The following is a 71,653-nucleotide window of genomic DNA, read 5'->3' as shown; positions in this document are numbered from 1 at the left end:
TCTTTTTTTTTTAAAAGGAAGGCTTTAATGATTTAACATAATCGTGAACACACGAGTGACAATTTTTTAAAACGTTGCACGAAAGGTTCAAAACACATTTTGTTTCAGCTAAAAGTAATTAAACCACGTATTTTGTAGCTTCGGCTCTTGTCTAATAAGCGTTCTAGGATTAAGCTAAACGGCTCAGACCAATCAACGACACTTCTTTTAAAGCCAGGCCTGTCTCTGTTTGCCTAGAAATACCAGATATACCCAGGAACGATTCAAATGAGGTCATATTGCCCCTGGGTTTGTTTACAGTTGGATTGCTTTCCTCAACCATCATCACACTGTTGAACGCGATAGTTATAATCGTTTTCAAGCAAAGGAAAGAACTGTGAAAGAACTCGCGTATTCTGTTGTCTAGCCTGGCCTCCTAACAGGTGTTATTTTCATACCGATATGGGTCAGTTAGATTGCTCAGAATAAATAGCATTTTAGTTTTTACTGATTTCGGAAATCGATCCCTCACAGCAGATGGCCTGAGAGAACTATGGTGAATTACGGAATCGCAAACAAAGTAACAATCCCCCAGTCTTCAATAATTTCCATCAGTTGGTGAATAACGAAGTTGTGAAAAAGGTAAGGTTAAAATATAATCAGTTAGGTCGGTTATTATTGCATTGCATGCAGCGAGTGTAAACGGTCTTGTTATTTCGGTTTCTGAGGTACGGTATATTTCCTCCTTTACTTCAATTTCCGTTTTTGCCGCTTCGTTTCGGCTCTTGCCTCTTTCAACAAGACACGGCTTTTCGGATAAATTAAAGCATAATAGAAAGAGGTTTCTTGGGTTAAAGATTAATTTATTTCAGTTTTCTGTTTTTTGCATGGTGTAAAGTTTTATATTTCGCAATGTTAGTCTTTAGTTTTAATAGTTTTCTAGTTTGCTAGTTTTTTCGCTTTTAATTGAAGTTTTGAGGGGAAAAAAACACGCGTTTGAGTGTCTTTCGTGCAAACAGGTGTAAGAAACGCATAACGCTTGTGTCAACTTGTGGTAATAACAAAATCAACAATACCTTCGAAACAGTTTAATACTAACTACTTCAACATATATACCTCTCCTAAAAGGTGGAGAGTTTATATATATCTGGCGGTACGTTTGTTTTCTGTTGGATTAAATTGAAACTGCAATTAGAACTGTCCACGGCTGCGGTAAGATTTCGAATGAAAAAAAAAAAAAAAATAGAACCGATAGAATCTGATGTCACTAACAGGAAAAAAAAATGAAAAAAAGCTGTTGTTCTGAACCTTTAGATGTACTACATCAACGGTACACAACGGTTTAATTCGGTGAAAATCTGTTCTGAAGGAATAGGCTGAGAAATTCATGCGTTGTGTTGTGCAAATTTTGTCGGCTTTACTGCCCGACACTTACACCAACGCATCAGTAAACACCGCTATTCTGCTATCGGAAACACCTTGTAACACAACAAGGCAACAAAAGAGCAAAGATCGATCACCTCTTTAAAGTCGTAAATAAATGCAGAAGCAAGTTTGATTGCCTAATATTCGAGATGCTGTTTATAAAGGACATCAAGCCTTCTCTCAACACCCAAAGTGACTCAATTTGCGCCAAACTTTTCACTTGACACTTTCGTTTCTTTTTCTATTGGTTCGTTTTGTTTTTACGTTGGGTAATATACCCATAGGACACACAAATATTTTATTGTTTTTACGTCTTTATATATTCTTGTTTTAACTTTTACCTTTTTGACTTGATAATAGCGTTACTCTGAAACGTCGTCCACTTTTTGGAGTTTTAAAATGTTTTCAAAGAACCTTTTAGCGTTTGACATAATAATAACAATAATAATAATAATAATAATAATAATAATGATGATGATGATGATGTTGATAATAATAATAATAATAATAATAATAATAATAATAATAATAATAAGAATAAGAATAAGAATAAGAATAAGAAGAATAAGAATGATACTGATAATAATAGCGTTCTTTTGGGTGTATCATTACATAAGAGTTTAGTAAAATGGGAAAATTACTTCCTTGTCTTTTCGAAGGGACAAAAATGTCGTTGAGAGAACGAAATAAGAAAACCTAGCATTTTTGGAGAGCCATCAACAGTTAGAGAGGCCGAACAGATCAAATTATGTTAGCGTACATAAATATTCACAAACTTTACACAAGCGTCCTCATCGACATTTTGAAGTTTTCTTCTTAAATATTCTCATTGGGTTTCCCCACTGCATCAGAGGTGTTTATCCATGTATGGCCAGGCCGCCGCCTGTTCCAGGCTCTCAGACTGACGAAGAGCCTCGTAAAAGGCTAAAATCGAGCCTGGAACAGGTTGGACGACCAATTTCATTCCTCTTTCGTTTTGTGTTGTGAACGATTTCATATCATGCAGGCATGTTAGTACATGGTTTTAAGTTATACCGATGTGTGCTTAACGTTACGACCAGGTCTTTGACTGAAAACGAGATTGCTGTTGGCTTTGTTTTGATGCAAACCTCAATGCATGATCTACATATTGAAAGCAATGCGGTTTGTATCAAAACAAAGTCACCCAAACCTTGTTTCCAGTTCAAGATTATAATACTTTTCCCTATAAAAGTGTAAGTGATGCGCCATCTACTGATGAGTAATTTGTTTGGAAGCAAAGTTCATGAAAGCGAGTCACAACTAATACAAAAAAGGATCATCTTTGCTTCCACAAGGCGCACAGAGACGATTGAAACGGCAAAATACGCTGTCTTTAGGGCTAATCTTCGCTGTAAAGCTGTTTATGTGCCTTGTATTACAGTGCAACGAACTCAACCGGGACCACCCAACATTGAGTTCTTTGCGCTGTTAAAAGTAATTTTCTCGTGCTCTGTTCATTTGTTTCTCCCGCTGTTGGTCACTATAATGAATACATAAAATGATTTTCAAATTTTGTCGTCTTCAAGGTTTCGTTCTGTTTTTGTGAAACGCAGTTGGCCATGCAACTTTCAACCAAACAAACGCGGGCGGCAAAACAACAACAACAACAAACAAACAAACGCTCGCTAAAATATATTTTAGTCCGCTGAATTCTCCATTTTAGCACGCAAAATATGTCCCAATGCCCGACGAAATTATTATAGTAAGATATTTCATTCTCAACAAAGATTCTCGTTCCCTGCCTCTTTCCAGGTACTTTCGCCAATTATCTCATTGAAGAATTTATATTGTTTGAAGGTTGGATTCTTGCCACATTAAGAACACAGCGAAATGAAACATTTCGCAGATTTTTCATTGACAGTTACAGCTTTGCGACTTCGTATCTGTCTGTTACAGTGCGACTGCTATTACCGGGGTCACTTACAACTGGCCAATGATTTCACAGTAGGATACAAACGGTGAATAATTTCAAACTTTTGTATCTTTTTTGTTGTTGTCGTTGTTGTTGTTTTCCGTTTACTTGTGATTGGGTCAATCGGCTTTGGTTAAAATTCATTGTTCTTGTCTCGCAATCTGATTGGCCAGTTTTAATTAAGTGACTCCCGCACTGTAATTCGCTTGTGGTTTTTCTTTTAAATCTGTACTCTTAGTTTTGCTTTTGTTATTGTTGTATTGAGATATGCATAGCGAAACTTTAAGAATGGAAAAATTTTCAAGTCCAAAGGTCCCCTCTTTTTCAATTGGTTTACCGACTTGCATAACTTTCCTTTTCAAAAGAAAGGCTTAACTACTTCACAGAACTCTGACAGACAAGTTTAAAAAGGCCGGACGAAAGGTCCAAAACACATTTTTTTTAGCTAAAACCTAACAAAAATCTCGTATTTTGTCACGTAGTTGAGGATTTTCTCTAAAAAGCCTTATAAGATGAATCTAAAAGGACATAAACAATTAACGACACTTCTAACGACACTACTTAGTTGGTTTGCCGACTCGATTGTTTTCTTTTAAATAAAAAGATTTACACAGTAACTGATTAACATAATCTTGACTGACAACTTACCAAACGCCGCACGAAAGTTTTCACAGCTCATATATTTTTTTTTCAGCTAAGAATCATCTTCGATGAATCAAAACGACACAGAAGCAATTAACGACACTTCTACGAGAGCCACGCCACCATTTTTTTGCCTGGACGTACCAGATACACCCAGGAACGAGTCAAATGAGGTCATATTGCCCATGAGTTTGGTTATAGTTGGATTGCTTTCTTCAACCATCATCATACTGTTGAACGCAGTAGTTATAATTGCTTTCAAGCAAAGGAAAGAACTGCAAAAGAACTCGCACTTTCTGTTGACTAGCCTGGCCGTTGCGGACATTCTAATAGGTGCTATTTTAATACCAGCATGGGTCATTATTGCCTTACAGATTATTGGGCAAGTTTCAGTTGAGCGTGTCTCTACATTACTAGTAATCAACAGCAAGTTGACGGCGTGTTTGCTGTTCTCCTCTCTTTTCCATTTAACGGCGATTTCTTGGGAGAGGTATGTGGCGATTCGAAAATGGGTGGATTATAAGATTACTGTGACAAAAACGCGTCTTAAACGTATGGCAATAGTAGCTTGGTTGGCAGCTATTGTCATAACCTTTCCTGTCCTTATAATGGAACTGATGGGTATAGACATGAAAGTTCTAAACACTTGGATTATTGTTGGAAATGTCTGTGGAGCAACCAGCTTCTTACTCATTGTGTATTTCTATACAATGGTTTGCCTCGGGATACGCAAACGAAAAACAAGCGATTTCGGTCAAGTTAAAGCTCTTGTACAAGCAAAACTGCAATCTAAAGTTACCAAGACCACTGGCTTAATAACTGCTGCTCTATTCTTCACTTTAATACTTGCTGGTGTTCTCTTTAGCTTGGGAATGATTTTTCCAGCCTTTCGTACAATTTTAGTTTTTCAAATTGGAGGAACACTCTTTCAGCTAAACTCCGTAATAAATCCATTAGTTTACTTTTACAGAGACCGCCTCTTTAGGAAAGCAGTGCTAGAGTTGCTCGGAATGAAGAATCATGATCCAGTTTATCGCCGGAATCGTACCGAAATATTTCATGGAGGACAAGATAGGTTTAGATCGAAGGCCGACGATTCTCAACGACAAACTAAAATCGACGAAACTCGTCGCCGATCGCGACAGAGAAGGTCGGCATCGTGCAATATACTTATGGGTCGTAGCGATAAAATGATGTTGAAGAGATCCTCTTCTGCTTCAGCCCTCGTTAATATCAATGCCAATTAATGTCTTAGCCGGTTTGAAAATGCAAGAACCCTCGGTTTCTGTCATAATAACTACTGCAGCAATCCATGCTGAAAGGGGCGTGCGATGTCAAGCGAGAGAAAACCGCGAATCATCCGGTGAAGCTGCAGCAGTGTAGTGTTTAGCAGTCTACTGACTTCTTCAATTGGGTTTTTGCTTGTAAGGACAAAAGGTTAATTGGTCGAGGCAAGGCAACTACCCTAATTGAGAAATCAGAGAATAAAATCTGAAGGGTCTGCGAAATCTGCGAGCCAGCGAGCCATGCGAGCCATCGTGCGAGCCATGCGAGTCACGCGAGTCATGCAAATCATGCGAGTCATGCGAGCCACAGCGCAAATGTTAAGAATTTTTGTTTGTTTTATTTACATTCGCGTGAGAAAAGTTTGGACGAATTTTTTTTTCTTGGTTTTTTTTTTTTTTTTCGTTTTTGTTATAATTTTGGAGAGAATTTTGCCTATTCAAAATCGCCCAAGATGCGCAAAAAAATAAAAACAATACGCAAAAATTTATTAAGGTTCAGAAAAAGAAAAATCCGAGAAAAACATACGGCTGCACCGCTACCCAAATGAATTGACGGTTTGATTTCTTTGGGTTTAAGATCTTGCCCCAATTTCTTGCTCACGAGAAGTGGCAAAATTTTCATGAGCAAGATTTTGGGGCAAGATCTTAAACCCAAAGAAATCAAGCCGTCATCTGTGAATAAGCAGCGTGTTGTTTACCATTTTTCATGTGATCTGTGCGATGCAGATTATGCCGGCTGCACAGCCCGACACCTTCATCAACGCATTGCTGAGCACAAAAATTCGGCAATCGGTAGACATTTCTTAGAAGCTCACGGTAACAGTAACCTTTTGAAAGAAAACCAATTGAGAGTCTTAAGAAAGTGCCAGGGTAAATTTGATTGTTTAGTTTTATAAAACCATGAATTTTTTCTTTACATTACAGCACAAGTATTTCAAGAATAACAATTGTCTCTCGAGTACTTTCAATCTTTTTTTTTTGTCAGTTAATGCGTCTTTTTCGGAAAGATTTCCAGATAAATGTTCTACATTCTATTCAAAAGCCAAGCTTTACAAAGGATTTTTAAACGCATGTTTATTTCATTCTCGGAAATAATAGTCACGCGTGACATGGATTGAATGTAACAAACGAGCACGACCATGGAAGGCGGCGGGGCCAGTGTTCATAGTAAGTTCGTGCACATTCTAGTTCACGAATTTGTTAGTTCAAGGAAATATATTGTCTCGTACCTTGTATTTTTTGCCTCATTTCGTTTCTTCGAGAAATAAAAGGTAGTCAATTCACGGAACCAATGTACGCCAGAATACGGAACTGCATCGAGTGTTGTCACCGATGACCTATCCTAAGCAAGTAAGCTTTAGAGACTAAACTTTTTACGCGGAATGCCCGCAGGGCAGGCCGTGTCTAGGTTTCGGTCGGGTATCTTTTTTTTTTTTCTTCGTCGTAGTCACAAATCGACATATTGATTTATGCAGTAAAATATGTCCTCCCCTAGTAGGGATGTATTGTTCTGATTGTCTTCAACAAAAGCAGGCCAATCAAAATCTATTATTTGGGCATTTATCACGAGTGAGGGGACCCACTCATCCCTTCCTGTGTGACGTCAAATCATTATTTGATTTATTCATTAAACCTTGATTAAATTCTACCCTCTCCCAGAAGGGATTTATTGTTCTGATTGTCTTGAACAAAAAGAAGCCCAATCAAAATCTATTATCGGCGCGTATATCACGAGGGAGGGGACCCACTTATCTCTACCTGTGTGACGTCAAAGCAAGTCATCATTTCGAAAAGTTGTTTTTGTTCAATGGCAGCCACATGTATGAATTTAAGACTCTGATCTGCCGTTTTCAGAGAGAAAACAAACCTTTTTCAAGCGGTAAATCGAAATAATAACTTCTAGGTAGTACTCGACAGTTAAAACGGTGGAAATTGGGAGAGTTCACAGCGAAGAAACTCCGCTTTCAAAAACAGATCGGATAATCAAAGCAAATGATTAGAGCTAGAGGAGGCCAGACCAAAACCATTCAGACAATTATTTCAATTGCCAAGGGACGATAGTTTTTAAATATCTGCGAAACATACAATTGGGGCTACATTAATTTTATAAGCATTCCGTGTAATGCCATTAGCTGGGCATCTTGTTTATATTGGCTTTAATCCTTATTTGACCCACAAATGACCTGTGATGTTGAAAAAAAAAAAAAAATACAAAAAAGGAATCCCGACCCAGACCCCGATCCCGACCCCGCGTTTTACTGACACCCTGGAACTTCATTCAAGACAAAAAAAAAAAAAAAAAAAAAAAAAACGAAAGAAAGAAAAGAACAGCACTTCGATCTCCGTGTGTTGACGTCAAGAATGGTGAGTAAATTGCTCCATTTTAACAGGTTTGGTCTTTAGTGAATCAGAGTTATCAGAACTCCGTCGGTTGGCTGACTGCTGCATGTGGTTGTCCTTTCCCTTAGACAAGTCTTTCTTCAAAACTCGCCACTAGAGTGGCAGAGGCTGGTTTCGAGATAGCATTCGACCCACCAGCTGACGGCAAATGCTTCTGTTACGCTGCTTCTTTTCAAATTGGATTTAGTGCGACAATATTGACAAACAGTCCTGACGTGTCAATTAACAAAAAACTGAAATATGATGGTTTGCGTTGTCCCACTGTAAGAATTAAATATTGCGATGTTATTCATCTTGTTCCGATGCTCTTGTTCTTGTTCTTATGTGAATGTAAATACAACGAATAAAAATTCTTAACATTTATATTGTGGCTCGCATGACTCGCGTGACTCGCATAGCTCGCATATCTCGCACGGCTCGCATGGCTCGCATGGCTCACAACTTGGCTCGCAGGCAGGCCTTGAGCTCACTCGAGGTACTACCTCAGTTAGGGAATGTGGTTGATGCAAGGTAAAGAAAACCTCTCTGACCTTGGTAGGATTCAAAACCATGACCCCACGAGTTTGATCACTGATGGGCCAAATGTCCTCACTAGGGCAATGCAAAATTTGAGTGGTTTCCTTCCAGCACAGAAATTTACACTCCAGAGATAATTCTCTGATAATTTTCTCAATTGTATATAATCAATACTGCACAGCACAAAATCTTCTTTATCCTTTAATTGTTGTGTTATTTCTAACGTTACTCCAAGTTAATTCTCTCATATAGCAAAGTGTAAACAAATTGTTGGGAACAACTACTCCATGAATTTTTTTTGTCAACAGTGGGGACAGTTGAGACAGGGACAGTTAAGGATTTATACCCCAGTGTTATTTGATTTTATGTCAAACCAACTTGGCCAAGGAGAGAGAAACTTGGATCGAGGTCATCGAATGCACTCCCTAATCCAGTTTTCATTCTTACTAGTTTTCATATAATTATATCAAGCAGCATAAGGCATTCACAAGTGATTGTCGTGTTGACTTTGCAATATCAAGAATAAGGGCCAGCCAATTACCGCTGTGGCCTCCCTGAACAAAACAGTATCAGTTTTCACTCTGAAAACAAAAGAACTAATGTGGTTGACAGGAAGTTATGAAAGGTTCATGCTTTCCCTATCCCTTCCAAAACAAATGAAAAAATAATTAATAATTGTAATGCATTCTAAGATTAAGTTGACAGCAAGAAAGACGTCTTAACTCTCTATTAAATCGATATTAATTTTGCATGGAACTGAGTACCTAGTTTGACACCAAAATAAAAAAACTTTAATGTGTAGAAGAATAGCTATCAACCTGGGAATAACAGAAATGTTTAAAAATGAGCTTTTAGAGCCATTTTATTGAAAAAATGAGCTACAAGTACAGTCCTTAAATGAAAATAGAAAAATGACACAAAACTAACTTGACTTGAATATTTCTCCCGTATTCAAACATCTTCAATGTGCATCTCCCTCAAACAGAACCTAAACATCAACAAAAACAAGATCACTCAATTTGACTAGAAAACGATGAAATGTGAACGCGTGTACCAGTTTCAAATGATCTCTTTATTTTGTATTATGTTACCGACCACATGAATTCATATAACAACACTGGCCTACTATTGTCCGTATTAGCTTGCAATTTCAACAATATCTTGCTCAAAGATTAAAGGTTACTTCTAGAAAATTGCTTCCCCCCCTAAAAAACAAAATCAAACAAAAACACTACAATTAGTTTAAAAAGGATAGGGGCACCCCAGGCCCCGACGTCCCCGGTCACACGCCCAGTGCGGAGGGGGCTGGGTGGGGGCACCCCACCCAGGCCCTGACGTCCCCGGCCACACACCCAGTGCGGAGGGGGCTGGGTGGGGACACCCCACCCAGGCCCTGACGTCCCCGGCTACACGCCCAGTGAGGATGGGGTTAGGTGGGGGCACCCCACCCAGGCCCTGACGCCGGGGGACTGGTCCTCACACTTGGGTACACTCACTCGGTCCGTACATACCGGTTTTCTGGAGTCGCTGAGCTTGAAGATTCCTGTGGATTCTGTGTTTTAGTTTTATTGTATATTTGTTTGTAGTTTTTATTAGCAAATGCCCTTAACGTACATGAATGTAGTACACATCTCATTTACAATTTAAGCACTGTGTGAGGGAACTCGTGAATTGAGCAGGTATATGAAACGATAGAATCATTTTTACTTGTAAAGTGATTTGATTCCGATTTTTATAGTATGATCAGCAGTTGTTCGCGAATGTATTAAAGAAGTATCCTTTGTGTAGTTTTACTAGCGATTCGCAGTGGTAAGCGTAGAATATCGCGGGAACGGGCACACTTGGCGAATTTAATCGCCGGTATCTTACAGTTTCTTTTACCCCTTTGCCCGTTTTCCTTCTATTTGAAGAGAAATCGCTTGTGTTTCAGATTTACTTAGTTCGTTTACCATACTTAAGCTTGAACACTCACGCGGCGACACGCGAAGCAAATGTAAACAATAAACAATCGCCGTGGATACAAATACCCACAAAGTCAGCTTAGTGGGCATGCGCGTGTTCAAGCCAAACGAATTTTGTGGCTCACACCTGGGAACAAAAGAAATGTTGAAGAAGTTTGATGGAAATCGAACTTTGTTCAACTTTATCTTATACATGATGCAACAACGTGCAACATGGTGGATTCAACAATGTTGGACGATGTTGCATTCGCCCTAACTGATGAAAACAACTCCTACCGTGATTCAAATGTATGAATTTTCATACATTCACTTTTATCTCATCAGCTCTACGGCTACATTACGAAATTACGATATGACCAGCTCCCAGTTGGCTTGATAGCTTAATTGGTAAAGCACTGCATCGGTATCGCAGAGGTCATGGCTTCGAATCTCGTTCAAGCCTGAATTTTTTTTTCAGGCTTTCTTTTCGCTGCGATGATCATTCACTTATTCAATCCCTTCACCGTCTACGCGAACGCGTTTTGCAAAATACAGATTTTCAAATTTAGAAACTCTGCACTTCCGATGTTTTATTTCTCTTTTAGCTCATCTCGTACAAACAGAAATCTGACTGGTGTAGTACTTGATATCTTTAATTCTACAGGTTTATTAATCATTTCGTCTCATTTCACTTTGCAAAACACAGTAAACCCTCACACGTTTGAACCTTGAATGCGCGGTTCCACCTAGCTGTCGAAGTCTTACTTTTGGAAAATATCTGTCCTGGAAAGGAGTTGTACATTAGTTTCTATAACTGGACTGAAGGATTTAGCAGACAACACGTCTACTGTTTTCTTTTTAGAATAATTTATTCGTAACGTTGATGTTTCGTCCTTGTTTTTTTTGTCCCGTAATGATAGGGAATAGATCTTACGTAGACTAACAGATGATTTATGATGTAGATTAAATTTTTCATTGGTGGATCAAAAACTTATGCGATGGTGCAATGATGGTGCAAAAAGACAAAAAAAATTGGAATGACAATTTTGTGCAAATGGAACGGTAATTTCCGTTCCAACATGTTAGCATTTCAACCAGTTAAACCGAAAATTTTGACTAAATGGAAAAAGCCCAGGATCTCTCATTCCACCCCATAATCCTACGTAGATGAACTTCGTAAGGTATCTAGGTACGTTACAACGTTTTCCGAAGACTTCTTAATTTCTGACAGGAAAATCAAAGAAGACAATCAAACAAATGTAAATTATTATATTTACGTACAATATATTTTACAAATATATATATATATATATATATGCGAGTTAGTCGGAACCTACCTCCTCTCCCAACTCAAAGAAATTCCTTGCAGCATGCAAATTGGGCTTTACAGAGATGACGGCTTAGCAGTCCTCGACCAAACCCCACAAAAAATTGAAAAAATTAAAAAAGAAATCTGCAAAGTGTTCGCCAAAAACAACCTTCGCATCACCATCGAAGCCAACAAAAAAGTGGTAAATTTCCTTGACGTAACGCTTGACCTAACTACTGAAACGTACAAGCCTTATTCAAAGCCAACAACCACTCCGCTCTATGTCCACAGCAAATCCAACCACCCCCCTTGCATAATAAAGAACATACCTGAGGCAATAAACAAGCGGTTATCAGAAATCTCATCAGATGAGGAAGTCTTCAAAAAAGCGGCACCACCCTACCAAGAAGCACTGCGGAAAAGCGGTTATTCATACACCCTCAAATTCAACCCACCACAACAACAATCGCCAGAATCAACTAACACTGAAAAGAAAAAGAGGCAGAGGAACATAATATGGTTCAACCCACCATTTAGTAAAAACGTCCAAACTAATATCGGAAAAGAATTCCTAAATTTAATTAAGAAATGCTTCCCTCCCAACCACAAATTAAGGAAGCTTTTCAACAGAAATAACCTTAAGCTGAGCTACAGTTGTTCACCCAACATAAAACAGATCATCGATGGACACAACAAAACTATTCTAAGACAGAACACGCAACCTGAAGAAAGTACCACCAACAAATCCTGCAACTGCAGAGAGCCAAGCAAATGCCCTTTAAAAGGAGAATGCCTAGTCAAAGACGTAGTGTACCAAGCCACCGTCAGCACTGCAGAAAGCTTAGAAACATACGTCGGCCTTACCGCCACGGAGTTCAAGACGCGATGGCGAAACCACCAAATGTCATTCAAACATGAGAACAAAAGAAATGACACTGAACTAAGCAAACATCTGTGGCTGCTAAAAGATCAAAAGAAAGACTTCTCAATCTCCTGGAAAATCCTAGCCAAGGCTAAATCCTACACTAATCTTACCAAACGATGTAACCTTTGTAACACCGAGAAATTCTATATTTTATATAAACCAGACATGGCAACGCTCAACAAACGCAATGAACTCCTGTCAACTTGCAGACACAAGCGAAAGTTTCTCCTCAAGTTCAGCCGCATCCCTAAGGACAAATCATAGACTTACAAATATAGCTTCCTATTGTTTTCTACTTTTGAATTTTCTATTTTGTAACGGTTCTTGTAACGGTTTTTGTCAATATCCTATTACTGATGTATATAAACCCCAGTGATGCTACAGTGTATATAGAATTTAACTGATGAGTAGACCAACTCCTCGTTGGTCCACGAAACAGTTCTGTATTAAAGTCTATATGAAACGATATTGAGTAGACAAGTATTGTTATCACCGCTCCATTATTGTTGAGCACTATCCTGGATTTATCAGTGTGGAACTCACCTGAAGCTATATATATATATATATATATTTTCAACGCAGTTTGCGTTCGCTCGGTGTCCCGAGAAGTCCTCACAAAACTATTTACAATATATTTGTAAGTTAAATTTGATAAAATGAAATAATAAATAACAAAAAATTTTTATTCCTCTTATTTACATAATTATTTACATTTAAAGAAAACAATTTGCTTAGCTTAAGGGGAAGTGTCACAGGCACTTTGACCTTTTTTGGTGAAAATGGTGAACAGTACCTTCACATAGTTGCAAAATAATTCTAGAACTGGTCGATGAATTCTTGAAAAGTAAATTATTGAAAGACCGGAACAACTTACGATTTGTTCTAGCACTTTTTGGAACCGAAAATACACAAACTTGAAAAAAAGTTCGCCTAACTTTTTTCAAGTTGCAATCCATTCCAAGTAAGTCTATCTATGGCTTGAGACACTTAGCGACAATTTTGGTACACTGACTAGCGTGCAAGATTTTGTTCCGAATAGAAAAACGTTTTTGTGTTTCTGAAATAAGACCAAATCCCTGTGACACACCCCCTTTTCTCTTGTCTCAAAGAAAAACAAAATAAAATTTATACACAACATGAATTAATTGTGTGCTAAATTTGCAGTAGAAAGTCTTCTAATATATTGAAAAAGTGATACCCAGTTTTGTTTCATTTTAGCTAAGTGATTTCACAAATGACTGCTGGCTTACTGAGATGCCTTCATATTAGAATTCAATTATGGAACGAAGCGCACATTATCACTTACTGGAAATTACCAGCTCATGATATTGCTCAGAAATAAAAAAAATTCCAATTGAATTGCGCCAAGAAGCTTACTGAGAAATTTTTGCGGGATGTAAACAGGAAAAAATAAATGATTTTCCTCGTTACTACAACCATAATTGAAGTCGAATATGAAGGCGAACTAACTACTTTACACAAATATAATAAGGTTCTGATTTTCGTTTTTTTAGTTTTTGGTTTTACCTCGATATGACGAACCAACCTTTCTAGTCCTTTCGGACTTTGTTAAATCGAGGTTTCACTGTACTATGTCACAAAATAATGTTCTTTTTTTTTCTTTTTAATTTTCAGTGTTTTTTTTTTACTAAAATAACAGATTTATATGACAATATGAAATCACTCTAGAAAATTAAAATCACTCCATAGAAAAGTCTGCTGGTTTGAAAAACTTTCACGGAAAATAGTACTGACTTACATATTTCCATTTACATTAATTAATTACCAAAACGATTTTACCGGACAATAAATAAATAATTAGAATCAATTTTTTTTTTCAATATTTTAAAGATGAATATTTTTTAACAGTTCAGGTTGAGGTCTAATCTCGTACCCCGATCTCAGTCGTCGGTTCGGGAATGTCGAAATGTGAGATCTGGTAAAGTTCGATATAACGCCATTTCTGGTTGGTTACCAGAATTAAGAATGCCTCATTCTAATCTGCTCTGTGATTGGCTCTTTCCTTCTGTGTTTGGTTTCAGTTCGGCGAAGAAACAAAAACACGGAAAAGTTTTCGCTCCGATTAAGATTGTCATGCGACGTTTTAATACATACATGCCCTTTGTGTGGTGAGAGAACAGTGAGAAATTGCTTTTTCGGAAGACAACAGCGACTTTAGCCGAAAAGAGTTTGCAGTAACGTTCAAACGGCCTTGCCAAATTACACAAGTTTCCAACACGATGGATATAAGCTTGCTTACTTTTGGGGATAAAATGGAAGTAGGTCATATATATTTTTTTGGGTATTTCTTGACAAAAAATGATTTTTTTTTAAATGATTATTTATTTAGTAAACGCAAATTAATTTCCCCAAAATACTGTACCTTGAGTTCCTGAACACGCGCGCCGCATTTGCTAGCATATTTTCAGTTTTTGTCTTCTGCTAAAAGACTATTTTCCCTCTATAAATTGAACTGGACTTTGAGTAAGAGACTTCATAATATAATATTAGTCCTTTCAGACCAGTGTGCTTATTCCTTCAAGATCCATACAACATCTCTCATAGGACTTTGGAGAAATTGATAGAGTGTCCACACAATATTATTATTCATCTGCTGGTGAGATCAATATCCCTCCCACCCCTCAGCTAAGAGAAATGAAAAATGACCGACTTATGACCGCCAAAATAATAGTAATGAAACCCGTACTACAACAGAGAACACCTTGTCTGAACCGATTAGGGCTCTTTATGTAAGTGTAGTTAGTTTAATTTTATCCCCTCTCTCCCACCTACTGAGTTAAAAAAAAATTTGGATCCAAAATATAAAACTAGCCTTCCTCTAAAATAAAAATGGGGACATTGGTTTACATGTCTGCACCACCTAATGTTTTGCAGGTCTATGCTTGTGATAGGCTTTAGAAAAGAAGTAGTTTTAAAAGGAGGACATGCCTCTTTGGAGTTGACATCACTTATAGTTTTTAGAATCTTTTTGCCATTGTTCTTTTCTTCAAGATAGGGGAATTTCTCCATTATTTTATCACTAGTATGGAGTCCTTGAAGTACTAAACACACTTCATTCACTACTTCCATTGTTAATCCTTAGCACATTCTCTGATACAAATAGTTATCACTGGCCTCAGTTTCTCCTTTATTTCTTGTTAACTCTGCCTTAATTTCTTCCACCTGATTTCTAGGGAGAAGCAAGTTCCTAAAGTTCCTATCAGTGATGTGAATATCTTCAAGGGCTAAAACAGCTGGACACAGCTCAACACATAATTACGAGCAATGACAGTCATTTCGGACAACAGATATCACAACAGCTGCATTTCTCACACAAAAGCCAAAACCAAAGTGGTTATAAGCAAAAATTTTCCCCTGCACAGATTTCTGGGGTATTTACACTAATCTGTCATGATGGGTTGCATTTCTTCAATATTTGCACCAATATGATTGTTGTTAAAGTAAAGTTTTGATGTAGCAGGCTTCCCATCTCTTCCACTTTCTTGGAAAAAACTTTCCATGGTTTGCGGAAGACCAAAATGAATAAATTATTATCCTTCCAACACAATGAGAATCAAACCCCATTCCCAAAGATTGTGGCAAATAATATTCATTGTCAGTCTGTAGAGAATGAGACTGAGCCAAAAGTGCATTTTGAGGAATTTGGGGAGTAAGGTAGAACTGGTGATCTCCAAGCTTTCCACCCAAAAAGGCACCCCCAAATCCACACAGTACTAATGATGAGTAAATAATAGGCTGACGGGCTTAATTTTTGACATTGGTGGTGATAAGTTCATCTGCTATGGGCGAAAATATGTAATCAAACTGGTCAACATTACTTTGTGTTAAGATAGGAGGGCCTTTGTAGTACTCCATAAATCTTTCATATTCAAACTTTGTATGATTGTAGTTTGGTTATTTTTCTGTTGCTGTTGTTGTCATGACAACAATCTTCGCTGTAGGGAATACTGAGGAAAGTGTTCCTCCTTTGCTGTATTCTGAAGTTGTGTCCCCTGAACAAAGATACAATTAATTAAGAAAAAACTGTAGTCATTCACTGGGATGTTGTTATTCTTTCCATTAGAATAAGACAATATAATTACCAGAAAATGGATAATGAGAAGGCTGAATAAAAAGGGATTCTCAAGTAACTAAGCCCTTTTTGACGCATGGGGTGGTGGAAGGACGAAGCATAAAAGAAGCTGCGATAATCACCAACAATATGGCTCTGTATTTATTAGCTTTTAACCTTTAAGCCTCACTGTCAACATACAGTTTCTCCTTACTGGTCTCTACATGTCCATTTTTCATAGTAGCATTATAGGTAGGTTGTTGAAATATCAAGAAATTTCACCACTGGTGATCTCATGACCTCTCCTTGATTGTGTATTGATAAATATTAGGAGAAATTTTGATACTGATCACTACTGGGGCTTAAAGGTTCAAGGTTCACTGTTCTGATATTTTTTGTGTACTTGTGTGAAAAGTCCTTGAACATAATTTTGTGTTGCTGGTCTTAATATTAAGAAAAGTTAGGACCTGACATGGGTGCAAATATCAATACAAGAAAATTTTTTTTGCTCAAGGAATTGGCATCAACAAGGAATTTTCATCCAAGACAGACACTGTTTTCAAAGTTTCTTTTCCCCACCACTTCTCTGCAGTGGGTTTGTGTCTCATGACAGTTTGATTAAATGTTGTTTCCTGGCTATGGAAGGCCATGGTTAAGGAATACTTAGGAATTCATGGTTACTGAAGATCAGCTTACTGTGAAAGCTGTTGTTTTGCTGCAGAAATGGGTGACAGTTCATTAGAACACACAGACATGCACAGGAAAACAAATAGTGGAAATATATATTTTTTTTATTTGTTTTCTATTTATCTGCCATTTGCTACTTTTATGAGCCCAAAAGACCTTCACACCTTCCTATTATTATTGTTATTATTATTATTTTTTTTTTGCTGAAATCAAGGATCCCATCAGAGGTGAGTGCCCAAGCACCAAGATAGCTGCTTTGGACATAAAGAACCTTGTATTATTCTTAGTGTATCATCCTCTATGCATGTACAAATAATGCAATGCTCAGTACAACAATGATTATTTAAACAGCTCATTGTGCCTTGCAAATCAAATGCAGATAATGACCTTTGTTCTTCATATCAAGAGTCAAATATTATTGGACTTGTGTATTATGTGGTTCTAATTTTCGAGTCTGTGGACTCCTATGTGTAAAATTATAACCTTTATTAACTTGTCATCAAAGAAGCAGTCGAGGGGGCATGTCCCCTAAACTTAACATAAATTTCAGGTGAAAACTTTTCAAGTGTTATGTGATAAAGGTGAATCAAGAACCACTGAAATGGAAAGCTCATCACTACCAAATAAAACTCTAATGGGAAACTCATAGGGACTTGCTCTGTTTGCTCACATGTTGCAAGTAACCAAACATTCTTCAGATCCCAAATCCAGATGTGGTACCTCCATTTCCCAAAAGAAATTCAAACTTCCATTTTTGAGAAAAAGAAAAACCCTTTAAAACAGCAAGGGTGTACTCGGTATTTTAATGTTGGACATAATTGGGCGCCTACCATTTACACGGACAGGTCTTTCTGGTTTGCTGGTATATAACCAAGACAGTAGCATGGTGTTAAGGCTAGGATGGTTCATGGTTCATTTATTTCACACTATTTACACAACATTAACATAGAAAGAAAAGTATTACAACAAATGATTACAAGATAAAAATAAATACAGTACATATTATAAAATGTGTGTGGTGGTCAAAGTAGCAAAGGCTTTCTAGCTGACCACCACCTACTTTTAAGTAAACAAAGAAATGACACTGAGCTTTATTGAGATATTAGAAAATGTAGGAAATCTTTGTAGAGCCTAGGATGTACAAGAGAGAATTACATTTGTGTAAATTAAGGTATGTTCGAGATATACTGAACCGAGCAAGAAATCTAAACAGGACAAGCTTAAAAAGAAGAACAAAACAATAAATAAATAAAAACAAAAAAAAAAAGCAAAAAAACAACATACAAACAAACAAACAACAACAAACAAAAAGAAAGGAAAAGGACAACACATCATCAGCAGCAACAGCAGCGACAACAAAGATCAAAATATAAGCAGACAATTATTATTATTATTATTATTATTATTATTATTATTATTTTTAACTATTATTATTATTAGATAGTTACATACTATTATATTTGATCATTAAACAGAACATATATTATTTGATTGACACGAGATCAGGTGGGCCTTATAAAGTTTCTTAAACCTGTTAAAAGTTTTTGTTTTTTTCAATGCCATGGGGACAGTTTCCCATATTACAGAAGCAGAGTACTTAAAAGTAAATTTGCCTATGTTAGTTCTAACTTGTGGTCGGTGGAAATTAAGCTTGGCAGAATTTCTGGTGTTATAGGAGTGGACAGTTGTTGTAGGTAGGAGGAGGCCCTGTTTAGCTGGTTCATATAAAATTATATTATTACAGTGACCTTGAGTTGTGTCCTTTGGCTTGTAAAAGAAACTTGCCGCATTTGCACAATCCATTTGGTTTGGAAATTTAAACCATTAACTTATGGAAGAAGGAGAATTTGTATGACCAAATCAGCTGAAAGACTACAAAGAGAAGAAATAATTTTTACGTATCACTGGTAGACCACAATTTCTGAAACTTTGCAATTGAAAATATGACATGAACCATTTGACTTTCCAATGCGAAATTTAAAACCAAGATGCCAATCAGTAACTCTATTGTGCCTCATCTACAACAACGACCACAAAATTTTTCTGATAAAGCTTCGACAACAAAAACTCTCTGCACTGTCCGTTGCTACCTTTACCTTGGGGTGCACAAAAATTATGTGACATTTCCCTGCCTGTAAATTACAGTATCTTCAATACAGTTACTATCTAAGGCGAAAACTGGTACAGCTTACTCCGGTTGACTTAAGTCTTTTTAATTGATCGTCGATAAGCACGTTGATCTTGAGTGGAGAAAGCACAATTACGATGGATTTGTTCTTGGAACAGTTTTCATTACAAAGATGGTCTAGATGGTCACAAAGGGTAGGAACTAATCTTAGTAAAAACGTGATTTACCGCGCTTGTTGATTGCAATCTCTCCTGTTGCCCTTTTCGTTTTGGTTTAAGTTTCAAGTTTTGTTGTTCTCTCGACCGAAGAACGTTCAAAAGAGCACCCTCGAAAGCGAAAACCTCACCAGGAATGATCACAGTTACGAGCAGCACGGTGGACAAAGGATGATGGGCAGGCCCGCATTCCGGGCCTCAAATCGAACTTTACCAGATCTCCCCTCCGCCTGACCGTGGGAGATCTGGGTACGAGATTAGTTGAGGTCCAGTCTCTCACGGTTCATTTGGCTCCTCGCGTCAAACGCGGCCCACTGCAAATTGAAAACAAAAGCAGAAGAAAAAACGTTACAATGGTTTGAAGAAAAATTCAGTGTAAGGTTGCTGCTTATTGTACTCTTGAGTAACCGTGAGTCATTAAAGCCATTAGTGACTTTTGGACTCTAGACGTGTACGACTACAACTACAAGACTTAACTTCAAGCCTTTAGTAATAAGAACAGATATATTCTAGGAAGCTTCATTTTACTGTTTGTGAGCGACGAACTTGACGCAGTTGTTTTGAATAATGATAGCTGAATCCTTTTGTGATTCCAAACTGACGAGAACACCTACGTTTTGAGTGAGAACTTGTTTTCGCCACTACGTCGTTTTCACAAAAACTCGTGGCAAAACAACGACGGCTATCTCGTTTTCCCGCCAAAATGAAACTGGTTCACGCGCGCGCTCTTTTTCCACTTATGTCTAGAAATACACCTAACCCTGAATCGGGGTACTTCATATAAAACAGGCCTTTTTGTCGTTTTCATATGACTTCATGTGGAATTATGTATGTTCTAGTGAGAATTACGGTTAGGGGACACCTTGTGATGTCTATCATACAGTTCATGATTTTTATTAGCGTACATTTCTGGACATATCTCATGGGACGAAGACACTGGTCACAATGTCATAGCGCTTATCAGCACGAGCTTGTAGAATGCTGGGATTGATTACGTCTTGGGACACCTCTGAAGGAGTGTTTAAATACAAAGCCTACTGACTAGGATCCATCATCTCACACATCCGCCCCCTTGCTTTCTTTGCAATGGTTACGATGGTTTAATTAACCTCCTCTGAAAGAAGGAATTTACCGATGGAGCAAGGTGAAAGGGAATTGAGGAAGAGAGTTTCAAACGTCCTGGCAAAACGAAATAGGTATAATGTCTGTCAGTTGAGTGCGTTACGACCAGTGAGTAAAGACACCTCTTACCGTTAATGGGCGAGAAGGCGCATCTTCTTGAACATCGTGAGTCATCTCAGCTATCCTCTGTCGAAATTCAATGTTAAGACTCTGGTTTTCTTCATTCAGTTCATAGTTCTCCTGGTTTATTGATCCAATCATCGGCTTTGATTCTTTCTTACTCTGCTTATGATTGCTGTCATACTCTAACATCTCTCGTTTCTGGGAACCAAGCCACAAAGCTGGAATTGTTGACTCCGTGGGATCCATTTTCAACTCCCCAATCACTTTCGTTTTTGCCTCTAATTCCTTTAAAGCGGCGTTAAATAGCTTCCATAAAACATCTTTGTCCTTTTGTCCCTTCCTTTTCTCAAGTTCCAAACGCGCAGTAACATCATTGTCTTCTCGTAAAAGTTTTGTCTTCTCACTCTTGGTACGCGCAAGCTCAGCTAATATGAGTTTACCTTCATCTTGCGTTAGCTCCACAGCTCCAAACTTCATTTTTTGGACCACCTGGCTCTTCTCATTATTCAGGCACATCTCCAGCCTTGCTTGTGTTTGCTCTAAGGCGGTTGTTCTTTCCTTTGCCAAGGCGTGCGTGCTCTCCAGTTCTCCTTGAAGTTGCTTAATTATGTCTTCGTATTTTGACTCCGTACTTTCGAAAAACGATGTTAGCCACTGCAGCCTTGCTTCTGTTTCCTCCAGTGTTTGTGTCCTTTCCTTCAACGAGATGTACAAGTTTTCAAGTTCTTCTTGAAGTTGCTCAATAAGTTCCTCATATTTGCCCTCAGTATTGGCAAAACCTGACTCCTGAGATTGTAGTTTTCCTTCTGTTTGCTCTAGTGCGTCTTTCTTTTCCTTTAATGAGGCGTAACTGTTTTCAAGATCTTCCTCAAATTGTTTCACGATCTCTTCGTGCTTTGCTTCTGCACTAGCAAGAAGTGATGTTTGTAGTTGCAGCTTTGCTTCTGTGTGCTCTAACGTGTCTGTCCTTTCCTTCAACAAAGTGTGTGTGCTTCCAAGGTCTTCTTGAAGTTGTTTCACGATGTCGTCGTGTTTTGCTTCCCTACTAGCAAGAAGTGACGTTTGTAGTTTCAGCATTGCCTCTGTGTGCTCTAACACGCCTTCCTTTTCCTTCAACAAGGTTTGTGTGCTCTCAAGATCTTCTTGAAGTTGTTTCACGATATCTTCGTGTTTTGCTTCCCTACTAGCAAGAAGTGACGTTTGCAGTTGCATCATTGCTTCTGCGTTCTCGAGCGCTTCTGTCTTTTCCTTTAGCCTCAGTTGCGTGTCTCCAAGCTCCCCTTCAAGTCGATTAATAGTGGCATCAAGATCCTCCATCAACTGAGCACTCTCATAGGTCATCATTTCGGCCATCTGGTTTTCTCGAACACACAATTCGTTGTTCAGCCACGCTGCAGCTCGATCAGTCGCACGTTGGCACTTTTTTTTCTTCCACGAGTCTTGTTTTTGACCAAGGGCTGTTTTAAGTTCTTGCAGTTCTTGAAGAGAATCTTTAAGGATTTCATACAGATGCACCAACTGTATTTCTACCGCCTTGAAGCCTTCCTCTGCAGTTGCTGTCAGCAAAGTTGCCGTACTTTCTTCATCTATTGCCGATGTAAGTTCTTCAGAACCAGGCTTTATTTCCTCTGTAATCAGTTCTTTTGACTCAGCCTGTAGCTCGTTGTCAAAGGACAGCTCTTGGTATCCAGCATTTTCTTCTTCTCGAGTTCCAGCCTCTGCAACCGAACAGAAATCCAGCAACGACGCACAATCATTTAAGCTGCAGTCATCGGGAATGGAGGACAGGTCAGAATTCAAGGTGCTGGAGTTTTCAAATAAATAATCCATTTCTAAGAAAAGTTGTTTGAGTGCTTCTGCAGTCTCTGTCAGGAATGGAAGAGTCTGTTTTGTTTCGTCCAGTTCATGCTCTTTCCGTGAAAGACGCTGTTTCGTTCTCACTAGCTCTTGCTCTAGATCTCCTTTTTCTTTCCTCAACTTTCTTATCCCATTCTTTCTCTTCTTGTTCTTTTCCTTTCTTTTAGAGTACACTTCTTTCCTCACCTCTTCCGAATAAATGATCATTTTACTTGTAGTCTCTCTCTTGGCCGCCAGTTCACTGAATGTAAGACGTTTTAGTTCCAGTTTCACTATTTCCAGCTCAGTCTGCAAACTTTGTTTTTCGATCTCAAATGTTTTAGCTTCCTTCTTTAAGGAAGCAATCTGATTCTGCAGTTTCTCATTCTCTTTCTTGGTCACTTCAACAGTTTCCGACACAACATTGTCCTGTTCCTCTCGTGCAGCATATACCAAGGATACTTGAAAGTCTTCCGTAGCTCTACAAAGTGCGTTTGCTCCATGTACAATTTCAGAACGTTCTTCTTTCATATGACAGTGTTCTTTGTCCTGATGGTCTTCTTGTTCAGACGAAACATCATCCTTCATCTCAATTGCTGCAGGCTGTTTTACATAATGGACGGTGAATGTCCTTGTGTTTTGGACTGCAGAAAAAGCTTTCAAAATATTCCACAGTTCTTTTTGTAGAAGCTTCTCGGACATGTTCACCACTGCTGAAACGGACCCCTTAAGCTTCAAACCATCTTGCAAAAGCAGTTTATCATCAAATTGTCTTGTGAACAGACAACCATTTATAGAGAAACAGTACAGTTTTCAGGTCTGCAACAAAGTAAGGTAAGGGAATCCACAGCGTTCCAAGATTCTAGATTATCATCTTCTTCCTCCTTTCTGACAACAGATAGAGCGTCATTTGGGATATTGGACATGTTCTGATCAGACAAAGATAAATCTTCAAAGCATACATCAGACACCACGGTAGTTGGGTCTTGGATACTTGAATCGGCATCATTTTTCTTCATGTTGTTGTCAATGACCTCTTTCTGCACCTGACTTTCCTCCCAACCTGACTCGTCCTGGACTTTAGGGCTCTCATTATCTTCTGTCTGCAGGTCATCTTCCACCTCAGCTGCGTCCATGTCCTTGTGACAAAGCTCACCTATATCATCCTTGCACCTGCTTAACTCATCATCGCCAGCAACAGAAGCATCATTTTCCACACTCATTTCCACCTTGAGTGAAGCAGCACCATCTCCACCAAAGGACAGTTGCTTTGTCTGGATACTAGTACTGTTATCGTTAGAATGAACCAAAGGTTGGTCACTGGAGAGTGGCTCTTTGAGGTACACATCCTCTGTTATCTCATCTTCAGTGTCTTTCGGCGTCCTGAGAGTTTCCGTTGCTGCTGATTTCTTAGCCTTTATTTTCTTAAGTTTGCGTTCAATTCTTCTTTTCTCCTTTGCAATCTTCTTTCTCTCCTCGCTTTCCAACTTTTCTCTTTCTACGGTCTTCTTCTCCAAGCACTTCATGTCCTCCCTGAGACTGTGAGTTCTCTTCTTTATCTCTTCGCACTCCTGCGTGATGGTAGTTTCTTTTTCTTGACTGGCATTTAATTCTTCCTTTACTTTCTCAATTCTTTCCACGGCTTTTCTATTTTCAACTTCAAATTGTGCTTGAAGCATTCTTGTTGCGTCGTCGAGCCCAGCCACTTTGCATTTCTGGCTTTCCATTGATAAGGAATTACATTGATCAAACTCTTCATCGCTGACTATGTCCTCGTCATTGTTGGGTTGTTCAGTTTCTTCGGCCGAACTTGCCATGATGACATCTTGCTTCACAATGTTGTTGTTTGCACTGACGTTATTGTCTTCACCTTTTGTGGACTGTTCGTCCTCCCTAAACGATAAAACGAGATGATAACCAAACTAAAATGACAATCTGAGTACCACATTACTAGCATATCAGAAGATTGTTCTCCGCAGAGAAACGACCACAAAACTTGAATGAGCTAACACTCACAACATCTGAGTTATACCGATTATAAGCTTCAAACACTTATTTTTAAAATGCGACTTTCAACTTTATTAATCTTTGTAGTTAAATACAGTTTACAATAACATTGGACCTGCAAATAGCATTTTTTAATCTAGGCGGGTAGTGCAACTATAGCAATACACAGTTCTGAAAACGTTGCCTTACCAGAACGGACTTATGGCAATCGCTTGTCGTTTCTGAGGTAGAGAGATGGCTTAACAACTATCTTATTCAGTTTCCGTATAGTGTATACAAGTATGTTCCGAACCAGAAGAGGTTTGGCCTCAATTTATCCGCTAGTTATGTCACCCCAGACCAGTGCATCACTGAACACGGCTATTACAAAAATATGAATTCCCTACAGTAGAAATACAAGGACTTGTCTGAACAGTGCGCCACACAAGGCGCGCGACGAACGCCCAAAGGGTCGCGCAAAGCGCATCGCGCACGCTTATTTAGTGAAACTAAATGCGTTTGATAATTTGTTTTACTTACTTGTTTGTCTCATTCAACAAGGATTGCTCGTTTGACAGCTGCTGCTCGGAACTTGAGGTTGAGTGGCACAGGAAGTCATCATCGACATCGCTGATGCTCGTGGTGCCCTCCGCTGACACAATAAAATTTGCACTCTCGCAGGCAAAGCCCAAATCTGGCGTGACGTCATCTTTCCTCTCTGGAGGTGAGATATGACTGTCCAAGTCATTGTCACGTGGTGCTTTCTTGGTTATCTCTTTGATCTGTTTGTTAAAAGAGCATAAAATTTAGTTTCACCCTAAATTAACCTAGGCGATTAATGTCTTAGGGGCGACTATACACGAGAATAATTAAACTCAATTAAATATTTCGGTGAAACGATTCGCGTCTATTTCACATAAGAAATTTTTTTAGTAAATTTAATCCCTTTATTGGAAAACATACACCTAAACTGTCTTTCGATCAGCAGAATTTCTCCTCAAATTTATGTTATAACTTTTAAAAACCGAGATCGCCTGACATTTGCTGTCACTGAGACATGATGCGTTCTTGACCAAACAGGCATCGTGTGTTCCATATCAGTAAAAACGTTGCAAGTAAAGCCTGGTGCGCCCTCTTATATCCAGGCTTTTTCAGGTTCCTCGGCCAAGGTCTGTTCCAACGAGATTATGGCGTTTAAGAAACTTTTAGACGCAGAGGACCACACGACAGGCAAATAAATTGTTCTGAATACTTTTGGTTTCCAGATCTCTTGGTAGTGGAGATGGAGTTGCTAACATCAGTGATCGTAGGTTAATTATTTACCTTAGTATTTTCCAAAAGGGCGAGCTGTCTTGATGTTCGAGGTCTTACGTCTGTAGAGGCTCTGTAACTGCTGCGTTCTTTGTAGACATGGATGGCTGTTAAAATGATCAACATTTAAATAATCTTTAGATATTTAACTTGCCTTAATACATTCTTTTACTTGTCCTTCCGAAAAGACCTGTACTTCTCCCCATTTACTTAACAGACCCTGGCACTCTTGTAGTAGACCCCTACACGCCCCTCTTTTCTAACACATCCTTCTTTTCTAAAATGCCAGACCTTTGACGCGCCCCACTTTTTGTACGCACCCCTTCTGCAACACACCCCTCTATTCTAACAACCCTTTGTCGAGCACACCCATTTTTTCTAACACACCCCTCTTTAGTAACACACCCCTTCAATAACACGTCCCTCTTTTCTAACACAACCAATTTTTCTAACACACACCTTCTCTAACAAGCCCCTCTTTTCTAACACACCCCTTCTCTAACACGCCCCTCTTTTCTAACACACCCCTTCTCTAACACGTCCCTCTTTTCTAACACATCCCTTCTCTAACACGCCCCTCTTTTCTAACACACCCCTTCTCTAACACGCCCCCTTTTATAACACACCTTTTCTCTAAGACGCCCCTATTTTCTAACACACCCATTCTCTAAGACGCCCCTCTTTTCTAACACACCCCTTCTCTAACACGCCCCTCTTTTCTAACACACCCCTTCTCTAACACGTCCCTGTTTTCTAACACACCCCTTCTCTAACACGTCCCTGTTTTCTAACACACCTCTTCTCTAACACGTCCTCCTTTTCTAACACACTCCTTCTCTAACACGTCCCTCTTTTCTAACACACTCTTTCTCTAACACGTCCCGCTTTTCTAACACACCCCTCTTTTCTAACACACCCCTTCTCTAACACGCCCCCTTTTATAACACACCTCTTCACTAACACGCCCCTATTTTCTAACACACCCCTTCTCTAAGACGCCCCTCTTTTCTAACACACTCCTTCTCTAAGACGTCCCTCTTTTTTAACACACCCCTTCTCTAACACGTCCCTGTTTCTAACAGACCACTTCTCTAGCACGTCCCTGTTTTCTAACACACCCCTCTTTTCTAACACACCCCTTCTTTAACACGTTCCTCTTTTCTAACACACCCCTTCTCTAACACGCCCCTCTTTTTTAACACACCCCTTCTCTAACACGTCCCTGTTTCTAACACACCCCTTCTCTAACAGGTCCCTGTTTTCTAACACACCCTTTCTCTAACACGTCCCTCTTTTCTAACACACCCCTTCTCTAACACGCCCCTCTTTTCTAACACACCCTTACTCTAACACGTCCCTGTTTCTAACACACTTCTTTTCTAAAACGTCCCTGTTTTCTAACACACCACTTCTCTAACAGGTCCCTGTTTTCTAACACACCCTTTCTCTAACGCGCCCCTCTTTTCTAACACACCCTTTTGCTAACACGCCCGTCTTTCCTAACACACCCCCTTTTATAACACACCTCTTCTCTAACACGCCCCTATTTTCTAACACACCCCTTCTCTAACACGCCCCTCTTTTTTAACACACCCCTTTCTCTAACACGTCCCTCTTTTCTAACACACCCTTACTCTAACACGTCCCTGTTTCTAACACACTTCTTTTCTAAAACGTCCCTGTTTTCTAACACACCCCTTCTCTAACAGGTCCCTGTTTTCTAACACACCCTTTCTCTAACGCGCCCCTCTTTTCTAACACACCCTTTTGCTAACACGCCCGTCTTTCCTAACACACCCCCTTTTATAACACACCTCTTCTCTAACACGCCCCTATTTTCTAACACACCCCTTCTCTAACACGCCCCTCTTTTTTAACACACCCCTTTCTCTAACACGTCCCTGTTTTCTAACACACCCCTTCTCTAACACGCCCCTCTTTTCTAACACACCCTTTCTCTAACACGCCCCTCTTTTCTGACACACCCCTTCTCTAACACGTCCCTCTTTTCTAACACACCCTTACTCTAACACGTCCCTGTTTCTAACACACTTCTTTTCTAAAACGTCCCTGTTTTCTAACACACCACTTCTCTAACACGTCCCTGTTTTCTAACACACCCCTTCTCTAACACGTTCCTCTTTTCTAACACACCCCTTCCCTTACACGCCCCTCTTTTCTAACACACCCCTTCTCTAACACGCTCCTCTTTTCTAACACACCCCTTCTCTAACACGCCCCTCTTTTCTAACACAGCTCTTCTCTATCACGCCCCTCTTGTCTAACACACCCCTACTCTAACACGCCTCTCTTTTCCAACTTACCCCTTCTGTAACACGCCCCTCTTTTCTGACAGAGCCTACGCGTTTTCTTTCTTAAAGAATTTTAAATCTGACCTATCAATTAACGTTCCTCTTGCTTACTTGTTTACACGCCCTTTTTTCTAACAGAACCCAACTGTAAGCAACCCTATTTTCTAATAATTGTCTTCCAGGTGTTTCCCTTTACACACCCCATTACCCCTCCCTCTTATATTCCTGATTATAATAAGCCCTTTCCCTAGCTTCAACCCTCCCATTCTCCATTTCCAATTCTATTGCAAAATATGTGTCAAGTAAACTAAAGCTGTTTTCTCTATCTGAATCAAACGCTAAACGTCTCTCAATCGAACCACTGTTTATCTAATACCAGAAGAAAAAAAATTCAGAATACCTGAGTCTTGTCCTGAAGATGTTTGGTCTTTTACAGGCTTTGTATTCTTGCCAAGTTCTTTTTTCTCCTTGCTTGTCTTTTTGCACTCTGTCTTGATCGGAATTCTTGATGGTGGCCTGTTTCCAAGCTTGTCCACAGAGTTCCTCGACAGATGCTTCTCTGTCGCCGTAGCGGCTCCTGACGATAATTTTTCGTCGCTGTTGCTGCTCAGCCGGAATGTTCTGATTGGTATTTTGGATTTTGTCTGCCCTGGAGGCAGGCCATTTCTGTTGGCGCCTCCAATCTCTCTGCTCGCAAGCTGCAAAGCCATCGGGTTTCGTCCGCGGATTTCACAAGCGAAACGACGACTTCGAACAAAAAACTGTAGATGTTATTGTTTTCGTGCTTGCCTTACTCTGATTTGTTGTTTTTAACACTTTTTCTTTGAAACTGACTTCGTAGATCTCGAAAATTTTCCCGCTCTGAAAATAGGTACTGACCGCACCGAAATCTCAAGCGAAATGATTGTTTTCTGTGCACAACCATGGAAACCTTGCTCCATAATTTCGTCACAAACAGCGATCTCAAGACGTTTCTTGTTCGAACGCTCGCGCAAAATAAAACGTGCGTTTATTTTGCCTAAAGGAAATTTTATTTTGAAATTAATTTTTAACTCTATAAAGTAAACGACTTTGCCAAAAAGTAGAGTGCTAAGGCCAAAAAAAAATCGATTTCAGGTTATAAAATGAATCCACATGATACATTTTGATTTGCGAACGTGAAGAACAAAAGTAAACTTCGTACAAATTAAGAATTTGAGAGATGAATACTTTTTTTGTCCTTGAAAAGAAAGCCCTTCAGTCAATAATGTTTAATTATACTGTTGAGTAGCCAAAACGAACATTTGAAAAAAATTTGTTTGAAAAAAGTTTAGTTTCTATCTATTGTGTGAAGCTAGCTGCCTGGCAATGAGATTCCGCATAGCATTGCATGAAGATGGTGCCTCTTCCTTGATTTGATTGTCTCGTTTTCTCTGGTTGTTATGATCCGTCAAATCTTGAAAGGAAACAGAACTCACGAACTTCGTTGCCTCCAAACGTAAGTTCACTTACCCTGCTATCAGAGTCATTTTCTGTGTCGTTTCCGTTTTCTTTTGAAATTTTTGTCAGTTCTTTTCAACCAAGGAACCAAAGACGTCAGCATAGCCCCGAAAGTCGTCTAGCGACAAATTTGACGTGAGATATCCTTTTGTTGGCTCAGCATAAACTCCCCACACTTGCTCAGCTTTTGTTTATAAAGTGAAAGCCAAATGTGATCCTTCATTTCTAGGAAAATTAAAGCCGACAAACGAGAAATTTGTTCAAGTCGTACTCAAGCATTTTTGGAGTCAGTTTCAAGCCAACTCAATGTACTCAAAAACACCAATCAAGAACAACCAGAAACCAATCAGAAGCAAGCTATTTTGACAGTTTGACAGCCAATTTTGACAGCCGGCTTTTGACTTTTACAAATTGTCGAGAACATAAAATTTTTGCGGGTTTTTATTTTTGCGATTTTTTTGTTTCCTCGAAAAAGGAGATCATACAAAAATTAAAACTCAATCCCAACCACAGTTTCCACAAAAAAGTTAATTCCGAAACTCTTTTGATATAATACTGCGAACGTTACTGTCTTTCTTTTAACATGAAAAGAGGCTCCGCTTTCAGGCAAGCTTAGTTATGCGAGCAAAACACAGAAAAAAATATATTGGTAACACAGACACGAAAAGAGTTGATAGAAAAAAAAAAAAAAAAAAGAAAACCAATGATAAATTTTTAAAAAAAATCCAATTTTATAAAAAAATGGATCTGTAACCAGGTGGATTCATGATAGTTAAAACGATTATCTGGTTAAAAATGTGTAAAAGTACATAAAATTAAATGTCCTAAAAACCCAACGTTTCAGCCTAAACTTTAGCCTTCGTCAGGGGAAAGTGATAAGAATTTACAAATAGCGCGAACATATAAAAGAGAAAATGCAAGTTTTTTTGAACTAATATGGTAAGTACATGTTATCGTCCCGATTGATTTGATTATTGCAGAAATCCCAAGAGATGGAAATCCAATTTTTTTTTGCTGAGTTGAAAGGTGTCCTCTGCATCACCCACCTCACGTGCATTACAAATAAAATCAGTCTTTCTTAATGACAAAAATATGTCCGTAGACCCCCCAAACATTAAAAATTCGCAAATTTACTCGCAATTCTCTCGCAAAATTATCTCCCTATTTTCTTCACGGTCGAGCCTGGGGGCGCATTGCATGATAGGAAAAGTTTATTTCGATGCCGTGACGATATCGTAACACGCAACCGGAAGTCGGGGAAATTTCCCTCCAGATGACGTCATAATTGGTCGCTCCTGAATTATCGATGGTGAACAGAAACCTTTATAGAGAAATGAAGCACACACATCACATTAACAATAACAGGTTGCGAACGATGATAATGCTGGTTTTGTTTCTTGTAGCGTTGCAAGTAAGCGCTATGCTAGCCTGTCCGAATCACCAACATGACTTCCGTGAAGAGGGTTTCAGTGTTGTCACGATCTCGGTGCACAGCTCCGTCAAATGGGTCACCAAGGACAAAAGCAGTTTTCTAGGGATCACTGTTTCTTCAAGCAAAGATAAAGGAGCAGTAGAGATCAACAAACGAATGTTGATAAAAAGTGCTGTGACAGTGTGTTCCAGGTGTCGAATGGCTACAGGAATGGTGTTTATGACACTCGAGCAACTGAAGCAAGTCGTTGCCTTGCAGCCTGCTCTACAACCGCTTCTATCAAAGGCTATTGTGGCACAGTAAAAGCAGTATTGGTTTATGTTTCGAGAGACAAGGACTGACTGAAAACGCTGGCACAGGACAAGATACGAAAGAGATGTTATAAACTAGAGGGGATATTGGGTCAGTTGAAACAAAATGGAGCTGGAGGACTTGACCTTTACGGTTTGCTCTGATTAAATACTGATTTCTGGCTCAGAAAATTGAGAGCTGGGAGGTTGAAGAAAGCTACGCGAATGAAAAGAGTGTTTTGGTCCCCCTCAGCGAACTGTGCTTGCCGAGCGCGAGGAATATTCAGTTCCACGCAATTCAGCAAGTAGACATCATGAGAGAGAGGCTGGGCATAAGAGAGATACGCATAGGACGAAGTACTGTGCTCCACAGCCAGTGACAACACTGGGGTTCGCTGTGAAATTTTGACAGAAAGTCTGACCAATTTTTGTGCAGATATTTCGAGATAATGAATAAAAGAGGGTGCTCTAAAAAAACAGCTGTCATTTGTTAAGCACTTACTACTAACACGTTTAGTTTGAAAACAATTTTTGTCAATTTTATTTCGTTAAAAAACGTGAATTCAGATAGCAACCAGGTACATTATTTTAGTTTGTGGAGTCATTTTATTAGTGAACAATGGTTATACACCAATGAACCTGAAAAGATACACTCTTGAGGTCAGCTCAAGATTGCAGTGGCTAGTAGTTTGATTTTACATTTATCGAGACCCTGACTATCCTAATTATAACCAAGAGAACATGTATTTTTTTCTGAGAAATTCAATATCGGCTAATGATGCTAGCTCCTCTTGGCAATGTATAGGTATTACATGCTACCGTCAGCGTATAGGTGGTTTTCACCTCACTCATTGTCACGCAAGCGAAAAAATATATCTTCACCCATTCAATAGATAAAGTCAAGAAATTGATATGTTGTAGAAGAGTGATACATAAACAACGCGTGAAAGCCACAGGGCTGTGCTATATCTCCTAATCGAGTTATTCGAGAAAATGTACCACGGAAAATTACAGAGTTTAGTAAGGGACGCCATGTTGGTGCCCCGTCTGATGGGCACCAACATGGCGGCCGGAAATCAGCAAAAACATCTGGAGTTTACCTTGGCTATTTCAAAGCCTTTCTTCTCTCTGCTGAACTTTCACACATTGACATTAACGCTTCTATTACATATTAGTTGATCAGACCTAAACAAAACACGAGGCGAATCGATATTTTCACGTACGTGACATGTTTAGAGCAGCAATCCTTCTGTCACGCACTGCGCGAAAATCTAAAATTCAAACTGCTCTATTTTCAAAACAAAGAATGCTATCCTGCTGGAAACAAGCAAGCCGATGGAAATTTAGATTTTTTTATGTGTGATGAAGATAAAAACCCAAAATTGTGTTTAGTTATGAATTTCAGTTTTTTATGACGTCATGTGAAACCAAGAATAAAACATTCAAAATATTCAAACATTCCAGAACAATGAACAGTGATTACATTTGCATATTTTCCAGCATATAAAGTAAATGTCACCCACCTGGATGCTAACTACTCAGTTTAGGAAAATATCAGCGCTTGAAAGGTAAATTTTCAATTTAAAATGGCGAGAATCTATTCAGACGAACGCAACTTGCAACCCTCGAGCCTTTTGCAGCTACGCTTAGAGAAAGAGCGTCCTTTTGATCTGTGTTAGAGTTCATCCTTGGCCTTTGGATCACCTCCGCTGAAGAAATGCTGTCCGCATTTTCTACAATATCTGTCTTGAATAACCGTCACGTGAATCTCAACAGGTTGTTCCGCTTTCACTATGTCATGTTGTCCGTTAGCGCAAGGAGTAATCTTTTCCACTCGATACCAATCCGCCGTCTTTTGAGATTGTTGCCGCAATGTTTGACCCACAGCTGAAGCAAGTTTAATACTATAACCCGCAGGCAGTCTAGGCACACTCCACACTGACTCTAGATCTAGAGTGGGCCACCTCATATTTGAACTCTTTGTACTGTCAGTCTTTCGAACTTCCTTGAGAGCTTTCAACACAGACTTCACTGGCTTCTTCACAACTTCCCTGAACACTTCCTTCACTGGTTTCGCTACTTTTCTAAGCACGTTTTTCTCAAATTTGTGCAGGACCTTGCGAATGAATGCAGAACTTTCATCTGGTGTAGAGACAAGAACTAGCAAACAGACAAGAGCTAAAACAGCGCACGGCATAGAGGTCCTCATTCTGAACACAACTGGTCAGCTCCAAGCTGACAGACTGCGCAAGCTGTCCTTATATAAAAGGGTAAAACGCTTGACAAAAGTATGATGCAGTTTCAAGGGAAAATTCCCATCACCCTTGTCACGAAATCAAACGATTATACTTCCTGTTGTTCTAAGAAATGCGAGCACATTTTTTGGGGTCACGCCACGACAGTACTGTAGACTCCCACGCAATTCTTGGTTTTCACATGACGTCATAAAAAACTGAAATTCATAACTAAACACAATTTTGGGTTTTTATCTTCATCACATATAAAAAAAATCTAAATTTCCATCGGCTTGCTTGTTTCCAGCAGGATAGCATTCTTTGTTTTGAAAATAGAGCAGTTTGAATTTTAGATTTTTGCGCAGTGCGTGACAGAAGGATTGCTGCTCTAAACATGTCACGTACGTGAAAACATCGATTCGCCTCGTGTTTTGTTTAGGTCTGATCAACTAATATGTAATAGAAGCGTTAATGTCAATGTGTGAAAGTTCAGCAGAGAGAAGAAAAGCTTTGAAATAGCCAAGGTAAACTCCAGCACGAAAAAGGAGATTTACGACAAATTAATGTTGGTTTAAATCTCCTTAAAGTAGGTTATCCAACTTTATGCGACAAATTATATCTTCTTAAATGTAAATAAAGTTACATTTACGCTTCTAAGCGTAAAGGTGATGTAAATTTGCTATAAAGGTTGTCCACCAAGTTTATGCTTTTACTACTGCAGCTTAATGATGCTGTAAAGTTGCACTTTATGCTGTTCAGCTTAAATTAGGTTTTTACCTAGCATAAATCTTGCCAGAGATTTATGCTGTGGAATAAAGGCAATGTAATGTTACGCATTACATTTTGATACCATGTACCTTGTGAAAGGTCGCTTCCACACAAACTTGGCCTGAAGAAAATTTTTGCTGCTACCAATTCAATCACATATACTAAATGTAATTTTTCGAATTCGTATTTTTTTTCATGGTGCTTTTTCATTTTACGCCATTAGGATAAGTCTGTTTCTCTCCCAAAACATTTTTCCCCTGTCCATTGATATTAACTTCACTTTCATATAGTCAGTTTCAACATGAAAAAGACGAAACAACAACTTAGACACCGAAATACAGAGCAATTGTGATACCTTTTACTTTATTTGTTTACAATGTTGAAAACAAATAATATGTGTAAGCTAAATGATTTACAGAGTAATACCGTAATTGTGTACAGGAAAATGTCCTGGCAATGTAATACTTTACCCCCCAGCTTACAACAAACTGTTTAAGATCTTTCTTAATGGTTCAATTTTATCCTATTTTGTTTTCTGTTGTTTCACAAACCCCAAAAAGGAAAACAGCCAAGGATAAAATTAAACAACATACACGTAAATGTATATTACATACTGTAGCTTATTATTTTACTGACTATTCTTTGTTCAAAATCATTAGACCATAGTGCAGATAATGCACTACATGTGCATTGGAGACTAGCCAACCGATTTTGCTTTGTTTTCAGTTTTTGGTGTTGTAGCAAAGAAAACCCAAAAATAATGATCCAGTTTTGTTTAAAATGATTTTGCCAATTTAGCAAAATTATAAATACATGTGTAAGCTTCTTGGGGTAAAGATGGCAAGTGGTCATTTGTTCAACGGAACAATTGCAACTTGAAAAAATTGGGCCAACTTTTTCAAATTCTCCTGTACTGGGTAAAGATAGCCAAATACAGATCAGGGTCATCTTCCCCTTTTGAGAAAATAGCTTAGCTGATATCTTGAACTAGGGGAATTTTTGTTTTAAGCAATAATACTTAGGGATCCTTTGTTCTTATTTGAGCTCAAAAATGTAACAATCACCATGGCATAGCCCCTTTAAACTAATCTGCTGCAACACAAACTTAATGAAACAATCTAGGAAGTGGACTGGTTACTAATTTAGTGTGTCCATGTAGTGTCACTGAACAGCAAGCATACCTTTGTGCAATTCGTTGCACAGGCATAAAAAGAGCAGGTCCACAGGGTTCATATTCATCAAGCTTCCAAACCTGGACAGGTTTTCCAAAGTAATCTTGGTCTTCATCTGCTTTATTCCACCAAACAACAGCAAACACATGCTGAACAAATTTTTCATTGATCTTTACACTGTGCACAATATAGAAGGTTACTATGGCCGGTCTTCTAGCTGTAGAAATATCAATCAAGCCATCAGAGGCAGCCCAAGAAGCCATTATTCGAGCTGAGCGCAGATTACGACAGTCCATCTTTGAACCAAACTTTTCAGTGCCAAGCATGATGTTTGAATACTTCCTAGCAACCCTGGACAAAAAGGGTAGTTCAATTGTTTCATGAGGATACAACGTTTTGTAGCAGTGAAGAAGCACCCTTAGCTCATCAAGATCCAATGCAAAGTGCTTGAATGATCTTGGAAGAGTAACATGCGTAAGATCACTCCACTGAAAGTCTCCTAAATTCAAGCAACATGCACTATTAAACAGTGCAGTAGCATTTTCCACAATTAAACTTTCAGCAGCGTCACTCCTTTCCTGGGTAAAGAAAGGCATAAAGGTATCTTTGAACTCGGTAGGAAATTTAGCATCCCAGACAAATCGTCCAGCCAGAAGTTTTCTCATTAACTGTACCTCAACTGACCTTCCATTCACCTGCATTGATCCCAGAATTCCATTAAAACGCTCAAAGCTGAAGCACCAGAATGCATGAACTGGTCCACAATCAGTAATGCATTCTTTCAAGTGACAATGAAGGTGCATGTTTGGTGTCACACACTTCTTTCCATACAAACTTTCAAATCGTTGCCCAAACTTTACAAACAGCATATCAGCCTTCAGAATGTCAACCTTAGAAACAACTGGTGAAGATAAATACTGGCAAGCAAGGACAAATGTTTGCCAGCATCTCAAATGGCTTACAGGAAGTAGACCTTGCAGACAATACATTGAATACACAAGTGTCCAGTTCTTCCATTGTGAAGCAGTATAACCACCATAGTTAGAGGCAATACGATGGGGAAGACGACCAAAACCAGTTCCATTGTCAAAGGAGTGGATACGCTCTTCTAGCACCTTGAGATCTTTCTTTGTTAACAAGTTTTTCTTAGTCCATAGTTTGAACACATGCTTTGCTGTTCCCAGAAACAGATTATGCATGGGATCAATAGCTGTAAATTTCACTGCATCAAAGTACTCAAGTTGTAATAAAGAACTGTAATAAACTCCATACTTTGTGGCTAGACGCTCTCGCTGTGTTTGAGTTGAAGCTTTTCGTACCATTTCTGCATGCATTCTATGACTGCTAATATGTCTTGGAGGCCAAGTATCCCTGTCAAAACCAGAATAGTCTGTCTTGTCTTTAAAACTTCCAGGAAAGTACTTGAAACACTTTGAACAGCCCCGATGTGCCGCATATCCTTTAAAACCACACAGTTTTCGTATAGCAGGGAGGTCTGCTGCTGCTAAAAGAAGTGCACCACGGTATGTAAGTGGGGTATTGCTTAAACTGGTTGAAAGTTTGACACCTTTCCACAATGCCTGTAATTCATCTACAATTGGTACCAAAAATGTATTGAGTGATTTAGGTTCCTTGCTCATTTCGGGTATGATGCCTGCAACTATGATGTTCTCCCACCTGAACCGTTGCTCCCTGGGTAGGTTGAGAAGAACTAAATAAATGACTCCCACGGATCTATCATTTCTCCTCTTAAAAGGTTGAAACCAATCAACATTAATTGCAAAGGCAAGGTTTCTGGGTACAGCCAAGAAATCTTCTCCCTTGTATTTAAGAAAATCTTTCCAGATGCCACCATCATAGAAATCTGCAAAAATGTCCTCTTTCACTTCACGTTCTCGCCACTGTTCACACATTTCTGGAACTCCTGGCCTTTTCAACAATCCTTCAACCTGATCAATTACACTGTTATAACAGTAGAGTTTATGTGGATAAAAACACACTTTTCCAGAGCTCAGGATGACTTTCTTTGCCAATGATACTCCGCATTCTTTACCTTTCTTGAAAGGTTTGTTGGAACAAATGTTTGACACAATCTGTCCCCCTACTTTTCTTGTGCAGTTTTCCAAGTTGTAGAGTGATGCACATTTTGGACAAACAGCCATCTTAACAAAGTTATCACGTTTAAACATGATAAATTTCCTTAGAAGATACAATGAACTTGGAAACATAAGGGCCATTTGACGGATGTAATCATTGTTGCAGCTTATACCTGCCATGTGAAGAAACTGAAACATAAAGCGCAACAACCATTCCAGACCATTGTCGCTAATCTTGCAAGTTGCTTGCCAGAATAACAGAAAATAAACCAACCACTGAAGTATTACTGTAACTGCCTGTACAGATGACTGATGTTGTTTAGGCTCTGGAAGCGGTTCATCATTTGTAATATCTTGAAGGAGATGATCTTCTGGTATGTCACTCCACATATCAGGATCTTCGTCACCAACAAGGCTCTCGGTATCACTTGTATCATCACTACAGGAGGTGCAGGAGTCAGAACTGTCAGGGTCAGACCCAGCATTGTTGCAGGTAGTTGCCTGAACAAGAGTTAAAATCCTTAGTTAAATCAGTGAAATACTAGCAATAATTTCAAAAGTGTTCTCTAAATGCCCCTTCCATGAAAAAGAACATACATGTAACACCTTGTGTAAAAAATGAGATAATGTGAAGATTGCAGGCCCTTGTTCACAGCGTATGGCACATGTAAATTTACACCAAGAGAATCTAAAAGCCAGAAGTGCAAAAGGAGGAATTGTGTGGAATAAGGCTCCAAGTGACTTATGACCTAATATCAAATTCCTGCTGAAATTCTAACAGTTTATTAAATGTCACACAGGGCTTTATATCATGACTACCACTTCATCTTAGTGTTCTCCATGTCTGTTAAACCAAAAATATTGAGTCTTTAACATTGCTCCACTGGCAAGCATTTACTTCTCTTTCAATTGAATAAATCAGACAGTAATTTCAGAGACTATACATGTACTTATTTACCTCATCAGATTCTAAGTCCTCTCTGCTATCATTCATTGCACTCATAAACTCTTTATCATCACCTATCAAGTCATTGACATCCTCTTGGGAACCTATAAGAACAATAATAAAATGTTACATTTTAGTTTTTCCAATGACCGTCAAAATTCCTGTGCACCGATTGGCTATTTTTTCATCAATAAACTACATGTACAGACATATTTAAATTTACATCTCTCCAAGGCCTTTTTTTCCAGGTTCTATTTTGAATTTGATATAACTTTCTGCAGTAAGTAAAGATTTTAATTTATGCAAAGCATAGAGCTCGTGTCAGCTGTCAACTTTTGAGTCAATGAAATTCCCTGAATTGTCTTTTAGTAGTCAACCAGAAATCAAGAAAAGCCATTGATAACTTCTGCAACATTTTTAACAATTTACGTTTACCAGGTTTACTGCTAATTACAAAATAATGTCAGTTTAAAACTGACAAACTATGTCATAACATTGTCAATGTTTGCTGCAGAACAACTCTCTTGCAGCATGTGGTTCCATAGCCACTTGTGTTATGGTGCAATTAATGGTAAAAAAAAAAAAAAAAAAAAAGAACACATGCATAAAACCTGATATGGACTCTGGGATATGGTCAGATACAGCTGTACACAATTCAGAAGATGAGGTTGCTCATTGAGTCAAGGGTAGTCTTCTATTTAAGCAACAGAAACCTTTTTCATGGTGTATGTGCCTCTGTGTAGGGTATGGGTGTTAGGATAGTTCCCTTGAAAACGACGTACTATCCACGGCAGACTTTTTTTTCAAACTTGAAACAACAGTCGAGGTCAAAGCAAATGTGCCATGTTTGTAACACCCTCCTACCTCTGTTGACTGTAAGTCAACATGTTTGCTATGCTTAATGCACCTATCGATGTTAGTCCCGAGAGGGGTGGGGGGATCAAGATGAGGTGGGGACTTTGATCCAAAATGCCAATTTTGAGTCAAACCTCCCCACCCTTGGGGTAACGTTTCGAGTTCAAAGTTCCCTACTGTAAGGATTGAGATCCAAGGGGCTGACCTGTTAAATGCTTAAACAATACAAACACTTCAGGTTTATAAATCTCAGTTTAATTTTTTCAATGGGATGAAAGAACACCGAAAGAAACCAATGGTTTGTCTTAACACTTATATCCTGGCTCTGCTCTACCGATTTTTAAGAAGGCAGCATCGCAGTTTGTATTTTACCATGGTCAAGTCCATGCAAGCTTATCTCAGTTTAAAAGTTTGATCAAACTTCCCCACCCTGGGGGCAACATTCTCTACAAAGTTTGTCAAAATTCCCCACCCAGGGTAGGGAATGTCGATCAAAGTCGCCACCTCATCCTGTATCCCCACTCCCTCGGGACTAACATTGATAGGGGCATAATTTTTGGAACTTGGATAACCTTATAAAAACAAACAGAATTGTGGGAAAATTTTGTCGGAATAGCGGGATTACAAGCTATTTTGGGAACCCTTTATTAAAATGTTCAGTCAGTCAGTACCTCCAAATCCATGCAATGCAGCTTCCTCAAGCTCCTCTTCCCCCGAAGAATAAACAGGGCTTTCCTCTGCATGGCCAGTAGAAATATGCCTCGCTCTCTTTGCATCTTGTTCATTCTCAGATTCCGTACTATTTACACCAGTTATCCATCGTTCATTTTGCACATCATAATAGGACCTGCGGTGTTTCCAAAAAGCTGACTTTGATAAATACTCGTTACAATGGCCACAGAAAATCCTATTTTGCTTTCTCGACCGGGATCGCTTTCTCGAAAACATTTCCACGATTGTTTGTCTCGCTTTCTCTCTTGACACTGATTCTGCATCATAAAAAAGCCCACATACATGAAGTACCTATGAACACTTGTCCAATCAGAAAGTTTGAAATCACAAGAAGCCAATCATAAGGTGAGAGAATAATTGGCGCCATTTTTTGGCGTCCTTTCTACAGCACTCTGTTTGGGGATGAAAAGCTTTCAAACACAGGTTTTGTAAGCTCTGTTGACAGAAATACTGGAAAGGTTTGGATTTTGAAATGGAGGAAGAGGTTCCAGTCTGCTCAAATGATCGATTCATCCGAATGCTTGAAAACGTCGTAAATGAAAACCGTCGTCTTCGGGAGATGATTGAAACGCGTGACGCAGAACAAGAAAGGCTGTTGCAGCGAGTCTCGGCGAAACTCGACGAGGACACATCGGGAAACAGTGCAGTAGGCAGGAAAAAAAAGAAAAAGGTCGCTGTGCCGCAACAGTGTCGCGTAAGTATGTTTTTAGCATTCTGATCACTTACTAGTTTAAACTATATGTACTATCAGAAAACAAAGCTCTTGAATGCGTGACATTTAACCTTCGTTGTGTTTACATGTGCACGATCAAATGTCACTGCCACCATCGGACCGTTACTATTTCATAATTAGCAGTCAATTCTTCCTCTAATTGTATTTAGCTGAAAGCTGATCTTTTTGCAAATCTTCTGTTCGTTGGGATTCTTTTTGTGTTAGTGTTACAGCAGAACACACGCCATTGCGTTGTTTAAAGGAGCTATGTCCACAGGCATCCCAAGCTGTATGAGCGTTAAAATAAAGACCTCTGTTTGACCTTTGTAATTTGAGTGTCACGATGAGTGTTATGCTATGGCGTAAATTATAAGGGTTTGTCTAGGAATTTATGAACTTATTTTGGAATCGAAAATACATGTAAAGGGTATGAATTGAACCTAAAACCCCAAACGTAAATTCCCATACAAACCCTTATAATTTACGCCATTGCGTAACACTCATCGTGACACTCAAATTACAAAGGTCAAACAGAGGTCTTTATTTTAACGCTCATACAGCTTGGAATACCAGTGTGCTATGTCACGAGTTTTTAATCTTACTTTGAAAAGCTGGAGAAGATATTGGAAGCAATGAAAACTAAAAAGTAAATTGGTTCAGTTTTGTTTAAATAATTATTATTTTACCAGTTTAGTAAAACCATAAATAAGCATCTTTGGCTGAGGATGGCAAGGATTGAAATGGATTGCAACTTGATAAAATTGGGCATAGTTTCCTCATAGGTTTTGGAAAAGTAGGGAAATAAGTTACAGATTATGGTTTCCCCTTTGGCAAAATGCCTTTATATCTTTCTTTTGGTTGTTCTAGGGGCATTTCGGTTGTGAGTAATGGTACATGACAGTGCTTGGTTTTAAGTTAACTTCCAAGCCATAAAAATCACCATGACATTCTTGGCTTGGTCAGACCCAACTGTCAGCGGTGACGTCAGCGAGAGAACAAAATTCAGCGTTACTACGCAAAAAATTGCTCTGTGGACTCACTTTGTCTGGTGTTTGGTCTAACGTTGTTTGTGCATTTAGCCACCCATTGTTATATGTATATTTGAAGAACATGATGTTGGATGAAAATGTTAATTGATCGTTTAGCCAGCCTGGGCTTAAATATTTGTATAAATCATTGCATTATTTGAATGAGGACAGATAAATTTTTCAAAGACCATAAAATTAGTTAGTTTCTGAAAAAATCACAAGTGGTCATTTATTCTTGATTGCCAATTATTTGGTAAGTTTCAGCCTGGGTCGAAATGTTGTCCTGCCAGTGCTGAAAATCTGAGATTGGGTTTGGGAAAATCTGCAGGAAAGTGTAATTTGCTAAAGGTGGCATTCAAAAATGATACTGTTCAAAATAATTCACACTTTTTGTCTGCGTTAAATTTTCAACAATTTCGGGATGATAGTGGATTGTAATCTGAACCATTTATGGTAAAACCTGATTTGGCAGGTTATTTGCTATATTCCATCTTGGATATGTTGAATTGGCCAGATAATATGTCAAATGTCCTACTTTATTTCTTATTTCTGACCACAGCAAGACTTCAGGAAGATGTATAAAGTCATGAAAAGAGGAGAAGGCTTTGCTGGATATATTTTATCTGAGAGGTAAAATTCATTGTTATGTCTTGCCCCAAAATTTATCACCAAACTGGAAGCTGGACAGTTTAGAAGTTTGGTTTGATACCCGGTACTGTCTCAATGTCTAGGTTTCATGTTCTTTCTTTTTAATGAGTTTGATTGTTCTATTTACATTTTAAATTATCTTTCTTTTATCCAGGGTTTCTTCACAAGAGAATGATAATGTGACGAAAGCAGTCATTGAAGCAGTGGTGGCTGATCAAGGTGGAGCTGACAACTGTCCTTGGTCTCCAGCAGAAATGAAAAGTATGTCAGTATTAAGCATATTTAATCAAGTGGAACTCTGTGTTTCAGACAAGATTTTATGTAATGCTCTAGTGTCAACTTTGAACTTGGAATATTTTGCCTGATTCATTTTGGTTTTAAATAAACATATTTTTACTTCTCCAAAACATGTTAACATGAACAAAAATGTATATACCGGTAATATAAAAACAGTAGAAGAAGACTGGAAACCAACCGAGCCAATGTCTGCAACCAAGCCATTGTCTGCTTTAGGAGGGAAGGTAAAAGAGAAATTCTAAAATAATTGTGTTGGGCTGTAGTCATTTTGTTAACTTTGACTGTGGTTTATTCCAATGTTTTGAATGGATGGAAGCCCTAGCTTTATTTCCATCTAAGGATGGGTAATTGGGGAAACTTAAAAATGAAAACAAAAATGAGCTGGTGTTCCATGACACATATCTTGAATTCTGATTATGTGTGCAAACCAGGAATGTGTCTGGGAAGAGTTTTGGAAACGATATGTTCTTAGTGACTTACATGATATACATGCAACTATTGATGGTCTCATCAAGTGGCCCAGTGGCTCAGCTCCTGCTTCTTATGGTATTTTCATAAACCCAGGATGACTAATTTTCTATTTTAAGGTGCTGCTGCCACATACTTCAAGAGTTTAACCAATGCCTTGGCCAGGACCGAAAAAGGAAAGGAAGAAGAACATAGAATCATTTGCAGAAGGCAGGGGAGAATGCGTGATGTAAGTTGCTAAATCATATTCTGTTTTGAAAAAGTGTTACCCTGGAAATTTCGTTTTTTGTCATTTTTACATATGAACAGAGGGCATAGAAAATTGGCAATTACCATGGTTGTTTTCATAAAATACAGCGGGAATTTAGCTGTCCTAGGAGGGAGTAATTGGTCAATAACTATAGTACAATTGAGAAACTTGGAAATAGTCTGGCTCTTTGGCCTTTGTGGTGCCATTTTTATGTGGGTTTTAAAATTTATTTCTTTCCAATTGCAGCATGCATTGCAGATGTAAGCTAACCCTGGTTAGTAATGTCTGCAATTCAGCACCAAATTCCTTGTTCTGTGTACCAGAAATTGAGTATGTGCTATGATTGGTCTGTCAACAGAAGTCTTTCTTTGATAAGCTAATCACAGCACATGCTCAAATTCTGGTACATATAGCAATTCAGAACAAGGAATTTGCTGCTGCTTCACAGACGTTGCTAACTGAGGTAAGTTTACATCTGCAACTTAGGCTATCCACCTGTAGAAAGGATTTATTTTTGCTGCCATTTTTATTGTTCTAAGACAGTGTTCAAACTTGGAAACCTTTGAAATGTTTAAGATAACTTGAAGAGTGAATACATATGAAGATCATATATTTGATCGCAGAGGTCATGGGTTCAATTCCCGTCCTGGTTCCAGATAAGAGGGGTCTCGCTCAAAAGCTCTGCAAGGTTAGCTTCATGACCCAACAAATTTGGTAGTTCTCATCCTGCCTTACAAGCTTATCTGGACCATACAATTTGTTTTCAGGCTTTATAGTCAGTACTGCTCAAGTAGAGTCCATAACTGTGATGGTCATTCTCATGTTATAATTAAGAGTAGCTCACACTAAAACTGCCCGCGCTGGTAAGACTTCAAATTCAGCTGTAGGCCTCGATTACAGGGTTCCCAATAAGATTTTAAGGCAGCGTGTCACCAAGAAATTCCATTGGGTCAAATTTCCAGTGCTCACATTAGACCATTTTAAATTTTCTATTGTTTCGTCGGGTCACGTAGCTGACCTTGTAGAGTTTTTGACCTGAGACTCCCCTCTCATCTGGAACACTGCTAGTTAAGTCTTTCAGTCACCGAGAGTTATTTGTCTGACAAATCATCGTTTTGAAATAGGTCTTTCAGCTTCTGTCAGTGGACTTGACAATTGACTTGAATATTTTTGGATCAGTTCTCCTGTCCTGTAAGCTTCTGCTTCAAAATGTCCCATGGTTTCTTATTTCAAAAGTATAACCGTCAATTTCTTAAACTAAAGAAAAACATGTGGTTCTGTGTCCACAATTGCTATTCTGCATATATTTGAAACACCTCACCAACTCCCACAACCTCAAGCGCGCTCAAATGTTTGATACGACATCAACTTGTATGTATACATCAATATACACATGGAATACAATGATCCCCCCCCCTCCCCGGGTTTTGGCCTCCTTGCAGGGAAACTATTATTTTGGCAGTAAAAACTTCTGGATGCCCAGATTACCTAAACAATGATTGGGCGGCCAGCCGTAGCCATTATTATTATTATTATTATAATTATTATTATTAATATTATTATTGAAGCTGACAGATATTTTATTTTTATTTATTTCAGAAAATTACAAGGAGACTATCTTTATTGAAAACCATGCCCTGGTCTGAGGAAAAAAAAGTAACAATTAAAAGGGCCCTCACATGGGATTACACAAGCTCCGACGAATCAGATGTATCCGAGGATGAAAATGGTAGCTGCCTCCATGGTTACTTAGTGAAGAAGTTGACATGGGAGAGGAGTGCCCTCCAGAGTGTTAAGAAGGCATTGGATAAAGCATACCTCACAAGTTTGTCTCCAAGAGTAAGGGCAAATGTGCTGCCAAGGAGAGTGCATCCACAGCCATCAGGAAGAAGCCCTCCTGTGAATGGATTAGGGTGGGCAGTCAGAGTGTCTGAGCCCGAAACACCTGCAGGAACATCCAGAATGGCAGCAGTAGATACACCTGCATCCACATCTACGTGTAGGTCTCATGACCAGCCTTCAGAGGCAACTCCAAGAATACCGAGCCGCATGGCAGCACCAAGGGCAATAAATGCTGCACAAAAAAAGAAGAAGACTGGCCATGGACGCAAAAAAAATTCCACATCATCATAAAATTGATGTGAACTTTTATATTATTGACTTGAATTTTGATTTTTCATTCTAGAATAAAAGTTTTCTTTTTTGAGAGTTAAAATTTTATTAAAGATTGCTTTTAAAGGCCAAATATTGTTGGCTGCACTTAGGAAAACATTGTTTCAGTTGAGAAATGTGACATTGGTGGAACACAATATCCCCAAAAGTATAATCAGTTCATGTCGAAATAGACTCGCATTCATTATTTTATTATTGTATGTACAGACAAATTTTCACAACTATTACCCTTTTGCTGTGTTTTACTTTATTTATATTGTTAGGACTCGTAGTAAAAATATTGCTATCCCTAGTTCCTAAGGCAAATTGGTGTTTTCATTTAATAATTCATTTGGTGTCTCTAAAATATGGAGTCTGTAAAAGAATTGTTTTCAAGAAAGAAATAATATCGTCCTACATATCCTTTCCTGCTTTAGTCTGTTCATACACTGGCAGTGAATAAAATCAGGTTTAAACATATATATTCTGTCACTTTACTTTTCGTTCAACGGTTGGCCCCTTTAGCTTTCCATTTCTGGATATTGTGCTGTCGTGCAGTGAAGCACACAAGAAACACTCCAGCACGGATACCGGGACTGACATGGGGGAAACAATTTTAACCGAGCATGGCTTGTAAGGTCGCTGACAAGTCAGGGAAATTGTTTTTATACAGGATTAACCCCACGATTTCCCTATTCCAAATGTTTTTGTATTTGTGTTGAAGCCTCCTGAATAAATGTTAAGTCGGAACGCGAGTCCACGGGTATTTTGGACCTTTAGGACATTTTTCATCTTGGTAACCAGGATTAAATTTCGCATATGAACAGAAGACAAAATTCGTCCCACCTACCGGGCTCATATGAAAAGGCCTTTAAATTGCCCTTAAATCGATGTAAAGCGAGGTTTAAACTAACTTTAAGCTAAGTTTAGTATCTGCCTAAAGTTGACATGTAAGGAGATTTACGCCAACTTAAAGTTCACTTAAAAGTTTTGGTCTCTTTAAGTAAGCTTTAAACGTGAGTATAAAGCTGGTGTAAAGGTCAGCTTTAAAAAAAGTAAAGACTGCATAAAGCTGCTTAAAGGTGAATTTACAGCAGCTTTCTGCTAGCTTTAACTAGAAGTAAATTTCTTTTTTCGTCGCTGTTGCTGCTCAGCCGGAATGTTCTGATTGGTATTTTGGATTTTGTCTGCCCTGGAGGCAGGCCATTTCTGTTGGCGCCTCCAATCTCTCTGCTCGCAAGCTGCAAAGCCATCGGGTTTCGTCCGCGGATTTCACAAGCGAAACGACGACTTCGAACAAAAAACTGTAGATGTTATTGTTTTCGTGCTTGCCTTACTCTGATTTGTTGTTTTTAACACTTTTTCTTTGAAACTGACTTCGTAGATCTCGAAAATTTTCCCGCTCTGAAAATAGGTACTGACCGCACCGAAATCTCAAGCGAAATGATTGTTTTCTGTGCACAACCATGGAAACCTTGCTCCATAATTTCGTCACAAACAGCGATCTCAAGACGTTTCTTGTTCGAACGCTCGCGCAAAATAAAACGTGCGTTTATTTTGCCTAAAGGAAATTTTATTTTGAAATTAATTTTTAACTCTATAAAGTAAACGACTTTGCCAAAAAGTAGAGTGCTAAGGCCAAAAAAAAATCGATTTCAGGTTATAAAATGAATCCACATGATACATTTTGATTTGCGAACGTGAAGAACAAAAGTAAACTTCGTACAAATTAAGAATTTGAGAGATGAATACTTTTTTTGTCCTTGAAAAGAAAGCCCTTCAGTCAATAATGTTTAATTATACTGTTGAGTAGCCAAAACGAACATTTGAAAAAAATTTGTTTGAAAAAAGTTTAGTTTCTATCTATTGTGTGAAGCTAGCTGCCTGGCAATGAGATTCCGCATAGCATTGCATGAAGATGGTGCCTCTTCCTTGATTTGATTGTCTCGTTTTCTCTGGTTGTTATGATCCGTCAAATCTTGAAAGGAAACAGAACTCACGAACTTCGTTGCCTCCAAACGTAAGTTCACTTACCCTGCTATCAGAGTCATTTTCTGTGTCGTTTCCGTTTTCTTTTGAAATTTTTGTCAGTTCTTTTCAACCAAGGAACCAAAGACGTCAGCATAGCCCCGAAAGTCGTCTAGCGACAAATTTGACGTGAGATATCCTTTTGTTGGCTCAGCATAAACTCCCCACACTTGCTCAGCTTTTGTTTATAAAGTGAAAGCCAAATGTGATCCTTCATTTCTAGGAAAATTAAAGCCGACAAACGAGAAATTTGTTCAAGTCGTACTCAAGCATTTTTGGAGTCAGTTTCAAGCCAACTCAATGTACTCAAAAACACCAATCAAGAACAACCAGAAACCAATCAGAAGCAAGCTATTTTGACAGTTTGACAGCCAATTTTGACAGCCGGCTTTTGACTTTTACAAATTGTCGAGAACATAAAATTTTTGCGGGTTTTTATTTTTGCGATTTTTTTGTTTCCTCGAAAAAGGAGATCATACAAAAATTAAAACTCAATCCCAACCACAGTTTCCACAAAAAAGTTAATTCCGAAACTCTTTTGATATAATACTGCGAACGTTACTGTCTTTCTTTTAACATGAAAAGAGGCTCCGCTTTCAGGCAAGCTTAGTTATGCGAGCAAAACACAGAAAAAAATATATTGGTAACACAGACACGAAAAGAGTTGATAGAAAAAAAAAAAAAAAAAAAGAAAACCAATGATAAATTTTTAAAAAAAATCCAATTTTATAAAAAAATGGATCTGTAACCAGGTGGATTCATGATAGTTAAAACGATTATCTGGTTAAAAATGTGTAAAAGTACATAAAATTAAATGTCCTAAAAACCCAACGTTTCAGCCTAAACTTTAGCCTTCGTCAGGGGAAAGTGATAAGAATTTACAAATAGCGCGAACATATAAAAGAGAAAATGCAAGTTTTTTTGAACTAATATGGTAAGTACATGTTATCGTCCCGATTGATTTGATTATTGCAGAAATCCCAAGAGATGGAAATCCAATTTTTTTTTGCTGAGTTGAAAGGTGTCCTCTGCATCACCCACCTCACGTGCATTACAAATAAAATCAGTCTTTCTTAATGACAAAAATATGTCCGTAGACCCCCCAAACATTAAAAATTCGCAAATTTACTCGCAATTCTCTCGCAAAATTATCTCCCTATTTTCTTCACGGTCGAGCCTGGGGGTGCATTGCATGATAGGAAAAGTTTATTTCGATGCCGTGACGATATCGTAACACGCAACCGGAAGTCGGGGAAATTTCCCTCCAGATGACGTCATAATTGGTCGCTCCTGAATTATCGATGGTGAACAGAAACCTTTATAGAGAAATGAAGCACACACATCACATTAACAATAACAGGTTGCGAACGATGATAATGCTGGTTTTGTTTCTTGTAGCGTTGCAAGTAAGCGCTATGCTAGCCTGTCCGAATCACCAACATGACTTCCGTGAAGAGGGTTTCAGTGTTGTCACGATCTCGGTGCACAGCTCCGTCAAATGGGTCACCAAGGACAAAAGCAGTTTTCTAGGGATCACTGTTTCTTCAAGCAAAGATAAAGGAGCAGTAGAGATCAACAAACGAATGTTGATAAAAAGTGCTGTGACAGTGTGTTCCAGGTGTCGAATGGCTACAGGAATGGTGTTTATGACACTCGAGCAACTGAAGCAAGTCGTTGCCTTGCAGCCTGCTCTACAACCGCTTCTATCAAAGGCTATTGTGGCACAGTAAAAGCAGTATTGGTTTATGTTTCGAGAGACAAGGACTGACTGAAAACGCTGGCACAGGACAAGATACGAAAGAGATGTTATAAACTAGAGGGGATATTGGGTCAGTTGAAACAAAATGGAGCTGGAGGACTTGACCTTTACGGTTTGCTCTGATTAAATACTGATTTCTGGCTCAGAAAATTGAGAGCTGGGAGGTTGAAGAAAGCTACGCGAATGAAAAGAGTGTTTTGGTCCCCCTCAGCGAACTGTGCTTGCCGAGCGCGAGGAATATTCAGTTCCACGCAATTCAGCAAGTAGACATCATGAGAGAGAGGCTGGGCATAAGAGAGATACGCATAGGACGAAGTACTGTGCTCCACAGCCAGTGACAACACTGGGGTTCGCTGTGAAATTTTGACAGAAAGTCTGACCAATTTTTGTGCAGATATTTCGAGATAATGAATAAAAGAGGGTGCTCTAAAAAAACAGCTGTCATTTGTTAAGCACTTACTACTAACACGTTTAGTTTGAAAACAATTTTTGTCAATTTTATTTCGTTAAAAAACGTGAATTCAGATAGCAACCAGGTACATTATTTTAGTTTGTGGAGTCATTTTATTAGTGAACAATGGTTATACACCAATGAACCTGAAAAGATACACTCTTGAGGTCAGCTCAAGATTGCAGTGGCTAGTAGTTTGATTTTACATTTATCGAGACCCTGACTATCCTAATTATAACCAAGAGAACATGTATTTTTTTCTGAGAAATTCAATATCGGCTAATGATGCTAGCTCCTCTTGGCAATGTATAGGTATTACATGCTACCGTCAGCGTATAGGTGGTTTTCACCTCACTCATTGTCACGCAAGCGAAAAAATATATCTTCACCCATTCAATAGATAAAGTCAAGAAATTGATATGTTGTAGAAGAGTGATACATAAACAACGCGTGAAAGCCACAGGGCTGTGCTATATCTCCTAATCGAGTTATTCGAGAAAATGTACCACGGAAAATTACAGAGTTTAGTAAGGGACGCCATGTTGGTGCCCCGTCTGATGGGCACCAACATGGCGGCCGGAAATCAGCAAAAACATCTGGAGTTTACCTTGGCTATTTCAAAGCCTTTCTTCTCTCTGCTGAACTTTCACACATTGACATTAACGCTTCTATTACATATTAGTTGATCAGACCTAAACAAAACACGAGGCGAATCGATATTTTCACGTACGTGACATGTTTAGAGCAGCAATCCTTCTGTCACGCACTGCGCGAAAATCTAAAATTCAAACTGCTCTATTTTCAAAACAAAGAATGCTATCCTGCTGGAAACAAGCAAGCCGATGGAAATTTAGATTTTTTTATGTGTGATGAAGATAAAAACCCAAAATTGTGTTTAGTTATGAATTTCAGTTTTTTATGACGTCATGTGAAACCAAGAATAAAACATTCAAAATATTCAAACATTCCAGAACAATGAACAGTGATTACATTTGCATATTTTCCAGCATATAAAGTAAATGTCACCCACCTGGATGCTAACTACTCAGTTTAGGAAAATATCAGCGCTTGAAAGGTAAATTTTCAATTTAAAATGGCGAGAATCTATTCAGACGAACGCAACTTGCAACCCTCGAGCCTTTTGCAGCTACGCTTAGAGAAAGAGCGTCCTTTTGATCTGTGTTAGAGTTCATCCTTGGCCTTTGGATCACCTCCGCTGAAGAAATGCTGTCCGCATTTTCTACAATATCTGTCTTGAATAACCGTCACGCCGTCAGCAGAGTGAATCTCAACAGGTTGTTCCGCTTTCACTATGTCATGTTGTCCGTTAGCGCAAGGAGTAATCTTTTCCACTCGATACCAATCCGCCGTCTTTTGAGATTGTTGCCGCAATGTTTGACCCACAGCTGAAGCAAGTTTAATACTATAACCCGCAGGCAGTCTAGGCACACTCCACACTGACTCTAGATCTAGAGTGGGCCACCTCATATTTGAACTCTTTGTACTGTCAGTCTTTCGAACTTCCTTGAGAGCTTTCAACACAGACTTCACTGGCTTCTTCACAACTTCCCTGAACACTTCCTTCACTGGTTTCGCTACTTTTCTAAGCACGTTTTTCTCAAATTTGTGCAGGACCTTGCGAATGAATGCAGAACTTTCATCTGGTGTAGAGACAAGAACTAGCAAACAGACAAGAGCTAAAACAGCGCACGGCATAGAGGTCCTCATTCTGAACACAACTGGTCAGCTCCAAGCTGACAGACTGCGCAAGCTGTCCTTATATAAAAGGGTAAAACGCTTGACAAAAGTATGATGCAGTTTCAAGGGAAAATTCCCATCACCCTTGTCACGAAATCAAACGATTATACTTCCTGTTGTTCTAAGAAATGCGAGCACATTTTTTGGGGTCACGCCACGACAGTACTGTAGACTCCCACGCAATTCTTGGTTTTCACATGACGTCATAAAAAACTGAAATTCATAACTAAACACAATTTTGGGTTTTTATCTTCATCACATATAAAAAAAATCTAAATTTCCATCGGCTTGCTTGTTTCCAGCAGGATAGCATTCTTTGTTTTGAAAATAGAGCAGTTTGAATTTTAGATTTTTGCGCAGTGCGTGACAGAAGGATTGCTGCTCTAAACATGTCACGTACGTGAAAACATCGATTCGCCTCGTGTTTTGTTTAGGTCTGATCAACTAATATGTAATAGAAGCGTTAATGTCAATGTGTGAAAGTTCAGCAGAGAGAAGAAAAGCTTTGAAATAGCCAAGGTAAACTCCAGATGTTTTTGCTGGTTTCCGGCCGCCATGTTGGTGCCCATCAGACGGGGCACCAACATGGCGTCCCTTACTAAACTCTGTAATTTTCCGTGGTACATTTTCTCGAATAACTCGATTAGGAGATATAGCACAGCCCTGTGGCTTTCACGCGTTGTTTATGTATCACTCTTCTACAACATATCAATTTCTTGACTTTATCTATTGAATGGGTGAAGATATATTTTTTCGCTTGCGTGACGATGAGTGAGGTGAAAACCACCTATAAATGAACTCCTCCGTAAATGAGCGACCCAGGAAGGCCCGCACATCATCCTTCTTGCCATATGGTGAGGCAGGTAAGCGAGAGCTTAAGTTTCAAGCAAATTTTAGCGAGGTTTTTTAAGTGCTCTCCTTAAATGACGGGCCAAATTTCATTGAAATTCGACTTGTAGTTCCCTACCTGCCATTGACATAATACAGTAATGCACGTGGACCAGCTGCTGAGAGATAAACCGCTCAAAACAGCGTTTGGAAGCACTGAAGAGCATTGAAAACATAGCAATACACATCGGGTAAGCTTTTTCAGACTTAAGTATATTTTTTGTGGGTTTTTTAGGGAATATTGTTGTCTAAATTTCGATTTAATTTTAACTCAATACAAACTCTTAAATCACGCTTGCATGGTAACCTGTGTCACATACGCTTTGGTGACCTGTGGTCATTTCATAGTTGTTAAGTTCAATGTGCAGTTATAATGGAAATGTTGTTAATTAAAAGTAGCACAACAGACAACAAAACTCTTCAAGTTAAAGTAGTAATGGAGTTAGAATTACTGCGACTTAGAAAAAGTCGGACACGGACGTTTGGCCCTTCGGATTTGAAACTTTTGCTTGTAGAGCAAGTCGTTTACTGTCGACACTACCAGCTACAATTCTTGGTATCCATAGTACTGTGCTAACGCCAGTAGTTGTTCTCCCGGTTGTCCTGCATGTTCTATAGCGTCTAACAGTGGCTGAATGCGATTCATTCTCCATCACAAGGCTGAAGAACAAGCTAATTAAAGAGGAATTTCTTGGTAAAGAGTGAAGCATATTCAAAACCAACTGTACTACAGCACTTTGCGGAAGCCTGAGAAGCGTTTACGATACTAAACGGCCGAGTATCAGCTTACAGTAGCTTTGTACATGTTATTTTTTTATAGTGATGATAAATCGAATTTTAAACAGTCACATTAAAATACCGCATAAAATAACAAATGGCTTGGTTTCCATTCAAGGGTGGCCGCTTAATACAGGTAAAAATAAGAAAGAAAGGCAAACATAGGACTGCTACAGGGTGGCCGCGGCCGCTTAATAGAGGTGGCCGCCCAATACAAGTAACAAATACAGCGTTTGTATGAGCGAAAAATCGGGACTTTGACAACTGGCCGCTTAATAGAGGGCCGTTATCTACAGGTTCTACTGTAATTCATGTTATTTAACCAAGAGCTTTTCTTACAACATTTTTGTATTTCCTGCAGACCTTTCATTGGCATATTGAAATTGAGACATGCCACAATTCTTGGCTAAATGTTGTGGTGGAGGCGTCAGGAAATTTTGCGGAACATAACTCTTAGACTTATTTTTACACCCACTTTTAGATGGTGGATTCTCTCCGTGGCAGACTGGTAACTAACAATATGACTCTTGGTGACCCACTTAGGTTGTTAGTCTAAATAGATTCTAAATAGCCCTACGGCGCCTCAAGACAACGCACTTTGTTAGGCTTTCAGATTAATGTTACAATGACTCGTAAAATGAAGACTACTATTAAACATGGACAGTTGGATAAGTTTCGCGGGGGCTTCGTGCACCAAAGCCTTGATTTGGAGTGGACAATAAATCTTGACAAAAAGTAGCAAGTGAAGGGCCCTTCCCTGGGTCTAAGTTTTCTCTGGGACACACGTGACCAGCCCCAACCAGGGTCTCTCCCTTCTCTCGCTTCCTGGTACGTGAAGAGGAGAGACCCTGGGAACAAGAGTGCTTAGGTAGGTTGCGGTTAGCCTTTATTTTGGGGGTAAGCATATCCACCCGTGTCCGGACCGGACGGATACAAGAGAACATGAACAAGCAGGTAATCATGTACTGCGGCAACTTTAATTTAAAATATAATTTTAGTATCAGTAGTACAATCCTTGGAAAAACCAAAAAATGTAACAAAAGAAAACCAAAGCTTCGGCATAATGTGAGATGTTTCAATTTCAGTTCCTAAGTTTCTCGATCAGTTTGTCCAGTTTAATTACTGTGGCTCTTTCTTCTTTCATTAATCCAAGATCTCACGGCTTTGTCAGCTTTGAGATTTTACGGGCAGACTGAAACATGTGTCAGGAGACTCTCAGTCGCCTTAAAATTGATTATTTTTCACATTTCAAGATTGTTTCCGTGGTTTCTAAAGACGCTGAACAAACCAAGCAAAACAAACATGGGCAAAGTTCCGGGAGATTAATGATCTGTGGCGTCAGCCATTCCAAGGTTTGTCAGGTTTAAATTGAAAGCGGATTTCGAAACGGGGGATTTTTGTACTGAAATAGCGTCAGGATTTGGATAACCGGCTGGCACACTCTGGGCAAAAATTTGGAGGAATCCTCCAGGGGCTCAAATTTTATCAGCTTGACCATTTCTACAGGTGCAGAGTATTCCATTTCGCCAAAATCTTTGGTTCGAAATTTCGGAAACTTTCCATGTCACACTTTCTTTCCAAATTTCCATTTTCATTGGTGGATCAAAAAACTTATGCGACGGTGCAATGATGGCGCAAAAAGACAAACACATTGGAATGACAAATTTGTGCAAATGGAACGGTAATTTCCGTTCCAACATGTTAGCATTTCAACCAGTCAAACCGAAATTTTGACTAAATGGAAAAAAGCCTAGGGTGTCTCATTCCACCCCATAATCCTACATGGATGAATTTCGTAAGGTGTCTAGGTAATTTCCAACGTTTTCCGAAGACCTCTTAGTATTTCAGACAGGAAACTCAAAGAAGACAATCAAAGAAATGTAAGTTATTATATTTACGTACAATATATTTTACAAATATATATATATATATATATTTTTTCAACGCAGTTTGCGTTTCCTCGGTGTCCCGAAAAGTCCTCACAAAACTATTTACAATATATTTGTAAATTAAATATGATAAAATGAAATAATAAATAACAAAAAATATTCTTCTTATTTACATAAATATTTACATTCAAAGAAATCAATTTGCTTAGCTTAAAGGGAAGTGTCACGGGCACTTTGACCTTTTTTTTGGTGAAAATGGTGAACAATAGCTTCACATACTTGAGAAATAATTGTAGAACTGATCGATAAATTCTTGAAAAGTAAATTCTTGAAAGGCCGGAACAACTCACGATTTGTTCTAGCACTGTTTGGAAACGAAAATGCGTAAACTTGAAAAAAGTTCGCCTCACTTTTTTCAAGTTGCAATCGATTCCAAGCAAGTCTATCTATGGCTAGAGACACTCAACGACAGTATTGGTACACTGAATAGAGTGGTAATTTATAACCAGCAAAACTGGAACATGACTTTAAAGATTTTGTTTTGAATAGAAAAACGTTTTTGTGTTTCTGAAATAAGACCAAATTCCTGTGACGCATCCCCTTTTCTCTTTTCTCAAAGAAAAACAAAATAAAATTTATACACAACATGAATTAATTGTGTGCTAAATTTGCAGTAGAAAATCTTCTGATATATTGAAAAAGTGATACCCAAAATTGTTTCATTGTAGAGTGATTTCACAAATGACTGCTGGTTTACTGAGATGCCGTCATATTAGAATTCAATTATGAAACGAAGCGTTCGGCTTGTAACGTTATCGCTTACTGGAAATTACCAGTTCATGATGTTGCTCAGAAAAAAAAAATTCCAATTGAATTGCGCCAAGAAGGTTACTGAAAAATATTTGCGAAAAAAGAAATGATTTTCCTCGTTACTACAACCATAATTGAAGTCCAATATGAAGGCAAACTAAAATACTATTTCACACAAATATAATAATGTTCTCTCTCTTTTTTTTTTTTGGATTGAAATAAAATACAGTGGAACCTCGATTTAACGAACCTAAAAAAAAAAAAAGAAGTCTCGGCATAGCGAACGATATTCTCCAGCTTGGCCTTTTAAAGTGAATGGTACAAAAACTCGATATGACGAACCAACCTCCCCATTCCCTTGGGGATTTGTTAAATCGAGGTTCCACTGTACTATTTCACACAAATAATGTTCTGTTTTTTTTTTTTTTTTTTTTTTTTTACTTTTTTCTTATTTTTTCTTTTTAATTTTAAGTGGTCTTTTTTCTTTTTACTAAAATAAGATACTGAATGCTTATTTTTAACAACAAATTATGACAATATGAAAATCACTCTAGAAAATTAAAATCACTCCATAGAAATGTTCGCTGGTTTGAAAAACTTATGAAGGAAAAATAGTACTGACTTAGATATTTACACTTACATTAATAAATTACCAAAAAGATTTTACCAGAATAAATAATTAGGATTAATTTCTTTTCTTTTTTTTTTTTTTTTTCAATATTGTAAAGATGAATGTTTTTTTTTAACAGTTCAGGGTGAGGTCCAGTCTCTCACGGTTCATTTGGCTCCTCGCGTCAAACGCGGCCCACTGCAAATTGAAAACAAAAACAGAAGAAAAAAATGTTACAATGGTTTGAAGAAAAATTCAGTGTAAGGTTGCTGCTTATCGTACTCTTGAGTAGCCGTGAGTCATTAAAGGGGGTCATTAAAGTCACTAAAGACCTTTGGATTCTAGACGCGTACGACAAGACGTAACTTCAAGCCTTTAGTAATAAGAAGAGATATATTCTAGGAAGCTTCATTTTACTTTTTGTGAACGACGAACTTAAAGCAGTAGTTTTGAATAACGATAGCTGAGCCTTTTTGTGATTCCAAACTGACGAGAACACCTACGTTTCGAGGACTTGTTTTCGTCACTACGACGTTCTCACAAAAACTCGTGGCAAAACAACGACGGCTATCTCGTTTTCCCGCCAAAACGACACTGGCTCCCGCGGGCGCGCTTTTTCTCAACTTATGTCTAGAAATGCACCTAACCCTGAATTTGGGTACTTCATATAAAACAAGCCTTTTTGTCGTTTTGATATGACTTCATGTTTGACAGAATTTTGTATGCTTTAGTGAGAATTAAGGTTAGGGGACACCTTGTGATGTCTATCATACAGTTCATGAATGTTATTAGCGACATTTCTGGACATATCTCATGGGACGAAGACACTGGTTACAATGTCCTAGCGCTTATCAGCACGAGCTTCCATGTAGCATGCTGGGATTGATTACGTCTTGAGCCACCTCAGAAGGAGTGTTTTTAAACACAAAGCCTACTGACTAGGATCCATCATTTCACACATCCGCCCCTTTGCTTTCTTTGCAAATTTTACGATGGTTAAATTAACCTCCACTGAAAGAAGGAATTTATTGATGGAGCAAGGTGAAAGGGAATTGAGGAAGACAGTTTCAAATGTCCTAGCAAAACGAAATAGGTATAATGTCTGTCAGTTGAGTGCGTTACGACAAGTGAGTAAAAACACCTCTTACCGTTAATGGCCGAGAAGGCGCATCTTCTTCAACATCGTGAGTCATCTCAGCTATACTCTGTCGTAATTCAATGTTAAGACTCTGGTTTTCTTCATTCAGTTCATAGTTCTCCTGCTTTATTGATCCAATCAAGGGCTTTGATTCTTTCTTACTCTGCTTATGATTGCTGTCATACTCCAACATCTCTCGTTTCTGGGAACCAAGCCACAAAACTGGAATTGTTGACACCGTAGGATCCATTTTCAACTCCCCAATCACTTTCGTTTTTGCCTCTAATTCCTTTAAAGCGGCGTTAAATAGCTTCCATAAAACATCTTTGTCCTTTTGTCCCTTTCTTTTCTCAAGTTCCAAACGCGCAGTAACATCAGTGTCTTCTCGTAAAAGTTTTGTCTTCTCGCACTTGGTACGCGCAAGGTCAGCTACTATGAGTTCACCTTCATCTTGCGTTAGCTCCACAGATCCAAACTTCATTTCTTGAACCACCTGGCTCTTCTCATTATTCAGGCACATCTCCAGCCTTGCTTGTGTTTGCTCTAATGTGGTTGTTCTTTCCTTTACCAAGGCGTGCATGTTCTCAAGCTCCGCTCTGAAAATAGGTACTGACCGCACCGAAATCTCAAGCGAAATGATTGTTTTCTGTGTACAACCATGGAAACCTTGCTCCATAATTTCGTCACAAACAGTGATCTCAAGACGTTTCTTTTTCGATTGCTCGCGCAAAATAAAATGTGCAATCATTTTGCCTAGAGGAAATTTTATTTTGAAATTTACTTTTAGCTCTATAAAGTAAACGGCTTTGCCAAAAAGTAGAGCGCTAAGGCCAAAAAAAAAAATCGATTTCAGGTTATAAAATGAATCCACATGATACATTTTGATTTGCGAACGTGAAGAACAAAAGTAAACTTCGTACAAATTAAGAATTTGAGAGATGAATACTTTTTTTGTCCTTGAAAAGAAAGCCCTTCAGTCAATAATGTTTAATTATACTGCTGAGTAGCCAAAACGAACATTTGAAAAAAAATTTGTTTGAAAAAAGTTTAGCTTCTATCTATTGTGTGAAGCTAGCTGCCTGGCAATGAGATTCTGCATGGCATTGCATGAAGATGGTGCCTCTTCCTTGATTTGATTGTCTCGTTTTCTCTGGTTGTTATGATCCGTCAAATCTTGAAAGGAAACAGAACTCAGGAACTTCGTTGCCTCCAAACATAGGTTCACTTACCCTGCTGTCACCCCGGTCATTCTCTGTGCCGTTTCTGTTTACTCCTTAAATTTTTGTCAGTTCTTTTCAACCAAGGAACCAAAGTAGTCAGCATAGCCCCGAAAGTCGTCTAGCGACAAATTTGACGTGACATATCCTTCCATAAACTCCCCACACTTGCTCAGCATTTGTCTATAAAGTGAAAGCCAAATATGATCCATAATTTCTAGGAAAATTAAAGCCGAAAAACGAGAAATTTGTTCAAGTCGTACTCAAGCATTTTTGGAGTCAGTTTTCAAACCAACAGAAGCCAACTCAATGTACTCAAAAACACCAATCAAGAACAAGAGCAAGCAGAAGCCAATCAGAAGCAAGCTATTTTGGCAGTTTGACAACCCATTTTGACAGCCGGCTTTTGACTTTTTACTAAGCGAAGAAAGTGTCTTAAAATTTTTGCAGGTTTCTATTTTTGCCCAAATGACATTGCGCGAGGTTGTAAAATTTTAAGAAAGGGTGAGAACAAACTTGATTGTTTTATTTTCGAAATGCTGTTTATCAAAGAACTGAAACTAACACTAAACAGTGTGATTTCATTCGCGCGAAATTATTTGTCTAGATCAGTTCGTAACGAGCCTCATTATTCATTATTGTTTTATTTTTTCATTGTTTTATGTGCTCTTTTAACTTTATAAATACTCATCATAGACATGTTTTATCGCATTTTAGCGGTCATGGCATTCTTACCGATTTTAATTGTTCAGTAATATATTTATGCTAAGTTTTGTATTTTTACTCGCACTTGAAAATGACTTCGGAGAGGTCGAAACGTCGTGACTTTTTAGCGTTAACTTTTATCACAAGATTATTTCGTATAAAAATAACTAACTAAATAAATAAATAAATAAAACTCATCCCCAACCATAGTTTCCACAAAAAGTTAATTCCAAAAACTATGTTGAAATAATACTGCGAACGTTTATACTATGTTTCTTTTCACATTAAAAGAGGCTCTGCTCTCAAGTAATCTTTGTTATGCGAGCAAAATACAGCAAAAAAATACTGAAAGACACGAAAAGAGTTGATAGAAAAAATAAGAAAACTAATGATAATCTCAACAAATCCTTTTTTTCTTTCTGAGTTGAAAGGTGTCCTCTGCTTCACTCACCTCAGCTGCATTACAGAACTTATGAGTCTCGCCTGAGTCTTTCTTAGTCACAAAAATTTGTCCGTAGACCCCTAGCCTGCTAAAACAGACGTTTCTCCTCGCTCATCGCCGCTGAGGGAGGAGAAACGTCTGTTTTCGCAGGCTAGTAAATTTTCTCACAGTTCTCTCGCAAAATTTTCTCCCTACTTTCTTCACAGTCGAGCCTGGGGGCGCATTGCATGATAGGAAGAGTTTATTTTGATATCGTGACATCATGACACGCAACCGGAAGTCAGGGAAAATTTCCCTTCAGATGACGTCATAATTGGACGCTCCTGAATTATCGATGGTGAACAGATACCTTTATGGAGAAATGAAGCATACATATCACATCAACAATAACAGGCTGCGAACGATGATGATGCTGGTTTTGTTTCTTGTAGCGTTGCAAGTAAGCGCTATGCTAGCCTGTCCGAATCACCAACATGACTTCCGTGAAGAGGGTTTCAGTGTTGTCACGATCTCGGTGCACAGCTCCGTCAAATGGGTCACCAAGGACAAGAGCAGTTTTCTAGGAATCACTGTTTCTTCAAGCAAAGATAAAGGAGCAGTAGAGATCAACAAACGAATGTTGATAAAAAGTGCTGTGACAGTGTGTTCCAAGTGCCGAATGGCTACAGGGATGGTGTTCATGACACTCGAGCAACTGAAGCAAGTCGCTGCCCTGCAACCTGCTCTACAACCGCTTCTATCAAAGGCTATTGCGGCACAGTAAAAGCAGTATTGGTTTATGGTTTGAGAGTCAAGGACTGACTGAAAACGCCGGCACCAGGACAAGATAAAAAAGAGATGTTATAAACTACCGGGGGACTGGGTCAGTTGAAACAAAATGGAGCTGGAGGACTTGACCTTTACGGTTTGCTCTGATTAAATACTGATTTCTGGCTCAGAAAATTGAGAGCTGGGAGGTTGAAGAAAGCTACGCGAATGAAAAGAGTGTTTTGGTCCCCCTCAGCGAATTGTGCTTGCCGAGCGTGAGGAATATTTAATTAGTTCAGTTCCACGCAATTCGGCAAGTACACATCATGAGAGAGAGGCTGGACATAAAAGGGACACACTTTGGTCGAAGTACTGTGCTCCACACCTGACAACACTGGGGTTCGCTGTGAAATTTTAACAGAAAATCTAACTAATTTTTGTGCAGATATTTCGAGATAATGAATAAAAGAGTGTGTTCTAAAAAACCAGCTGTCATTTGTAGCAATTACTACTAACACAATTATGACTATCACACCCGTTTAAAAACAATTTGTGTTAATTTTACGCTTAGAGAAAAAAAACGTCCTTTTGATCTGTGTTAGAGTTTATCCTTGGCCTTTGGATCACCTCCGCTGAAGAAATACTGTCCGCATTTTCTGCAATATCTGTCTTGAATTACCGTCACGCCGTCAGCAAAGTGAATCTCAACAGGTTGTTCCGCTTTCACTATGTCATGTTGTCCGTTAGCGCAAGGAGTAATCTTTTCCACTCGATACCAATCCGCCGTCTTTTGAGATTGTTGCCGCAATGTTTGACCCACCGCGCACGCAACAGCTGAAGAAACAGCTGAAGCAAGTTTAATACTATAACCCGGAGACAGTCCAGGCACACTCCACACTGACTCTAGATCTAGAGTTGGCCACCTCATATTTGAACTCTTTGTACTGTCAGTTTTTATTCCATGAGCGCGCGTTGGATATAAGATGCTAAATCTTGCTGATTTAGTGACATTTTCTTCTCATTCTTACCATATTTGTGGGGCATGGTATAATGGCTCATGTACCATGGCTGCTAAGCCAATCAAAACTCCTGTAGCTGCATTATCCAATGAGTCAGTTTTTAATAATTCTCTAGTTTTGTTGTGCTTATGTGTGTGCTTCTGCTTACAATTCCGCTTGCGTCCTACGTACTTGTTTGCATGTAACATGTGATACACGAAAACATTCTACTGCTTCCGAAAACCATGAAATGCTCCTAACATTTTTTCAGTAATATTTTGTTTCCGCCTTTGCGCCTCTAGCTAGCGATGTAAAGTCACACTGTTTGGTCTTGAGTGAAACATTTTTTGAGAATTCTTGTGAGAGCTAGGTCATAAATTAAGCAGCATTTTTTTAAATTTTGATATTTTGTTAGCTCGTGTTTGCTTAGCTTTATTGTTCGTTTGTTTGTTTGTTTAACAGATCCCAGACAGAGATGGAAGTCAGGTGCCAATTTCAAGAGGCACATGTGATTACAGCAAGAAAGAAGAGGGACAGCTGTCAACTTCAAAGACCATTTGTGATAATGATAGACAGCTGTCAATTTCAGCGGGCGCAGTTCATAATACAAAGAAAGATGATAAGCAGCTGTCAACTTCACGGGTCACGTGTGATAATACGGTAGATGATGGACAGCTGTCAAGTACAAAAGTCGCGAGTTATAGTACAAACAAAGATGATGAGAAGCTGTCAACATCAGAGGTCACGTGGGATGATACAAAGCAAGAAGACAGACAGCTGCCAATCTCACACGTCAAATGTGATAACACAACAATCGATAAGGCGATTTCTGTTACCGCAAAGACCGCTGAGCCAATCGCGGAAAGTATTGGAGAGCCATCAGCTATAGTGACGTCACGAGATTTCAGAGACACGTCGCAGAAAATGATTGCACTGTAGCGCAGGAGGAGGCGATGGTCTGGGCTGAAGAAGAAAAGAGTTTCGTTTGCAGTTAGAAAGGGAGTAAAACACAGAAATGTTTCCAAGATTGGGCTGACTTCAAAGCGACCAGAAATTGAAGAGTCAGATAGCAGTGAAGGTAGGTATCAAAGTGCCTTTGATCGAATGGAGTTTTGTTCAGTAATGTTCCTAGGAGGGGGAGAGGGAGGAGTTGTACTCCCTATAATGGACTAGACGGCGTGGCTCCGCCCAAGAGGGGTACCTTTTTCAGGATGGAGGTATATAAAAGGGAAGGAATTTCATGAGCTGAAGCATAGAAAAGAGTAGGAAAAACTGTCATTTAGGTATTTAATAGGGCCTTTCAAAACATCTCAAACAGATCCAACAAAAACAGATAGACTGTTTCCATTGTAGGTATGTGAAAGGGGTCCAATTTCCTATGGAAGGTATAACAAAGGTTTACCATTCCTGTCTATAATGGTATATAAAAGGGTACGGATTTCATGAGCTGAAGCATAGAAAAGGGAAAGCTGTCATTTGGGTATTTAATAGGGCTTTTCGAAGGTTGCTTCAAAAGGCGATAAAAATTAACTATCACACGAAGACTTTTGCCTTCCCGTCGCATAACCTCGCTGACGGCGACTAGCTAAGGATGGCAGTTGTTTCACGTCTTCGTCAGCCCGATTTGGGGTTGTTCTTTAAAGACCAGGGGCCCGTTTCTCGAAAGTCCCGGTAACTTACCGGGCCCGATAAGTATTTTTTAAATGTTTTTTTTTTCTTGGATTACAAAGTGATTACAGACATGGTACTTGGCCAATGTTTTCATATTATTGTAAGATTTTAAAATTTAGTATTCAAAGCTAACAAAAATTTACTTCTGCTAAGAAACGTTTATCATCAAAGACACTTATCGGGCCCGGTAAGTTACCGGGACTGTCGAGAAACGGGCCCAAGGTCCCGGTTGTTCAAAGAGCGGATAACTATGTCCAGTGGATAAATCGCTATCCAGCCGATAAAATGCGCTCCAACCAATGCATTTTATCCCATGGATAGCGAGTTATGCGCTCTTTGAACAACTGGGGCCAGAACATACTGGAGAACTGGTCCGACAACCGGTGAAACGGAACATTCGATTGGTTCCTTAAGCGAACCGAGTTTTCCTATACGGACCCTTAAGATTAGTTACTTACGAATTGATTGCACTTAATGGTGCCACTGTAGTGCTTTCAGTTCGAAAACATGTTTAAGAAAGACTGGTCTGTGTGACGTCCATTTTTCCTGGGCATCTTGAATAGAAACTTGCAAAGCGTTAGTGAAAATGGCCTTGAATACGTTTGCACTCAACTTTTTCCCTTATACTCCGCAATAATCATCATCTTCACAGAATATTTGAAGTTTCCTTTCCAAATTAAAAACCACAGTTTTACTGCTGGTTACCAAGCCTGAATAAAGCAAAGTTAATGGGCAAATAAAAATCTTAACTTTGAGGGTGAAGAAACATCTGGAGCCACAGGTCACCAAAGCGTATGTGACACAGATTACCATGCAAGCGTGATTTAAGAGTTTGTATGGAGTTAAAATTAAATCGAAATTTAGACAACAATATTCCCACAAAACCCACAAAAAATATAATTAAGCCTAAAAAAGCTTACCCGGTGTGTTTTGCTGTGTTTTCAATGCTTCTCAGTGCTTCTAAACGCTGTTTAGAGCGGTTTATCTCTCAGCAGCTGGTCCACGTGCATCACTGTATTATGCTAATAACAAGGTAGGAAACTAAAAGTCGAATTTAGGAGAGCGCTTCGAAAACCTCGCTAAAATTGGCTTGAAACTTAAGCACTCGCTTAACTTTCTCTCCATATGGCAAGAAGGATGATGTGCGGTCCCTCCTGGGTAGCTCATTTACGAAGGAGTTCATTTATTGAGACACAGGCCTTCGTTGAAAACAAAGTTCATTTCAAATCGGGTGCCATTTTTGCCGCCGCCAGAGCCGTGTCGCTGGAATGTTGGAACAAACTCACGGTCAAACCTAAAATGTGCCCAGCCGGGGAAATCCACGGGAAGCCTTTGGCACGTAACAAACCACACATACTACCGCAGGCGATCGACTATGTATTTCCATTTGCTACTAAATCTTACTATTTATTAGTTACTAGGAAGGTATTTTTTATATTTTACGCGAAATTTCCGCCTCTAGGAAGCGATAAACATTTTTCAGGTTGCGATCTAATTAGCATATTGACAGTCTTGGTCTCAGACACAAGTATAAAAATCTATTGTCAACTCCTCAAGAATTCAGGGAGATGAAAATGTTACTGAGACGGTACACTATTTGCTTTTACTTGTTACTACTCTTTACTTGCAACAAGAAAGATATTTTTGATACTCTACGCGAAAATTTCGCTGCTATGAAGCAATAAACATTTTGGATGTAAGCTTACTCTACGCGAAAATCCCACCGCCATGAATTAAGCGATAAACATTTTGAATGTTCCGATCTAATTAGCATATTGAAAGCCTTGTACAAGCATAAAAAATTGCTATAGAAACCTCATGAATTCAAAGAGAGAAAAAATGTGTGCTACCGTATTGTTCATCGCAAATGATCCCGTATATGTCCTTGTTGTCGACGAGTGAAAGAAACAAAACCTCTAAACTTTACACAAACTCCATGATCCAGCGAAGCACAAGGCAGAGTACTTTGCGCAACCAAATTGTGACGTCATTCAAAATGGCGCCGAAAAGGTGAACGAAGGATGAATGATGGAACGAAAAAACACGGGTCAGCTTTTGCTTGCGTGCACAGGGTACCTACGCGATAACAGGCAACCCAGAAGATTAGGAAGCGTTCTTCCTTAGTCGAACGCAAAAATTTCAAATGAGCTTTTAATTTATTTCTTGTCTGTCAGCTAATGTTCCGCCTACCGTGTATTTGATTGGTTTAGAAAATGACAAGCTTGATTGACATACATGTTCATACGTACGGGAAAAATGCTAAAAATACAAGTTAAGAAACAAGAGCAAGTTTTCAAATCACAAAGTAAAATTTTAAGTCAAAAAGAAGTCTGAAGTCAATCACCGTCCTCGGCATGTTTTCGGACTGATCATGACTGGAATTCAGGAGCCGGGGCTTTGCAGACAGTCTAAACTCGCGTGTTTTAGGCTGGTTCTCGATGAATTCAACGTTTGTTTTCGTCCAAGCCGACATGGAAATCTTTTAACACGATGCTCTATGCCAAAACATTGAGTCAGGTCAGCCACAAAACCGTCTGTACCAGGACTTGTGCTTCAAAGCCACAGCTCATTTAATTCAGTGTTTGTCAGACTTCCGAGACTTGTTCGGCCGGTTACCTATTTGTCGCAGTAGCCGACCTTTACCTTCAAGAACTTGCTTCGAGTTTTTTACTCTTGGTCTCTAATTAATTATAGATTTTTTGTAACCTTGCCTTCTTAAGTAACGTTTAATTGCAGTGCGAAGACTGTCATGCGGCGGTATAGTCTTTCCCGTCTTTTTGTACGCACTGCTGCGTGAAAATCGTCGAAAATTTTGTTGAGTGCCTCCGGTTCATAGTTTTCAATATTTTGGTCGTAACTCTTTTGTGCTGTCCAAGACTTCCAAACTCTTAGCCAGTGTGTTTGTGCTTTGTTGAGTTTGTTTGCATTTTCCTGTAAGCTTTCAATTAAAATGTTGTTCGCCATTTTGTTTCGAGACAGCCGATTTGCAAATTTGCGTACCTGTCAATCATTTTAATTTCACCTTTGTTGCACTATTTCAACTTTCTGCACTCAATTTCACACTCCTGCACTACATCTAGGATAAATTGAGAGGCTTTCCACCAATCAGATTGCAGAAATTTTTGTATGTATATTATTACAACAGAAATCTCTGAGCCAAACTTCCCTTCCAAAGGTCCTAACATACCAAGAATCAACAACGTTTACTGTTGGGAATATAAGAAAGAAGTAGTTTGCTCAACTGCTCATAACTAATTTGTATAAATACAAAATGGCGGCTTGGTTGTGTTTTCTACTGTTTTAATGCTTTTTATTTTTCAATATTGATTACAGCCAGTAGACAAGCAGTGAACGTGGCCAGATTTCCGCAAAAATCGCATACATTAATTATGCATACAGTCTTTGTTCAAAGGTAAAAAATAGGGATAACAATAGTGCGCCGCTGTTGTTCGTCTTAGTTTTTATATTTTCTTTCTAAGTCCATATGGACTCCGCCAAAATTTTCGAAGTTTGGGTAAAAAACACCGGAAATCTAAACAAAATTGGACAATTTTAGTAATTTTACGCTTTTTAATTTGTCTTTCAAAACAATGAAGCGCATACATAATTAATTCATCAGCTTGCATAATTAATGTATGGGGCTGTGCGGAAATTTTTCCGTGAACGTTTGAGAAAAATTTATGACAACTCAGTTTATTTTGAGAGATCATCTAAAGGGCCGTCTGTTTGAGTTGTGGTGATAAACTGAATAGATCCATGCCGAAGACATAGCAAAGATCATTTCCCATAAGCATAGCTATTCATTCAGTAATCAAAGTGACACTATCGTTAACTCGTGGATATGGCGATGGAGGTGGCCGTTGATGCCATGGGTTTAACTAAAAGTTGGCTTCAATTTAGAGAGATTGTTAATTGGCTGAAGTACTGAGTGTCCTGTATGATCAACTGGCTCGTAAATCATGATTTTAAAATAACTTCGACAAGGCGTTTTTCGAACATATTGAACAAGAATACAAGTTAGCCATGTTACCTGCTTTAATAAGAACTTTATAGGTGATGTAACCTGTATAATGATCTGAACTGCAATTTTTGTTGCATTTAATATTATTTATCAGCAGCTTTTAACAATTAATTTTGAAGTTGCGCATTGGACGACTACGGAATATTTGTTCATTTGTATTTTCCTGCGGATTAATTTTACTGTTAGTTTAAAAATTGCTTATTCTCGTGTTACCTTATGGTAGGAAATTAACGCTTGTGTTGATTAAGGTATTCAGAAATAACGCGACTAAAATAAACGCGAAATGAATAGAAAATTACTTCGAAATAAAGAAAATTATTACGAAAAATGAAAGGGTGTCAAATTTCAAATCGAGGAAAACAATTTACCGAGGAAGTTATCTCAGTGAAGCCAAAAAAGATCCTCACTAATTCAAGGAGGCTTAGAAATACCGATGACTATTGTTGTCGAGTAGAGGAGGTCTCATTTTCTGTGCACGTAGAAAAATTATGGAATCGTATAATAGATTACAAATCTATCTTGCCCGAAATCCATGAGGTAGATGTTGAAAAGTCCTCCTCGAGAGCGACCATGGACCATAAATATTGTAGAAAATTTAGCCAGCTTAATTTGTCAAAGATTCAAATAAATTACTCGTTAAAGGAAAGCTATTTTTTTTTTGGGGGGTGTCAAGAATGTCTGGTTTGGATCCAGAATGTTGGACTGAAATGATGCAAAGTAAGGTTGCGGACATGAACGCTTCACTTACCTTTATAGACATTAACATTTACAATTCGCGTTTATATAATAGAGCAGTAATTTCCAATAATAAGGTATTTTATTCTGAACCCAGATTCTCCTTCCCCGCCGATTTCCAAGTCAAACCTAACAAAAATCCCTTCCTTGCCGATTCAGGGCCTTATTTTGATTGTTTTAATTCTATCCGAAATACTTTCGCCCATTTTTTCATTTCATAATTTTGTTGGGTAGTTGCCACATCGAACACAGCGGCTCGACTTCGTGTCTGTGTGTTAATTCTCTTGTGGTTTTCCTTTTTAATCTGTACTCTTAGTTTTGCTTTTGTTTTTCCTTGGTGTATTGAAACTGTTGAACGCACAATTTTTAAAATGAAATTTTAAAGTTCAAAGTCCGTCCCGAATTTTTTCAATTGGTTTACGGACTTGTATATATTCTTTTTTTTTTAAAAGGAAGGCTTTAATGATTTAACATAATCGTGAACGCACGAGTGACAATTTTTTAAAACGTTGCACGAAAGGTTCAAAACACATTTTGTTTCAGCTAAAAGTAATTAAACCACGTATTTTGTAGCTTCGGCTCTTGTCTAATAAGCGTTCTAGGATTAAGCTAAACGGCTCAGACCAATCAACGACACTTCTTTTAAAGCCAGGCCTGTCTCTGTTTGCTTAAAAATACCAGATATACCCAGGAACGATTAAATAAAGTCATATTGCCCCTGGGTTTGTTTACAATTGGATTGCTTTCTTCACGGCATCATCATACTGTTGAACGCGATAGTTATAATCGTTTTCAAGCAAAGGAAAGAACTGTGAAAGAACTCGCGTATTCTGTTGTCTAGCCTGGCCTCCTAACAGGTGTTATTTTCATACCGATATGGGTCAGTTAGATTGCTCAGAATAAATAGCATTTTAGTTTTTACTGATTTCGGAAATCGATCCCTCACAGCAGATGGCCTGAGAGAACTATGGTGAATTACGGAATCGCAAACAAAGTAACAATCCCCCAGTCTTCAATAATTTCCATCAGTTGGTGAATAACGAAGTTGTGAAAAAGGTAAGGTTAAAATATAATCAGTTAGGTCGGTTATTATTGCATTGCATGCAGCGAGTGTAAACGATCTTGTTTTTTCGGTTTCTGAGGTACGGTATATTTCCTCCTTTACTTCAATTTCCGTTTTTGCCGCTTCGTTTCGGCTCTTGCCTCTTTCAACAAGACACGGCTTTTCGGATAAATTAAAGCATAATAGAAAGAGGTTTCTTGGGTTAAAGATTAATTTATTTCAGTTTTCTGTTTTTTGCATGGTGTAAAGTTTTATATTTCGCAATGTTAGTCTTTAGTTTTAATAGTTTTCTAGTTTGCTAGTTTTTTCGCTTTTAATTGAAGTTTTGAAGGGAAAAAACACGCGTTTGAGTGTCTTCCGTGCAAACAGGTGTAAGAAACGCATAACGCTTGTGTCAACTTGTGGTAATAACAAAATCAACAATACCTTCGAAACAGTTTAATACTAATTACTTCAACATATATACCTCTCCTAAAAGGTGGAGAGTTTATATATATCTGGCGGTACGTTTGTTTTCTGTTTGATTAAATTGAAACTGCAATTAGAACTGTCCACGGCTGCGGTAAGATTTTGAATGAAAAAAAAAAAAAAAATAGAACCGATAGAATCTGATGTCACTAACAGGAAAAAAAAATGAAAAAAAGCTGTTGTTCTGAACCTTTAGATGTACTACATCAACGGTACACAACGGTTTAATTCGGTGAAAATCTGTTCTGAAGGAATAGGCTGAGAAATTTATGCGTTGTGTTGTGCAAATTTTGTCGGCTTTACTGCCCGACACTTACACCAACGCATCAGTAAACACCGCTATTCTGCTATCGGAAACACCTTGTAACACAACAAGGCAACAAAAGAGCAAAGATCGATCACCTCTTTAAAGTCGTAAATAAATGCAGAAGCAAGTTTGATTGCCTAATATTCGAGATGCTGTTTATAAAGGACATCAAGCCTTCTCTCAACACCCAAAGTGACTCAATTTGCGCCAAACTTTTCACTTGACACTTTCGTTTCTTTTTCTATTGGTTCGTTTTGTTTTTACGTTGGGTAATATACCCATAGGACACACAAATATTTTATTGTTTTTACGTCTTTATATATTCTTGTTTTAACTTTTACCTTTTTGACTTGATAATAGCGTTACTCTGAAACGTCGTCCACTTTTTGGAGTTTTAAAATGTTTTCAAAGAACCTTTTAGCGTTTGACATAATAATAACAATAATAATAATAATAATAATAATAATAATGATGATGATGATGATGTTGATAATAATAATAATAATAAGAATAAGAATAAGAATAAGAATAAGAAGAATAAGAATGATACTGATAATAATAGCGTTCTTTTGGGTGTATCATTACATAAGAGTTTAGTAAAATGGGAAAATTACTTCCTTGTCTTTTCGAAGGGACAAAAATGTCGTTGAGAGAACGAAATAAGAAAACCTAGCATTTTTGGAGAGCCATCAACAATTAGAGAGGCCGAACAGATCAAATTATGTTAGCGTACATAAATATTCACAAACTTTACACAAGCGTCCTCATCGACATTTTGAAGTTTTCTTCTTAAATATTCTCATTGGGTTTCCCCACTGCATCAGAGGTGTTTATCCGTGTATGGCCAGGCCGCCGCCTGTTCCAGGCTCTCAGACTGACGAAGAGCCTCGTAAAAGGCTAAAATCGAGCCTGGAACAGGTTGGACGACCAATTTCATTCCTCTTTCGTTTTGTGTTGTGAACGATTTCATATCATGCAAGCATGTTAGTACATGGTTTTAAGTTATACCGATGTGTGCTTAACGTTACGACCAGGTCTTTGACTGAAAACGAGATTGCTGTTGGCTTTGTTTTGATGCAAACCTCAATGCATGATCTACATATTGAAAGCAATGCGGTTTGTATCAAAACAAAGTCACCCAAACCTTGTTTCCAGTTCAAGATTATAATACTTTTCCCTATAAAAGTGTAAGTGATGCGCCATCTACTGATGAGTAATTTGTTTGGAAGCAAAGTTCATGAAAGCGAGTCACAACTAATACAAAAAAGGATCATCTTTGCTTCCACAAGGCGCACAGAGACGATTGAAACGGCAAAATACGCTGTCTTTAGGGCTAATCTTCGCTGTAAAGCTGTTTATGTGCCGTCTATTACAGTGCAACGAACTCAACCGGGACCACCCAACATTGAGTTCTTTGCGCTGTAAAAAGTAATTTTCTCGTGCTCTGTTCATTTGTTTCTCCCGCT

At 38.6% G+C, this 71,653-nt stretch overlaps 5 protein-coding genes across 6 annotated transcripts in view; 1 reads left to right on the top strand and 4 right to left on the bottom strand.

Annotated features, from left to right (window-relative positions):
- The window catches only part of LOC146487749 (uncharacterized), a 101,962-nt gene extending 72,624 nt beyond the window's left edge, over nt 1-29,338 (bottom strand). The window contains exons 1-3 of the mRNA XM_085126025.1: nt 28,548-29,338; nt 25,848-25,942; nt 25,065-25,306 (exon numbers count right to left, since the gene is read on the bottom strand). Coding sequence (XP_084982151.1) covers nt 25,065-25,306; nt 25,848-25,942; nt 28,548-28,857 — 647 coding nt within the window. The 5' untranslated portion in view covers nt 28,858-29,338. The remainder of the gene's footprint in view (nt 1-25,064; nt 25,307-25,847; nt 25,943-28,547) is intronic.
- Nucleotides 19,715-23,372, bottom strand: LOC146487750 (uncharacterized). Its single transcript, XM_085125943.1, has 2 exons — nt 20,709-23,372; nt 19,715-19,771 (listed from the first exon to the last, which is right to left on the bottom strand). Exons 1-2 carry the CDS (start codon nt 23,238-23,240, stop codon nt 19,715-19,717), a joined length of 2,589 nt encoding a protein of 862 aa, XP_084982069.1. The 5' UTR covers nt 23,241-23,372.
- A 4,802-nt stretch (nt 29,339-34,140) lies between the features above and the next one.
- On the bottom strand, nt 34,141-43,398 carry LOC146487748 (uncharacterized). Of its 2 annotated transcripts, XM_085126537.1 has the most exons (4): nt 43,317-43,398; nt 40,091-40,266; nt 38,577-38,668; nt 34,141-38,119 (listed from the first exon to the last, which is right to left on the bottom strand). In XM_085126537.1, exons 1-4 carry the CDS (start codon nt 43,325-43,327, stop codon nt 35,456-35,458), a joined length of 2,943 nt encoding a protein of 980 aa, XP_084982663.1. In that variant the 5' UTR covers nt 43,328-43,398; the 3' UTR covers nt 34,141-35,455. The 2 variants fall into 2 exon arrangements, with proteins under 2 accessions (XP_084982663.1, XP_084982653.1); XM_085126527.1 differs by lacking the exon at nt 43,317-43,398 and having other exon boundaries at nt 40,091-40,377.
- LOC146487747 (uncharacterized) lies at nt 40,427-46,185 on the top strand. Its single transcript, XM_085126548.1, has 5 exons — nt 40,427-40,845; nt 42,451-42,521; nt 42,694-42,800; nt 43,424-43,533; nt 45,154-46,185. Exons 1-5 carry the CDS (start codon nt 40,624-40,626, stop codon nt 45,685-45,687), a joined length of 1,044 nt encoding a protein of 347 aa, XP_084982674.1. The 5' UTR covers nt 40,427-40,623; the 3' UTR covers nt 45,688-46,185.
- Nucleotides 46,186-55,265: 9,080 nt separating this feature from the next.
- Nucleotides 55,266-59,285, bottom strand: LOC146487746 (uncharacterized). Its single transcript, XM_085126093.1, has 2 exons — nt 57,824-59,285; nt 55,266-56,873 (listed from the first exon to the last, which is right to left on the bottom strand). The coding sequence occupies exons 1-2, from the start codon at nt 58,691-58,693 to the stop codon at nt 56,808-56,810; spliced, it is 936 nt and encodes a 311-aa protein (XP_084982219.1). The 5' UTR covers nt 58,694-59,285; the 3' UTR covers nt 55,266-56,807.
- Nucleotides 59,286-71,653: the final 12,368 nt, after the last annotated feature.

The sequence above is a fragment of the Pavona decussata genome, unplaced genomic scaffold (genome assembly GCF_977016875.1).
Source record: "Pavona decussata unplaced genomic scaffold, jaPavDecu1.1 SCAFFOLD_13, whole genome shotgun sequence".
Lineage (NCBI taxonomy): Eukaryota > Metazoa > Cnidaria > Anthozoa > Scleractinia > Agariciidae > Pavona > Pavona decussata.
The sequence above is the reverse complement of the archived record's forward strand: the minus strand, read 5'-3'. Positions and strand labels throughout refer to the sequence as shown.

Coding starts and splice junctions, on each gene's coding strand:
- LOC146487750 (XM_085125943.1), bottom strand. CDS start 23,240: ATGTCCGAGAAGCTTCTACAAAAAGAACTGTGGAATATTTTGAAAGCT. Junction 19,772..20,708: donor CGCCTTCTCGCCCATTAACG/GTAAGAGGTGTC, acceptor TTCAATTTGCAG/TGGGCCGCGTTTGACGCGAG.
- LOC146487747 (XM_085126548.1), top strand. CDS start 40,624: ATGGAGGAAGAGGTTCCAGTCTGCTCAAATGATCGATTCATCCGAATG. Junction 42,522..42,693: donor GGATATATTTTATCTGAGAG/GTAAAATTCATT, acceptor TCTTTTATCCAG/GGTTTCTTCACAAGAGAATG. Junction 42,801..43,423: donor GTCTCCAGCAGAAATGAAAA/GTATGTCAGTAT, acceptor TTCTATTTTAAG/GTGCTGCTGCCACATACTTC.
- LOC146487746 (XM_085126093.1), bottom strand. CDS start 58,693: ATGTATCATGTGGATTCATTTTATAACCTGAAATCGATTTTTTTTTTT. Junction 56,874..57,823: donor CGCCTTCTCGGCCATTAACG/GTAAGAGGTGTT, acceptor TTCAATTTGCAG/TGGGCCGCGTTTGACGCGAG.
- LOC146487748 (XM_085126527.1), bottom strand. CDS start 40,367: ATGTTTTCGAGAAAGCGATCCCGGTCGAGAAAGCAAAATAGGATTTTC. Junction 38,669..40,090: donor TGCATTGCATGGATTTGGAG/GTACTGACTGAC, acceptor TTGTTCTTATAG/GTTCCCAAGAGGATGTCAAT. Junction 38,120..38,576: donor AGGACTTAGAATCTGATGAG/GTAAATAAGTAC, acceptor ACTCTTGTTCAG/GCAACTACCTGCAACAATGC.